Source organism: Sapajus apella, unplaced genomic scaffold (genome assembly GCF_009761245.1).
Source record: "Sapajus apella isolate SASKATOON/1434 unplaced genomic scaffold, GSC_monkey_1.0 scaffold9, whole genome shotgun sequence".
In the NCBI taxonomy this organism is placed as follows: Eukaryota; Metazoa; Chordata; class Mammalia; order Primates; family Cebidae; genus Sapajus; species Sapajus apella.
The window spans coordinates 25688928-25761016 of record NW_022436949.1 but is presented as its reverse complement, the minus strand read 5'-3'; the positions used below and the strand labels follow the sequence as shown (position 1 = coordinate 25761016).

General features: G+C 37.1%; 1 pseudogene; it reads right to left on the bottom strand.

Annotated features, from left to right (window-relative positions):
• Positions 1-32741: 32741 nt before the first annotated feature.
• LOC116551137 lies at positions 32742-62911 on the bottom strand (annotated as a pseudogene).
• Positions 62912-72089: the final 9178 nt, after the last annotated feature.

Sequence of the window (72089 nt, the reverse complement as noted above, 5' to 3'; positions counted from 1 at the left end):
CTCCTGATTACAACTTTAATCATTACATACAAGCTGACTGCGAAAATCCATCTGAATGATGAACAAAATACTTTAATCTGGACTTCATCACGTTACGTTTTCAACTTTGGAGTTCTGAATTTGTAATAAGAGCGTGAAAGATTTACCTGCAATGCCAGTCTCATTGAATTCCAGTAAATCCGAGAAAGAATGTGTGGCTTCATGGAATGGAGCAAAGAGGTAAAAGACTTGCTCAGGCAGGAAATCAGGTATGGGGGAGTTTTGGGCGGGTGGAAGTGGAAGAGCAGTTCAGGTTCCAGGAAGCAGAGCTATTGAAATTTGGATGAGGGTTTTAAATCATGGTAAGCCCTATCAGGAGTCATAGGTTGATAGCAATCAATGAGTAAAATCACTTCATGTGTTGGGAAAAGAAAATCAAGCAGAACTCTGGAAGTCTGTGGTCTTGGACACAAAAGGACGCTAAAGCTGCAAAAGTCATGAAGGCAATGGAAGTGAGAAAGAGAACTTTGAGAAAATTTGATTTAAGACAGATAGGCGACTGGGTTCCAGGAATTAGGTTACGAGAATGACAGCGCCTCTTGGAAAATAAGATTTGTCTAATTATTCTGATGTAAGGATTATTACTTTTAAAGACTATTCTCATCATGCAGGTGGAGGACCTGGTGCCCCAACACTACAGGCACAACAGCGTGATCGTGAATCCTCTCTGCAGAGCCCTGCATTCAGCCACATGCCTAGGACAGTGGGAAGTGCAGGAATGTTCTTGTGCCTGTTTACTTGTGACGAGATCATCAAGTTTCTCAGCTCAGAGGGGATACTGAGAGTGAGGAATGGGTAAGCCTTTGTTGCTAAAAGGGAGGAAAAGCAAGAAATGAGGACAATGACAGAACCATTTATTCCAGGGTCAACTCTAACATATATTACAGGAGAATTGTATTTCTTGCAAATAAAAGCAGAGACCTTCTGATGTTTGTTTTTTACTTTAATGTAAGAGAAACTCCATTGATTTTCCTAATCTAGATCTTAAATACACACAAGGAAGGTGTCCTGAGTGAGGCACTTGTGAGAAGTTAACTAAAGTCATTTTCAGATTTAATGATTGCAAGTGTCAGAATGAGTGTGACTTCTCTTTAGTTCTTTAAATAGCACTTGCAGGTGTTCTTCTGTGGTTAGACTGGCTGCCCAAATTACCCAGAAGTGAAACTGCGTTTTTGGTGATGCTCATGTCTGATCCATGACCTCTATCTTTTCTGTTTTTTTTTTTTTTTTTCTCTTAAGATAACACAGCACATTTGAGAATGCTTAAAATATTCGAGTGGTGCTACTGGCTATAATTAAGTTCTTTCAGTCTTTCCATTACAAATTTTTCTTTCCGAGTTTTAATATCTCAGAGACTTTTAATTCCACTGGGCCAAACTTAGTATAGAGGTTGTCAGCAGAAATGCAAATTTTTTTGCTCACTCCTAAATATTTCCAATCAAACAAATCTGGTATTTTCCCCACTCATTATAGCGTAGGTATAAGGAAATAGGTTTCAGGCACTTTTGAAAAGCAAGAAAAAGAGTAATCTAAGCACAAAATCTGAGAGAAATGCATAAGACTGCAAAACCTGTCTAGTTTCAGGGTAGGTTGGCAAATATTGAAGAATTCCAGGATCAGAGAATTTTTACCTTGTGTTTTTTAGCAAAATTCAAGATGTAGCCATGAAATAAACTGACAGCATATTGCTTGTTAGTTTGAACTTTTGATTTTTTTTTTCTTTTAGGAGAAATCCTTGTTACTTCTGTGAAAATTTAAGATGAACAATTGATTCCAGTATACCCATATGACTTGGGCTATGATTGAAATATTTTTTCTTTTCCTTTGTGTCTTGAAGCTAATTGAATGAAAATCATTTGTAACATTGGTTTATTCAAAAAGGTTTAAAAATTAAAACTTTATTTTTTGTTGTGGTAAATAATGTATAACATAAAATTTATCACCTTAGCCATTTCTAAGTGTAAAGTTTAGTACTGTTAACTACAGTCACGTTGTTGTGTAACCAATCTCCAGAACTTTTCATCTTGCAAATCTGGCACTCTGTACTTATTCTGTTTCAATGAAATTGACTACACCTGGAAACCTCATATAAGTGAAGTCCAGCAGTATTTGTCTTTTTGTGATGGGCTGATTTTAATTAGCAGAATGTCTTCAAGGTCCATGTGTTGTAGCATGTGTCAGAATTTCCTTCCTTTTCAAGGCTGAATATTATTAACAATTGACTTTTTGGATGCTTATTCCATATTGTCTTTATTTTTTTACTAAGACATAACAAGGTCTTCTACTTAAGAAATAGGATCAGATCCTATTTCTTAAGTAGAAGACCTTGTTATGTCTTCAAACTATTTTGTAATTATTAACATTCCTCTTTCAGAGTTTTAACTCATTAGTTTAAGGCTACAGGTCTTTGAACTTGACTTTACTGCTTAAGAGAATGAGCATCTTTTTTGAAGCCAGTTTTCTAGATAGTGAAAGATGGACCTTCTAAGGTCCCTGGCAGTGGTTGTTTGCCCTCAGGTCAGAGCAGTCCTAATCATGTCTGGTCCTTGTCCCTGTTAGCATTGTATTGCACAGCCACTCCCCATGCTGTCTCTTTGGGGAATTTTGCTCGCCGATATCACATTTCTGAGTATTCCAATCTCTTCGACACTTCTAAAGGTAGCTGTCATGTTCACATCTACCCCTACAGCCATTTCTATTGTGTTCTGTAGCTGTTCTTCTCAGTTCACCTTCTACTTTCTTTTGCCTCCTAGAGCCTCCCTGATACTTCTTTTTTTTTTTTTTTCCAGAAAAGATTAATGTCTTCAGGATACATAAGCCTTCTTATTCCCTTTCTCATTGAGCTCTGACCATTTGGTACAATTCTGTCCAACCTCACCCCTCCAATTTATGGAGTACTTCTGGCTGTCAGACTGATGTGTTAAGACAATCGAACACTCCTTGCATTCTTGAGGAGATCAGAGTCTAGTGGGCAGATGAATATGCAGACAATCGCAAGGCACTGTAATAGAAAAAGGGGAGAGAAGAGCCCTATGGTTTCTGTGAGGTGCACAGGTAAGGAAGAACTGCCTCGTGTGGGAAAATGGGATCAGATCTTATCAATAAGGCGGGATTTAAAATCGGTATTAAAGAATGACTAGAAGTTAGCTGGAAAAAAAATATTATGGTTTTGACCTAGTCTCTCTCCAATTATTCGTTTATTTGGTAAAAATATTCTTTGAAATGCCCGGATCCCAAATTCCTTCTCACCGCAAAGATGCACTGGATACAATCAGTAACTTCTCTCAGGTGCATTTGTTACTTGCTGTCACCTTGATGCCACTATATTTTCTACAAGGACATTGTGTTTTGAGGTCTTCTGAGACTGAAATGTTAAAGAATCCTGAGGGATCTGAAAAACTGAATTCTGATGAGCAAACATGTTATAAATTGTTATTAGTCATTTACATTTAGATACGAACAAACCAAATAAAAGCAAGATTTGGTAGGGGCAGGGAAGATGGCAAGAGGGTATGAGGAGCTTGGGAGAGGGATGGCTAGAGATTCACTGGTGGAAAAGTAGTGGTAAAGTTGAAGAATAGGGAGCTTGAACAAGTGACCTGATTCTCTCTAGAAAAAAGAATGCACCCTGAGTATTTTATTTCAACAGTGAAACTTTAAGAGCTTTTCATAGTCATCTCTAATCAGTTGCCGCTCTCTTCCACACGTGGATTCCAAGCAAGTTGAGAAATAAAGCAAAGAGTAAATATGGAATAAAAAAAAGTTCCTATTGCCACTTATAGAATTCAGATTGGATTACAGAGCTTAGTTGATTTTGAACCTACAACTGGACAGACTTACTCCCCACTCCCACATTTTGGCGTCACTTGACTGGGATAGATCAGATACGTTCCCAAATTCTTCTCCAAATTTAGCAAGCACACACGCCATTCCTCTTCCCCTAGACTGCAGTGAGGAAGAGGGCAGGGAGAGACTGGAGTGACACCAACATGTTTGTTTCATAGAAGGAAACATAAGAAATAAAGAAGAGCAGAGCATACCTCTCCAACAAGTTGCTCCGCTTAATTTCTTTCTTCTTTTTCTACAATTGAATTCAATATTAGTGTGGATGGCATTGCCTTTTAGCTCTTTTATCTTTAACTTTTGTTTTGCCTGTGTTTTTGGCACTGAACCTCCTCATAAGTGTGACTACCTAACTCTATCCCTTTTTGATTGCAGAAATTTCATCTTCAGTTGTTTTTTTTTCTTATGGAGGGACCTATTTCTTGAAGCACTATACAGAAGAGGATGGGAACAAGAAGCGCTAGAGTTGTTGGTGCTGCTGCCAACTTCGGCATTGGCACCATTGAGCTCTCCGTGGTTCAGAGGAGGTTGATTCTGTCAGGTGCAGTACTGATATGCTTACATCTTAGCACACTGAATGAGAAACGATGGCTTGTTTACTTGGTTTCTGCACTGCAGTGTGGCTGCCCTGTGTTGAATTATTATTGCATTTGTTTTAGGGAGACACCTCCTCTGCTGTTCACTTCCCTCTATGTAACATCACCTCTGCTAGGTTTACTGGCACTGCAGGAACTGAAAAAATGGAGTAAATGACTCTCTAGAGAAATCTTTCTAGGGGGTGTGAGCCACCTGGAGCCTGTAAATGCTTGAAATTTTGTTCTCAACAATAACAAAAAATCAATGTAACTTAGAAATATAATGAAAACAACACTCTCTTCTGGTGGGTAAAGTTGGATTTGTGACAGTTAGGTGTTCTGATCATCAGGTTTCATAACCTGGATTGATTTGTAGAGAAATTTAAAAACCATCAATTGTTACAATGCTATGAATATGTAAATACCAGGAGAGGGTATTCTAATCTACATGAAAGCCAATGCCATCAATCCTAATTTGTTTTCTGTTTTGCTCATGATACGACAAAGCGGCTGAATATAGTTTTTGCTGTTGTTGTCACTCAACTTTCAAATTAAAGAATATTGGTAGTTTCAACATCAGACTTTTAAAAAGTAACTTCTGCATAGAAGGTACATATTGGTAAAGCACACAGAGCAGTGCCTGGCAGACAGTGAGCACTGCATGAGGACTTTGTGAAATAAATAAAGTGTTAGAGTAAATTAAACCACCTTTGCCAAAATTCACAACTGACTTAGCATCAATCATTTACAATCCAGGTAATCTTCCCTGTAAGCTGCAGAGCCTCTTCTGGTACTCTTCTTAGCATCAATTAAATATAATTCACAAATAGCCTTCTAAAGTTATCCAAACTTAGAAACTAATGTAAATGTAAGGAAATTATAGAGAAGACTAACGAGAGTTTATATGTTGATTAACAAAGGATTATGGTAAGTTAACTGAAGGCAAAGTGATTTAATTAATTTGTTTTTATTTATTATTGTTATTTTTTTGAGACAGGTTCTGTCTCTGCTGCCAAGGCTGGAGTGCAGTGGTGTGATATCAGCTCACTGCAACCTCCACCTCCTGGACTTATGCCATCCTCCCACCTCAGCCTCTAAAGTAGGTGGGACCACATGTGTGCAACATCATACCTGGCTACTTTTTAAAAAGCTTTTGTAGAGATGAGTTTCCCCATGTTGCTCAGGAGTGTCTCCAACTTCTGAGCTCAAGAGATCTGCCCACCTCAGCCTCTTAAAGTGCTAGGATTACAGGCGTGAGTCACTGCGCCTGGCTATGATTTAATTTATAAACGGAAGATGATACCGTTAATTCTAGAAAGGGTCACTTAAAACATTTGTCAAATCTAAGAATGTAAGAGAACAATGTGTGTTGTTGTCCTATAATAGATTTCTCTGTGGAAATTGGTCCCACCACTTTGGGTCCATGCATATATGAAACAAATGAGCCAAAGGCCTTAGAACCCTGAGGTTTAGCTAATTTGTCCATATTTATATAATGTATAGAGGTTGTTTCTACTCTGTGTGAGGTTCTATACTACTGTAGTAATGTTGTAAACACAGACCAATATGAGGAGAGAGGAGATGGTTTGTAGTCTACTGTGTTTTGTGAAAGTTTTGATGTAGTTGATTTGGACAATGTTTAGAATTTCATTTTGAAATATTTTCAGTTATATCATGTCTGATTGGTTCTTTAAAATCTCTTCTTAAAGGATCCTGAAACTTAAAGAAAGGGAATGCTTATATTTTCCATAAACAAAAGTGGTGGTTCTATGATAACAGGAATCATTTGAAGACTTGTTGTTTAGAAGGTGATAAAAAAGTTCTGATGAGAGAAAACATGGAAGAAGGAAAAGGCATAAAAGGTAAGTTTGAGAGTGTCCTGCCTACCAAGGAGAAATTAGATTTGGTAAGAGCGTATTTCGATTTTGGGAGGCCAAGTTGGACGGGTTGCTTGAGCCTAGAGGTCGAGACCAGCCTGGGCAACTTGGTGAAACCCTGTCTCTTAAAGCAAGCAAGCAAACAAACAAAAAACCCCAAAAACAAAAAACAAATAAAAAACCCCCAAAATTAGCCGGGCATGGTGGCATGTGCCTGTATTCCCAGCTACTTGGCATGCTGAAGTTGGAGGATTGCCTGAGCCCAGGAGGTGCAGTTTGCCATGAGCCGAGATTGTAACCAGCCTGGGCAACAGAGGAAGACATTGTCTCACCCTCCTTTTGAGGCTCAAATGGATTTTGGGAATACTTGGGGTACAGATTGTAAATATTTAGAGCTCTTAATCAAAATCGTCTATGAAGTCCTTTTTTTGCGTGTGCTTGACCAAAACAATTTTTGACTATTAGAGGATGTCCTAGTTCTAGGAAAATTTGAAGTTGGTTTTCAGACCCTTAAGCTTATAGAGCTTAGATTACCCAAATTTATCCCTCCCCGCCTCCATAACACGTAGAGTTTCTGGTAGCCATCTGTTTCACACTCATGTTCATCCCAAAGAAAGGAGGGAAAAGAAGCTATAATGTTTTGAGATTTTCTCTGTGCCTTGCACTTCCACATACTAATTTTTGCGTCAGCCCTTTCAGGAATATTTTATTATTTCCAGTTTGCCTGGGAAGAAACAGAAAGTCAGTGAAATTGAATGCATTATTCATCATCATACAGCCAGTGACAGTGATGTCAGCAGTCAACACATGTCCTTGAGGCCAGATACCTGCTCTTTCTGCTGCTTGATAGCACTCCCTATGAAATTCACCATTACTCTACATTTTGCCTGGTGCTCTGTCATGCTGCTGAGAGTTATGAGTCCTGACTTCTGTTCTGTGGAGCATTTCTTTCTGCTGTTCTTTCTAATAATCAAAATCATGCTATAGTATTAGTGGCTATCAATGTCTTTTAGCAAAGGCATAGGTCTTAACCCTGAAGAGAACTAGTGGCAGAAATGTAAGTCTTGTCATCACTCTTTAACATTGCCTGTACAATGTCTGTGGGTGGGAGAACTTAGGGTGTATTTTCTTTTAAGACTCTGAGAATAGGGCACTATAGAACACTGTGTGTATAGCACACTTGCAAAATTACATTGTGTGGATGAATGAATGAGTTATGGGCAGCATTCAACCTCAACAGAAAGGCAGTTTAAGTGGATTTCCACTTGTGAGAGCCTTCTTTTTACTTTCATGAATAGCAATGTTATCTGTACAAATATAGGTTTTGAGTGAAATGGAACATGGAATCTAAGAAATCATATACAATGAGTGTGTTTGAAGCTTTTGTAAACTCTGACTGATTTATTAAGTCATGTTTTCTGATTGCAGATAACTTCTTTTGTCCCTTAGAGTGAATTTTGGTATTTGAATGAAGAGTGTGGTGGAAGGCAGTTGCTGAACTCAAGCTGTGTCAAACTGCCTGACTACCCTGCTTTATTGTTTGTGACGAGGGGTAAGGCTGGGTGATAGCAAAATAAAATATTGATGGAAATGCACTGAATATGTGTTAAAGCAACATATTTTGAAATGCTTATAGAGCTCTTTGAAGTGAAATAATGGTTTTAAGTGAATTAATAAGATGTTAGCTCATCTCTTCAGTGATAAAATCGTGGTGGCAATGTAAATTCTTAACCTCACCCAAGAGTATAGATTCACTACAGGGTTTATTAATTTTCCAAATTTCAGATTAATTTAATAATAACGATGTAGGAAATATATGCTACAAGGACTGATTTTTTTCCTTGTTAATCTCTTTAATATTGGCATGACCTAATAAAGATGCATGTGGCTATTACAAGATTTACACAGTGCTAAATATTTTTAGATTGATTTCAACAAGAGAGATTGAAGACTGCTTCTTCAGAAGTCTCAGGAGAACTGTTTTAGCATTTTTTGATAAAAAGCTATATGCACATAATAAACAACCTCAAATGTAATATTATTTGAACACTTAATCTAGTTGCCTTTTAACCTTAATAAAATGTTAGACCTAGATTTCAAACTTAATAATGGAGGTGAAGTGTGTTTTTGTGTGTTGTAGTTTTAATATAATGAAGATCTTAGATTTTTCTCAGAATAACCGACTCCACTTATTTTCTTGGAAGACAAAATGGAGAAAAATATGATAGAAACAAATGGATATGTATGAATATCTTTACAAGTATATTTATACATGAGGCCACCAATCTGTCCATTTGGCAAGTATCTATTTTAGAAGAAACTACTTTGATGATAGCTTGTACCATTATTTTATGTTGATGGATCATGGACAGAGACATGGAACAAGAAGGAAAGCTAGGTGGAGCTGGCTTTCTGTAAGTCACAAGCTTTTTCTTTAATAGAAAACCAAACTCTGATGTTTTAGATTCCATTCTAAAGAGAAAAAATAGAACACTCAAGCGTTCTTGCTGGTGGACTACTAATGACAGTAAAAGATGAATCCCATTAAAAACAAGCCAGAATAAATTGTCACTTAATTGAACACAACAATGCAAAGATTGCCAAGGGGCTTGCTTTCCCACAAGAAGTATTTTGTTAGAAGCATCCAAGATCACAATTGAACCCTAAATTTACATCAACTCTAAATCTTTATCATGTAATTGCCTTACTACTAGGTAACCAGATTAAGATGGTGACATATTTTAAATGGAATATCTAGGGCTATATACAGCATACTCAGTTTCCTTCCTTAAAGGAATTTATTTCTGGTTGCTTTCTATTTCATTATAGCAGCTATAAATTCCTTGTTATTACACATTAGTAAAAGTATATATTTTTTCTGAAGTTGTTAGACCCCAGACTAACATATTTAGACTTAGAGAGCAAAGGCCTAAATTGTTTTGATAAAGACCAAAATAGCTGGTAAAACTCTCTGCCTCTCCTCTTTTTCCCTCAGACTTCAATTATGTTGAGTCTCAGGTTCTAAGGCTTTCTGTAGGTCTGATAACTTAGCACAAATGGCAGCATTTCCATTATTTTCTGCTGAGACCACACTTTACTGGACATCATCCTGCGCTTTCTAGAAGAGGGTCTCAAACACTCTAGAACTTTCTAGGGAAAACCTCCTCTTTTTAACAGAAGAAAAACAATATATTACCCTGGACACTTATTCACATAATTTTAACCCATTTTTCAGTAGAGCAGGAAAGAAATACAGAATCACTGGACTCTTAATCTAGATGCCCAGTTTATTATAGTGATTTTCACCAGCCTTCTTGTACTGGGTTTTAGATACTCTATCTCAGCTGATGTCAAAGCATGATCTGAACTGCTGGGTGTTCACTGAGATCTTCTCTGAAGTCCACATAGTCAAAATTATTGACATAACCATAGTTAGACCTTATTTGTCTTTTGCACTGTGTTGACATTTGCACTGACTGTGCAAAAGCCATGCTGGGTCAAAGTGCTGGTGTCTCAACACCAAGAAAGGCAGTGGTGCCTGCTGTGGTGGTGGTCATTGTGTTCTTCACTGTCACTCACTCACAGGATATCTTTGATGAAGCAGTAGAAATTACAAATATTACTAAGTATCCATTCTAAGTATACCTCTTTAATAGTCTACTGTCGAAGTGGGAAGTATTCAAAAACCATTGCTGGCATAGCAAATACAATGAACATTTCAGGAAAAGAACTGGTGGGATGGTTTGCCTCGGGAGCTGAACTCCCTTCCCATGAATTTCCATTTGCACTTGAAAGGATAACTAACAGGTACACACCGAAGTTACTTAAACTTGGATATTTAGCAGACATTTCTTAAAAATAAACAAAATGAGCATGTCCCTTTAAGGAAAACAACTGACAATTTTTGTTTGCAATGGTAAAATTCAGGCTTTCGGGCAAAACTTAGAATTTTGGAAAACTTGTATATGCCACCATAAATTAGACAGCTCCTTAATACCTAAAGACTTTTCAGATAAAATTGGTAATGACATTAACAAATGTAATTTTTTGATACATTACATATATGTGTAATGGAACACATGAGTTATAATGCATTAGTTACACGAACATGCAGGAGTAAAAGATCCATTTGAAATGTAAGACCGATCAATATATTTCGGTGCAACAGAGTAGTGATACAAGTTGTGAAGTTCATTGATATGATTTCAGTTTCCATGTTACAACTAGCTTTTAAGAAACTACCTCTTGTTGAGTTTTGGGGCATATTAAAGAGGAGTATGCTTAATTAAGTGAAAGGCTTTTATTTTATTTTATTTAGTGCAGTGACACAATATCTGTTCACTGCAGCCTTGACCTCCCAGGCTCAGGTGATCCTTCTACCTCAGGCTCCCAAGTAGCTGTGGCTACAGGCGCACACCACCATGCGAGGGCTAGTTTTTCAATTCTTTGTAGAGATGGGGTCTCCCTATGTTGCCTAGGCTGATCTTGAATTCCTAGGCATAAGTGATCCTCCCACTTTGGCCTCCCAAAGTGGTGGGATTATAGGCATGAGCCACTGTGCCCTGCCTGAAAGTCTATGAAAACTCATTTTCCTTTTTCAGCTATATGTCTGTGTGAGGGCATATTTTCTTCACATACTTCAACTAAAAATAACTATTAAATAGATTAAATGCAGAAGTAAAGTATCCAGGAGTCTTCCATTAAGTCAGATAAAAAGACGTAGGCAAAAAAATACAAAAACAATTTCAATATTATCACTAATTTTCTTATTTTTGAAAATATAGGTTTTTTTTTCCAGTAGATAAGGTTTTTATTGTTATTTAAAATAAGTTAATAAATATTTAAAAATTTTCTTAATTTCTTTTTTCTTTATTATACAGAGTCTCACTCTGTCACTCAGGCTGGAGAGCAGTGGCATGATCTTGGCTCTCTGCAACCTGTGCCTTCTGGGTTCAAGCAATTCTCCTGCCTCAGCTTCCCAAGTAGCTGGGGCTACAGGTGCCCACCATTATGCTTGGTTAATATTTGTATTTTTGGTAGAGACGTGGTTTCACCATGTTGGCCAGGCTGGTCTCAAACTCCTGACCACAAGTGATTGACCTGCCGTGGACTCTCAAAGTGCTGGGATTACAGGTGTGAGTTACCACGCTTGGCCTTAAATTTTTTTTTTTTTCCCATTTATTTATTTTATTGAATTTTAGGTTTTGGGGTACATGTGAAGAACATGCAAAATTCTTGCATAGGAACACATGTGGCAGTGTGATTTGCTGCCTTCCTCCCCATCACCTACATCTGGCATTTCTCCCCTTGCTATCTCTCCCCAGCTCCCCACCCCCCACCGTCCCTCCACTATTTCCCCCCAACTGACCCCAGTGTGTAGTGCTCCCCTCCCTGTGTCCATGTGTTCTCATTGTTCAACACCCGCCTATGAGTGAGAACATGCGGTGTTTGATCTTCTGCTCTTCTGTCAGTTTGCTGAGAATGATGGTTTCCAGGTTCATCCATGTCCCTACAAAGGACCCAAACTCATCGTTTTTGATGGCTGCATAATATTCCATGGTGTATATGTGCCACATTTTCCCTATCCAGTCTATCGACGATGGGCATTTGGGTTGGTTCCAGGTCTTTGCTATTGTAAACAGTGCTGCAATGAACATTCGTGTGCACGTGTCCTTAGAGTAGAACGATTTGTAATCCTTTGGATATATACCCAGTAATGGGATTACTGGGTCGAATGGAATTTCTATTTCTAGGTCCTTGAGGAATCGCCACACTGTCTTCCACAATGGTTGAACTAATTTACACTCCCACCAACAGTGTAAAAGTGTTCCTATTTCTCCACATCCTCTCCAGCGTCTGTTGTCTCCAGATTTTTTAATGATCGCCATTCTAACTGGCGTGAGATGGTATCTCAATGTAGTTTTGATTTGCATTTCTCTGATGACCAGTGATGATGAGCATTTTTTCATATGTTTGTTGGCCTCACGTATGTCTTCTTTTGTAAAGTGTCTGTTCATATTCTTTGCCCACTTTTGAATGGGCTTGTTAGTTTTTTTCTTGTAAATCTGCTTTAGTTCTTTGTAAATTCTGGATATCAGCCCTTTGTCAGACGGGAAAACTGCAAAAATTTTTTCCCAATCTGTTGGTTGCCGATTCACTCTAATGATTGTTTCTTTTGCTGTGCAGAAGCTGTGGAGTTTGATTAGGACCCATTTGTTGATTTTGGCTTTTGTTGTCAATGCTTTTGGTGTTTTGGTCATGAAGTCCTTGCCTACACCTACGTCCTGAATGGTTTTGCCTAGATTTTTTTCTAGGGTTTTTATGGTGTTAGGTCTTATGTTTAAGTCTTTAATCCATCTGGAGTTAATTTTAGTGTAAGGTGTCAGGAAGGGGTCCACTTTCTGCTTTCTGCACATGGCTAGCCAGTTTTCCCAACGTCATTTATTAAACAGGGAATCCTTTCCCCATTGCTTGTTTTTGTCTGGTTTGTGAAAGATCAGATGGTTGTAGATATGTTGTGTTGCCTCCGAGACCTCTGTTCTGTTCCATTGGTCTATATCTCTGTTTTGGTACCAGTACCATGCTGTTTTGATTACTGCAGCCTTGTAGTATAGTTTGAAGTCCGCTAGTGTGATGCCCCCTGCTTTGTTCTTTTTGCTTAGAATTGACTTGGCTATGCGGGCTCTCTTTTGGTTCCATATGAAGTTTAAGGTGGTTTTTTCCAGTTCTGCGAAGAAGGTCATTGGTAGCTTGATGGGGATAGCATTGAATCTGTAAATTACTTTGGGCAGTATGGCCATTTTCACGATATTGATTCTTCCTAGCCATGAACATGGAATGTTTCTCCATCTGTTTGTGTCCTCTCTTATTTCGTTGAGCAGTGGCTTGTAGTTCTCCTTGAAGAGGTCCTTTACGTTCCTTGTTAGTTGTATTCCTAGGTATTTTATTCTCTTTGGGGCAATTGTGAATGGAAGTTCGTTCTGATTTGGCTCTCTTTAAGTCTGTTATCGGTGCATAGGAATGCATGTGATTTTTGCACTTTGATTTTGTATCCTGAGACTTTGCTGAACTTGCTTATCAGTTTCAGGAGATTTTGGGCTGAGACGATGGGGTCTTCTATATATACGATCATGTCGTCTGCAAATAGAGACAATTTGACTTCCTCCTTTCCTATTTGAATGCCCTTTATTTCTTTTTCTTGCCTGATTGCTCCGGCTAGAACTTCCAATACTATATTGAATAGGAGTGGTGAGATAGGGCATCCTTGTCTAGTGCCAGATTTTATGGGGAATGCTTCCAGTTTTTGCCCATTCAGTATAATATTGGCTGTTGGTTTGTCATAAATAGCTTTTATTATTTTGAGATACGTTCTGTCAATACCTAGCTTATTGAGGGTTTTTAGCATAAAGGGCTGTTGAATTTTGTCAAAGGCCTTCTCTGCATCAATTGGGATAATCATGTGGTTTTTGTCTTTAGTTCTGTTTATGTGGTGAATTACGTTTATAGACTCGTGTATGTTGAACCAGTCTTGCATCCCCGGGATGAAGCCTACTTGATCATGGTGGATAAGCGTTTTGATGTGCTGTTGCTATCGGCTTGCCAGTATTTTACTGAAGATTTTTGTGTCTATGTTCATCATGAATATTGGCCTGAAGTTTTCTTTTCTTGTTGAGTCTCTGCCGGGTTTTGATATAAGGATGATGTTGGTCTCATAAAATGATTTGGGAAGAATTCCCTCTTTTTGTATTGTTTGGAATAGTTTCAGAAGGAATGTTATCAGCTCCTCTTTGTATGTCTGGTAGAATTCGGCTGTGAACCCATCTGGACCTGGGCTTTTTTTGGGTGGTAAGCTCTTAATTGCTGCCTCAACTTCAGACCTTGTTATGGGTCTGTTCAGGGTTTCGGCTTCTTCCTGGTTGAGGCTTGGGAGGAGGCAAGTGTCCAGGAATTTATCCATTTCTTTCAGTTTTACTAGTTTATGTGCATAGAGTTGTTTGTAATAATCTCTGATGATGGTTTGAATTTCTGTGGAATCTGTGGTGATATCCCCTTTATCATTTTTTATTGCATCAATTTGGTTATTCTCTCTTTTGTTTTTTTATTTTCTTTATTTATTTATTTATTTTTATTTTTATTTATTTATTTTTTTTGAGATGGAGTTTTGCTGTTGTTACCCCGGCTGGAGTGCAATGGCACGATCTCGGCTCACCGAAACCTCCGCCTCCTGGTTTCAGGCAATTCTCCTGCCTCAGCCTCCTGATTAGCTGGGACTACAGGCACGTGCCACCATGCCCAGCTAATTTTTTGTAGTTTTAGTAGAGATGGGGTTTCACCATGTTGACCAGGATGGTCTTGATCTCTTGACCTCGTGATCCACCCGCCTCGGCTTCCCAAAGTGCTGGGATTACAGGCTTGAGCCACCGCACCCGGCCTTGTTTTTTTATTAATCTGTCTAGTGGTCTGTCTATTTTGTTGATCTTTTCAAAAACCAGCTCCTGGATTTATTGATTTTTTTTGAAGGGTTTTTTGTGTCTCTATCTCCTTCAGTTCTGCTCTGATCTTAGCTATTTCTTGTCTTCTGCTAGACTTTGAGTTTTTTTGATCTTGCTCCTCTAGCTCTTTCAGTTTTGACGATAGGGTGTCAATTTTTGATCTCTCCTTGCTTCTTATATGGGCGCTTATTGCTATATATTTTCCTCTAGAGATTGCTTTAAATGTGTCCCAGAGGTTCTGGTATGTTGTGTCTTCATTCTCGTTGGTTTCGAAGAACATCTTTATTTCTGCCTTCATTTCATTGTTTATCCAGTCAACATTCAAGAGCAAGTTGTTCAGTTTCCATGAAGCTGTGCAGTTCTGCGTTAGTTTTTGAATTCTGAGTTCTAACTTGATTGCACTGTGGTCTGAGAGACTGTTTGTTACGATTTCCGTTCTTTTGCATTTGCTGAGGAGTGATTTACTCCCAATTATGTAGTCAATTTTAGAGTAGGTGTGATGTGGTGCTGAGAAGAATGTATATTCTGTGGATTTGGGGTGGAGAGTTCTGTAAATGTCTATTAGGTTTGCTTGGTCCAGGTCTGAGTTCAAGTCCTGGATATCCTTGTTAATTTTCTGTCTGGTTGATCTGTCTAATATCGACAATGGGGTGTTATAGTCTCCCATTATAATTGTGTGGGAGTCCAAGTCTCTTTGTAAGTCATTAAGAGCTTGCCTTATAAATCTGAGTGCTCCTGTGTTGGGTGCATATATATTTAGGATCGTTAGCTCTTCTTGTTGCATTGATCATTTTACCATTATGTAATGTCCTTCTTTGTGTCTTTTGATCTTTGTTGCTTTAAAGTCTAGTTTATCAGAGATGAGAATTGCAACTCCTGCTTTTTTTTGCTCTCCATTTGCTTGATAAATCTTCCTCCATCCCTTTACTTTGAGCCTTGTGTATCCTTGCATGCGAGATGGGTTTCCTGGATACAGCACACCGATGGGTTTTGTCTTTTTATCCAATTTGCCAGTGTGTGTCTTTTGATTGGGGCATTTAGTCCATTTACATTTAGGGTTAATATTGTTATGTGTGAATTTGATACTGCCATTTTGGTGCTAGCTGGCTGTTTTGCCAATTAGTTGATGCAGATTCTTCATTGTGTTGATTCTCTTTACCATTTGGCATGTTTTTGGAGTGGCTGGTACTGGTTGTTCCTTTATATGTGTAGAGCCTCTTTCAGGAGCTCTTGTAAAGCAGGCCTGGTGGTGATGAAATCTCTGAGTACTTGCATGTTCACAGAGGATTTTATTTTTCCTTCACTTATAAAGCTTAGTTTGGCTGGATAGGAGATTCTGGGTTGGAATTTCTTTCCTTTAAGGATGTTGAATATTGGCCCCCACTCTCTTCTGGCTTGTAGGGTTTCTGCTGAGAGATCTGCTGTGAGTCTAATGGGCTTCCCTTTTTGGGTAACCTGACCTTTCTGTCTGGCTGCCCTTAGTATTTTCTCCTTCATTTCAACCCTGGTGCATCTGATGATTATGTGCCTTGGGGTTGCTGTTCTTGAGGAATATCTTTATGGTGTTCTCTGTATTTCCTGGACTTGAATATTGGTCTGCCTTGCTAGGTTTGGGAAGTTTTGCTGGGTAATATCATGAAGAGTATTTTCCAGCTTGGATTCATTCTCTTTGTCACATTCAGGTACACCTATCAAACGTAGATTAGGTCTTTTCACATAGTCCCACATTTCTTGAAGACTTTGTTCATTCCTTTTTATCCTTTTTTCTCTATTCTTGCCTTCCTGTTTTATTTCACTGAGTTGGTCTTCGACCTCTGATATCCTTTCTTCTGCTTGGCCAGTTCAGTTGTTCAAACTTGTATATGCTTCGCGAAGCTCTCGTGTTGTGTTTTTCAGCTCCATCAATTCACTTATATTCCTTTCTATTTTGTCCATTCTTGTTAGCATTTCATCAAGTCTTTTTTCAAGGTTCTTAGTTTCTTTGCATTTGGTTAGAACATGTTCTTTAAGTTCACAGAAGTTTCTTACTACCTACCTTCTGAAGTCTGATTCTGTCATTTCATTACACTCGTTCTCCTTCCAACCTTGTTCCCTTGTTGGTGAGGAGTTGTGATCCCTTGTAGGAGGAGAGGTGTTCTCGTTTCGAGTGTTTTCATCCTTTTTGCGCTGGTTTCTTCCCATCTTTGTAGTCGCTGGCTTTCAGATTGGGTCTCTGAGTGGACGTTCTGTTTGTTGATGATGAGGTTATTTCTGTTTCTTAGTTTTCCTTCTAACAGTCTGGCCCCTCTGCTGTAGGTCTGCTGAGGTCCACTCCAGGCCCTACTTGACTGGGGATCACCTGCAGCAGCTGCAGAACAGTAAGTGTTGCTACCAGTTTTCTTCTTCTGCTATCTTTGTCCCAGAAGGTTACCCGCCATGTGTCAGTCTGATCTCTCCTTTATGAGGTGGCTCTTTGGATATACAGGGGTCAGGGAGCTGCTCGAGGAGACAGTCTGTTCTTTATAGGAGCTCTAATGCTGAGCTGTGAGCTCCGTTGTTCATTCAGAGCTGCTGGGCAGGTACATTTAGGTCTGCTGCAGCAGAACTCATAAACTGCTTTTTGTTCCCAGGTGCTCTGTCCCAGGGATTTAGGGCTTTATATATAAGTTTCCGTTGTGCTGCTGCCTTCTATTTTTTTTTTCCTTCAGAGCTGTCCTGCCCAGTAAGGAGGCAGCCTAGTCACTGTCTGCCTGTAGAGGCTTTGCTGAGCTGCTGTGGTCTCTGCCCAGCTGCCGAGTGAAATTCCCTGCAGTCCTATTTATATGGGTGTAGTTAGAACTGCTTCGGCAATGGTGGCCCACCTCTGTATTTGCCGACTCTCTCTGTAATGGTGGGTTGCCTCGGCAACGGCGAGTTGCCTCAGCAATGGTGGGTTGCCTTGGCAACGGCGGGCTGCCTCATCATTGGCTGACTACCTCTGTAGTGTTGGAGTGCCTCGGTAATGGCAGACGTCCCTCCCCCACAGAGCTGGACCGTCCCGGGCTCAGCTGTGCTTGCTGTGAAACTCTCAATCCAGAGAGTTTCTGATTGCTGTTCTTTTGTGGGGGTGATCAGCTAAGCCTGATCACCTGGCTTCCTGCCTCAGAGCATTTTTTTTTTTTTTAAGTTGGTGTTCCAGTCGCCTGTTGAAGAGGCACCGGGATCTGTGTGTTTTCCCCTGTGGCGACTCACTGCACTGGCTTAAACAGCCTCACTGAGATTTGTGGCGCTTTTTTGCCCTTGAATCTACTGTCCTGGTTCCCTGCACAGTCCCCTTATCAAACAGACGAATGGGTGACTTCCCGTGGCTCCAATCGCCAGCCAAAAGGGCACCCAGACCAGTGTATTTTGTATGGAGAACCGCTGCGCCAGGGTGCTGACAAAGCAGCCACCCAAGGCAAAGCAGCTGTGCTGTCCGACACAGCCCCGCTGGCTGAAACAGCTGCACTGGCTACCCATGGGGCTCCTCCACCTGGGAATTTCCTAGTCTGTGTGCAATAAAAATGTGGCGTCCACTCACCCTCTGCGCTTACACTGAGAGCTGCAATCCTGAGCTGTTCCTAAACGGCCATCTTGGATCAATCGGGCAGGCTGGTCTTGATCTCCTGACCTTGTGATCCACCTGCCTCGGCCTCCCACAGTGCTGGGATTACGGGTATGAGGCACTGCGCCCGGCCTAGACACGGCCATCTTTATTTAACTCAGGACAATTCCTGGAGTCCATTCCAACTCCAGAGCTCCTGGTGGGGTCAACTGAGGTGTCAACTGGCCTGCTTCAGTGCTCGACTTCTCCCTTTTTCCTCTCTTATCTCCTTCCCCTTTCTCCTCATGTGTTAATCCCAAGGGCTCTTCTTGGTAAAAAATCTGCTTCTCAGGGAACTTAATCTGCAACAGCATGAGGGCACAATAATAGGTTAAAAGTCAATTCTCTTTACAGGTTTGAGTAAGATGCTACACTTTTGTCTGTATCCCCATACAGGGTTCTAAATTCCTTCTTGATAAGTCACGGAAATCCATTGGCCAGTAGAAAAGCTTTATATGGCCTGGAACACTGTAAGAGTTAGGACTGCTCTCCTAATGTAGTTCTGGACAAGCTAATTCTGGATCCAGCAGGGCTAGTTCAGGAAAGTGAATAAAAACTCAGGCTTCAGCTTCTGGAGAACATAGGTGGACAAAAAATTGGATGCTCCTTTTTGTATGCTCTTCGATTAAAGCATCTTCCAAATTTTAGGTGTTGATGACAAGACAAGAATTGAATAGATAAGGGGGTCAAGAGGACAGACAAATCTCTTCATTTAACTCACCTTCACATTAAATATGCACCAATAGCCAAAGCCAAGTCAATTTAGCTGTGACCTGGACCAAATGTTAATACCATCTAAAGTGAATGGCTGTTCCCTAATCTGTCTTTCTCTCAGGCATTCCTACCTCACCTAGAAAACAGAACTTGGGAGTCAGCCTCCATTGGATTGGAGAACATTGCATACTTTAACATTTTAAAGAATGAGGAAGCTTAGGTGAATTGTCTGTAGCTCCGTTGACATGGCAGTCACAAAAGAACATTTGTTTCCACTTTGATTAGGTTAGCTTTCTTGCTCTGGGTATTGAAAACTCTTTAAAAGATTCTAGATATACAGAGGATGCATGATTTGAAAATGAAGCCAAGATTTAAACACTCTGCCATTTGAAAATGACCCATCTGCATGCTGGTGAGCTAAATATTTATTAATTAATTCCATAGATACTGTGTTCCAGTAAATATTCTAGGTTCAGGGGCATATATTGGTGAATAAGACAAAGTCGCTAAACTTAAAGAGCCTCTTATGACAGAATAACATTGTCTGGGTCTCAGTTCATTTGCCTGTGTAGCTGAAACCACCCATGGTGGAACAGAAAGAGTTAAAGAGCTTGCAAGTGTTGAAAAGAGCTTTGCTATTGAGATGGCAAAGCACTGGAACGTCAGTCACATAGTTTGCATACTGGAGGCACTGTTCCAGGTGCTGGAGACTCAACAGTAGAAGCTATTTTGTCCCTGCCCTATATTTTTTGAGAGAAAGTAAAAAAATAGGACAGGAAAAAAATAGATATTTCTCTAAAAATTAACAGGTCAAGAAAACAAAGAATAAATAAGAACCTAGAATATTTGAATAACAATCAACATGATTGCTGTATTACATATGCAAATCTTGAAGGCATATACTGCTTTCAAAATATAGAGGACTTTCCAAAACTTAACCATGTAGTTGATTTAAAAATTCCACAAAATACTTATCCAAAGCTGAAATGATACTGGTCAAAATATTTGCCCATAATGCAAATCAGATTAGAAATAAGCAACAAAAAGATTTTTTTTTTTAAATCCCAAAAATTTTAAAAGAGGGAATCAAAGCTGTAATTATAGGCCATTTAGAAACAAAAACAGCAATGGATTTGCATTTATTTTAAACCCATGGGATACAGCCAAAAGTGTACTTAGGAAATACTATAGATATAAATGCATTGATTAGGTGATGAAAGTTTGAAAATGAATAAGCAAAGCATTCAACTCAAGAAGCTGAAAAAAGGAAAACAAAATGGAGTAGAAAAAAAGAAAAAACATATATTTGCCGTATAAAATGAAGCCAAACATAATAGAAATGGTAAGTAATACTAGTCTAAAATTTGTTCTTTGAAATAATCAGTAAAGTATTTAAAAACAGTTGGCAAGTTATATCAAGAAATAAAAGGTGCCAAGTATGGGGACTTGTACGTGTAATCCCAGCTACTCTGGAGACTGGGGAGGGAGGATGGCTTGAGACTAGGAGTTTGAGGCCAGCTTGGGTGACATAGTGAGACCCTGTCTCTAGAAAAGTTTAAGAAACAAAAGGAGAGAGAAGACACAAATAATATCAAAAATGAGAAATTATGACATAAAATCAGATATAAAAGTTATTTTAAAAAATTGAGATATTTAATGATAATATACCAATAAATATAAAAATATTATAAAATGGATGATTTCATAGACTACTGTATATAGTAAGAATGATTTGAAAGGGAATAATAAATGTAAATCAGCTAATAAAGATAGAAGAAAATGAAATTGTAAGGAAAAACAAATACTCATTAGAAAAGCACCAGAAAAGGAAATTTTAGTCTATGAGTTCTATCAGTCCTTCAGGAAAAAAATAATTCATTTTCAGAGAATGTTAAAGATAGAGTGCTTTTTACCTTATTTTATAGTGATAGAATGATCTTAGTGCCTAAATTAGAGAAGCATAGCTTCTAAAAGAAAACTACACAACAATTTCACTTATGAACACAGAAATAAAAATCTTAAACAGAAAAGAGTGCCAAGATTGTTGGTGAGAATGTAAATTAGTGTAAGCCATTATGGAAAACAGCATGGAGATTCCCCCCAAAATTTAAACTAGAACTCCCATATGATCCAGCTATCCCAGTATTTGGTGTATCTCCGAAGGAAGTAAAATCATTAGGTCCAAAAGCTAACTGTAATTCCATGTTTATTGCTGCATTATTCACAACAGCCAAGATATGAAATCAATTTAACTGTCCATCAACAGATGAATGAATAAAGAAAATGTGATATATATATATATATATACACACACACACACAATGGAATATATATATATATATATATACACAATGGAATACTATTCAGTCATTAAAAGGAAAGAAATCCTGTCATTTACAACAACATGAATAAATTTGGAAGACATTATGTTAAGTGAAATAAGCCAGGCACACAAAGACACATGCTTTATGATATCACTCATATATGTAATCTAAAAAAGTTGATTGTATGGAAGTAGAGAGTAGAATGGTGGTTACCAGGAGCTGGGATGATTGGAGGGTGTGGGTGGGCTGGGGAGATTTTGGTCATAAAAATTTAGTTAAACAGGAGTAGTAAGCTAAGAGGTCTATTGTACAACATGACTATAGTTAATAGTGCACTGTAATGAATTATTATTATTATTATTATTATTTGAGATAGAGTCTCACTCTATTACACAGGCTGAAGTGCAGTGTGCAATGATGGCTCACTGGAGTCTTGACTTCCTGGTCTCAAGAAATCCTCTTACCTCAGCCAGTTGAGTAGCTGGAACCACAGACATGTGCTACCACACCTGGCTGATTTTTTAATCTTTTTGTAGAGATGAGGTCTCCCTATGTTGCCCAGGCTGGTTTCAAACTCCTGGGCTTAAGGAATCCTCTCACCTCAGCCTTCCAAAGTGCTGGGATTATAGGGCTGAGTCCCCACACCCAGCCTTGTATTGAATTTTTGAAAAATGCTCAGAGAATGGATATAGTGTTCCCACCACAAAAATGATAACTGTATGAGGTATTACATATATATTAGTGAGCTAGATTTAGTCATTCCACAATGTACATATACTTTAAAACATCATGTTTACCTGATAAATACATACAATTTATCCACCAGTGTGAAAAAATATATTAACACCATGCTAAATTAAATCCAGCAATATATTAGAAGAATAGTTCATCATAACCAATTAGGATTTATCCTAGGAATGCAAATATAAATCACCACTACAGCTCCATCAATGTAATTAATCACAATCAATAAATACTTTATTAACATTTATATAATTATTCAGGAACTATTTCCAAAATGGCTGCAGTAAGGAGGGCACTGTTGTAGGTACTGAGGAAAAAGTGTGAACAAGATAGGCGAGATCTCGGGGAACTTGCATGAGGTGAAAGTTTAAAAATCCATATAATCATTTTGATAGATGCCAAAAACCTAAGCCCCACATATGTGATATAATTCAATTCAAATTCAATACAATTCATTTTTCATAAAAAGTCATTAGCAAGAGAAGAAACATTCTCAGTGCAAAAATAGCCATGAAGAGAGCAAACATCATTCCTGAGAAACATTAGTAACATTTCTTTAAACTCAGGAACTGAGAATGGATCTTGGTCTCATTCTTAATGTTTGTCTTACCAGTGCAAGAAAAAGAACTAAGGGGTGTGTGTGTGTGTGTATGTGTGTGTATGTGTGTGTGTGTGTGTGTGTGTGCACGTGTATGTATAAAAGAAGGAGGTAGTCTCCATTTGTAGAAGAAAAGGTTGTTTAAAAACCCAGGATCATTAACTAATAAACAATTAGAACGAATTGGAGGGTAAATGAAATGGAATTAAGAGTCCATTTACAATATCCACAAACTCCTGAAGATACCAAGGGATAAACTAAGTGTAAACGCATAGGATCTATATTGAGAAACTTGTAATGCTTTACTGAAGAATACAGAAAAATCTAAGAAGTGTAAAGGATAGTATGCTCTTGGTTGAGAGGATAAAATAATGTGAAAATATCAAATTTCTTTGTGATTTATCTACAAATCAATATAAATTCTGATAAAATCTCAATGCTATTTTTTGGAATTTAATTCACTGCATAGTTTTGAAGAGAAATAGAAATAATCAAAAACAGATTGAAAACAAAATAAGCAAAGAAATTAATGAAAAAACAATGAGGGGAAGGACTCACCTTATCAGATGTCACAATATTCTGTTGAGATATAATAACAACAAAGGTGTGATTATTTGTGCAGATATACACGATACGGAATAGAGACTGCAGAAACAGACACAAGCACATGTTAAAATTTAATATAATGGTGACATTTCAGATCATTAGAAAATGTACATATTCAACAGCATAGCATTAACCCATAAATACGCTAAAAGACCAGTGAAACAAAATAGGAGGCTCAGAAAGAGATCCGTGTGTTCTGGTTATTTTTCTGACATCCCAGGTTCCAACCTTTTCTATCTTTCTTTGCTCTTCTATGTTTCCTGAAAGACATCATCTGAGCTCCCTTTCAAATTGTATTTGGACAATGGACAATGGGAGGCACTAGCAGAAGATGGGAGAGTAGGAGGAGAGAAAGGGAAGGGAATTTCTTCCTCCATTCTTTCCCGCTAGCTCTATTTCTCTGGCTGCAGCTGAATTCCTCTACAACTTTAGCTCCAATAGGAAGCTTCTCCTCCTTGTTTCCAGTTCTCATTGGGTTCCAGCTCTTACCAGGTTCCGGAACTTGGGTTCTTTCTCTTTGATAATAGCTTCCTGGTTTAAGTAATCTCTGGATGCCTCAATGTCCTTTATTTCTTGCCTTGACTCTGCTCAGACCTCTGTAATTATCCTCACTTAAATCATCTGCATGAATTCTCTTTTCTGCTGGGATCCTGTTTGATAATGTAGTTATATCAGGAATGAGGAAGTCTCATTTCAGACCTAATAACTCACTTAGAGAAGTTTTGCTTCTTTTCTCTGCAACTTGGGGCTCAACAATTTATAAAGCCTAGTTCTCAAAAAAGAAACTTTTCCAACAGTGATGGCTCTAATAATATGGAAGATGAGACTACTCCTTAACATTTTTAGTTTCTCATGGCATTATATCCTCAGACAGAGAAATCAGGGCTTATTCTTCTTACCAGGATTTTTAATCCTTTTACCAAGAGATGGGGTTGCTGTTTGAGAACAGTACCTGTGAAACTCAGGCCATTCGTTAGAGCACTCTTATTACAATGTGTTGTGATTGCCGTCAATGGAAAACTGTACTAATGTATCTTTATACCAGCACTATACTGTTTTGGTGACTATGCTTTATAGTATAGTTTAAAGTCAGGTGATGTGATGCCTCCAGATTTGTTCTTTTTGCTTAGTTTTGCTTTGGTCATGTGGGCTCTTTTTTGGTTCCATATAAATTTTATAATTTTTTTTCTAGTTCTGTGAAGAATGATGGTGGTAGTTTGATGGGAATTGCATTGAATCTGTAGATTGCTTTTGCAGTATGGCCATTTTCACAATATTCATTCCACCCATCCATAAGCATGGGCTGTGTTTCCATTTGTTGTTTATGCTTTCTTTCAGCAGTGTTTTGTAGTCTTTCTTGTAGAAGCCATTCACCTCCTTGGTTAGGTGTATTCCTAAGTATTTGATTTTACTTTATTGCAGCTATTGTATTGTATACTCCTAAGTACTTTATTTTTATTTTTGCTGCTATTGAGTTTTTGATTTCATTCTCGGCTCAGTCACTGTTGGTGGATAGCAGAGCTACTGATTTGTACATTAATTTTGTATTCTGAAACTTTACTGAATTCATTTATCAGTTCTAGGAGCTTTTTGGATGAGGTCTTAGGGTATTCTAGGTATATGATCATATCACCTGCAGTGACTTTTTGACTTTCTCTTTACTGATTTGGATGCCCTTTATTTCTTTCTCTTGTCTGATTGCTCTGGCTACCAGTTCCAGTACTATGTTGAATAGAAGTGGTGAGAGTAGGCATCCTTGTCTTGTTCTGGTTCTCAGGGGGAATGATTTCCATTTTTTTTTTCCATTCAATATAATGTTGGCTTTGGGTGTGTCATAGAGGCTTTTATTGTCTTAAGGTATGTCTGTTCTCTGCCGATTTTGCTGAGGGTTTTAATCATAAAAGGATGCTGCATTTTGTCAAATAATTTTTCTGTGTCTATTGAAATGATCATGTGATTTTTGTTTTAAATTCTGTTTATGTGGTTTATCACATTTATTGATAGGCGGATCACATTTATTGATAGGCACCCCTGGTATGAAACCCATTTGATCATGGTGAATGATCTTTTTGATATGGTGTTGAATTCATTTAGCTGGTATTTTGTTAAGAATTTTTGCATCTGTATTCATCAGGGATATTGATCTGTAGTTTTCTGTTATGTCTCTTATGGGTTTGGGTGACACTGGCTTCATAGAATGTGTGATACTGGCTTCATAGAATGATTTAGGGAGGATGCTATTCTCTAACTTGTGGAATAGTGTCAATAGGATTGGTACCAATTCTCATTTTGAATGTCTGCTAGAATTCAGCTGTGAATCCATCTGGTCCTGGACTTCTTGTTGTTGGTAATTATAAAATTACCATTTCAATCTCATTGCTTATCATTGGTCTGCTCAGAGTTTCTATTTCTTCCTGGTTTAATCTAGGAGGGTTGCATATTTCCAAGAATTTATTCGTCTCCTCTAGGTTTCCTCATTTATGCACATAAAGGCATTCATGGTAAACTTGAATGATTTTTTTGTATTTCTGTGATATCAGTAGTAATGTCTCCCATTTAATTTCTAATTAAACTTATTTGAACCTTCTTTCTTCTTTCTTTGGTTAGTCTGGCTAATGGTGTATTAATTTTATTTATCTTTCAAAGAACCAGATTTTTGTTTCATTTATCTTGTATTTTTTTTGGTTTCAATTTTATTTCGTTCTGCTCTGATCTTTATTTCTTTTCTTCTGCTGGGTTTGGGTTTTGTTTGTTCTTGTTTCTCTAGTTACTTGAGGTGTGACTTTAGATTATCTGTTCATGCTGTTTCAGACTTTTTGATGTAAGCATTTAAGGCTATAAACTTTCCTCTTAGCACTGCCTTTGCTGTATCTCAGAGGTTTTAATAGGTTGTATTACTATTATCAATTAGTTCAAAGAATTTTTTAATTTCCATTTTGAATTCATTGTTGACTCAATGATCATTCAGGAGCAGGTTATTTAATTGTATTTGCGTGGGTTGAGGGTTCTTTTTGGAGTTAATTACCAGTTTTATTCCACTGTGATCTGAGAGAATACTTGCTATAATTTCAATTTTCTTAAATTTATTAAGACTTGTTTTGTGCCTATCATATGATCTCTTTTTGAGAATGTTCCCTGTGCTGATGAATAGAATGTAAATTCTGCCATTGTGGGATAGAATGTTCTGTAAATAACTGTTAAGCCCGTTTGCTCTAGGATACAGTTTAAATCCTTTTTTTTTTTTTTTGACTTGTCTAGTGTTGTTAGTGGAGTATTAAAGTCCCCAACTATTATTGCGTTGCTGTCTATCTCATTTTTTTTTTTTTTGAGACAGAGTTTCTCTCTTGTTACCCAGGCTGGAGTGCAATGGCGCGATCTCGGCTCACCGCAACCTCCGCCTCCTGGGTTCAGGCAATTCTCCTGCCTCAGCCTCCCGAGTAGCTGGGATTACATGCATGTGCCACCATGCCCGGCTAATTTTTTGTATTTTTAGTAGAGACGGGGTTTCACCATGTTGACCAGGATGGTCTCCATCTCTTGACCTCGTGATCCACCCGCCTCGGCCTCCCAAAGTGCTGGGATTACAGGCTTGAGCCACCGCGCCCGGCCTGTCTATCTCATTTCTTATGTCTAGTAGTAATTGTTTTTAGAAATTTGATAGCTCCAGTGTTAGGTGCATATATATTTAGGATTGTGATATTTTCCTATTGAACAAGTCCTTTTACCATTATATACTGTCCTTTGTCTGATGCAAGACTAGTTACTCCTGCTGACTTTTCAAGTCCATTTGCATGGAATATCTTTTTCCACCCGCCCCTTTACCTTAAATTTATGTGAGTCCTTATGTGTCAGGTGAGTCTCTTAAAGACAAAAGATACTTGGTTGGTGAATTCTTATCCATTATGCCATTCTGTATCTTTTAAATGGAACATTTAGGCCCTTTACATTCAATGTTAGTATTGAGATGTGAGGTACGATTTTATTCATCATGCTATTTGTTCCCTGAATACCTTCGTGTGTGTGTGTGTGTGTGTGTGTGTGTGTGTGTGTGTGTGTGTAGCATAGAATACTACTCAGCCATAAAGAGGAATAAAATAATGGCTTTTACAGTGACCTGGATAAAATTGGAGGCCATTATTCTAAGTGAAGTAACTCAGGAATGGAAAACCAAACATCGTGTGTTCTCACTAATAGGTGGGAGCTAAACTATTAGGATGCAAAGGCATGAGAATGATACAATGGACTTTGGGGACTCAGGGGGAAAGAGTGGGAGGGAGGAGAGGGCTAAAAGACTACAAATTGGGTACAGTATATACTGCTCGGGTGATGGGTGCACCAAAATTTTGGAAATCACCACTGAAGAATGTATTCATGTAACCAAACACAATCTGTTCCACCAAAACCTATGGAAATTAAAAAAAAAAAAAGTGTAGTAATATTTTAGGGTCACTAGGGGCTCAGATTCCAAAAGAATGAAGTTTTGGGTCACTCTGTAACCAGAGTGATAAAAGAGGAAATGAGTAGTGGAAAGGGGAATTTGTGATTGCCAACTTTCGCTTGGTAATCAGAGACAAAAGGGACAGTAATCATGGCAATTCAAAAGAATAATCAGAGGAGGGACAAAAGCAGCCATGCATATCTTACAGCAATTGATGGTTTCTCTTTTACTCCCCTTTCCTGCTACCTTTTATCACGAGAACAGGTGGAGGCTAATATTTTAAGTTAGGTTCCAAGTGGGTGTATAATTGAATTAACCTCATTCCTTGATAATACTGTAATTGATGGGATTATGTGGATCCCCTGTGTGGAGAATAGTTGTTTTTTGTTTTTTGTTTTTTTGTTTTTGTTTTTTTATTTTGTTTTATTTTTTAAAATCCAGTAAAAGGCAGGAATATGTGCTGAGTGGCAAAAGAAGTGGGCTGTGCTGGTGACTCCCACCCACTTTCTCTAACCTCTACTTACCTGCACTTAGCCCTATGCTTTGGGAAGCTGAAATCTAAAGACTGCCTCCCTGACCTCTGGCTTCACTTTGGACTTGACTGATGGATGGCACCTGCAGAGAATCAGAGGGTGCGAGGAGATTTGAGATTGCTTCTAAGGCAGCAGCTCTGTTTCTCTGTAGTTACAGCTTCTGCTGGGCAGCCCTCCTCCGATACTCTGCTCTCAGTGGGATCCAAAAATGCTAATTCCTCCTTTTCCCTTCAGTGCTAGATGTGGAAAGAACTTCCTGCTGTCACTGGTTGCCTCAATACCACTGTTTGTTTTCCTAACCCTGCCCTTACCTCCCTAAATTGTCCCCCCATTAAGGACTATTTAAACCACCTGATCAAATCCTCGTCTTTGATGGGACCTTTACAACATACACACATAAAAATTTAATATATGTCTGATAGCATTACAAATTTGTGGTGAAGGGCTGGATTATTCAATAAATGTGCTCTGCTAGGATAAGTAATTTTCCATATAAAAATAATAAAATTAGACGTAGACCTCATTCTGCACACAAAAATTAATTCTAGATGGATTAAATCCCTGAATGAGAAAAAAAAAACTTTTAAATTTAAAAATAGCATATTTATGAAACCAGAATGGGGGAATATTTTTTTCAAGAAGACACAAAAACCCTAAGCACAAAGGAAAAGGATGATAAATTTGAATATGTTAAAGGAAATTTTTTGTATAGACATCAAAAAACACCACAGTCATGTCAGACTGGGAGAAAATATATGAAACATATACAACTGACAAGGATTTGTATTTAAAATATACAAAGAACAGAAAATCAAGAAGAAAAAGACAAACTAACAGAAAAATTGGCAAAGGATGCAATGAAGCAATTCACAGGAAGAATATCCTAATGGTGGGAAGTCATATGGAATGATGGCCAGCTCATTTGCAGTCAAATAAATTTTAAAAACTCAAACTTCAGCAAGGTAGCATTTCTAAAATATCAGCTTGGAATTTAGTCTGATAAGAGCTAATGTTTCAAGACAATGAGGAGAGTGGAACTCTCATAGTGTCTTGGTGGGAATACAGTTGGCCCAAACTCTTTGAAGAGGAGTTTGACAATATCTAGTAATGTTGAAGATTTGCATGCCATCCGACCTCCTGTGATCCCTCTTCTTGCTAAATAGTCTGGACGAAACTTTTGCACAATGCTCATAAGCATACATGTACAAGAATATTCACAGCTATATTGATTATAATACAGAAAAATGGAAAACAACCCAAATAAACCATTAAGAATGAATTATATCATACAATGTATTTTACCACATGGCAATTAAAATAAATGAAATGAGAGCTATATGTGGCAAAATGGATAATCATATGAAAAGAACATAGAGCAAAAAAACCCGCAAGCTGGTAAAACAATGGAAACTATTAGAGATGTATTCGAAATCTAGATTCAATACTTAACATTATGCCCATGTTCAATACTTAACATTATGCCCATGACAGTGGTTGAGTAGTTTAGTTGAATTCAAAATATGTTGCCTATTCTGGGTATATACTCTTTCAAAACCAGATAATTGAGGAGTAAATATTAGAATGTGCTACGTTTAAATTTTTATTAAAATTTTTAATAAAGTCATTTTCACTATCTATTGATTCTTCCTTGGTTAGATTATTTTAAAAATTATTTTCATTTTTAAATATTTAAGTATTTATTTATTATTATTTGTATAAATTTAAAGGGTACAAGGGCAATTTTGTTACATGGATATATTGTGTAGTGGTGAAGTCTGGGTTTTTAGTGCAACCACCACCCAAATAATGTACATTGCACCCATTAAGTAATTATTCATCCTTTGCCCCACTCTCGTCTTCCCACCCTTCTGAGTCCTCAGTGACTATTATTCCATGCTCTATGTCCATGTGTATGCATTATTTAGCTTCCAGTTAGTTCCATCTGTGTTGCTGCAAAAGACATGTTTCCATTTTCTATGTCTCGATAGTATTCCATTCCGTCTCTCTCTCTCTCTCTCTCTCTCTCTCTCTGTCTCACACATTTTCTTTATCCAGTCCTCTGTTGATGGACACTTAGGTTGATTCCATATTTTTCCTGTGGTGAATAGTGCTGTGATAAACAACTGAGTGCAAGTATCTTTTTGATGTAATGATTTTTTTTCCTTTGGGTAGACACCCAGTGGTGGGATTGCTGGATTGAATGGTCATTCTATTTTTAGTTCTTTTGGGAAATCTCCATACTGTTTTCCACAGAGGTTGTACTAGTTTACATTCCCAAGAATAATGCGTGTGTTCCATTTTCTCCCCATCCTCACCTACATCTGTTATTATTTGTCTTTTTAATAACAGCCATTCTGATTAGTGTAAGATGACATCTCATTGGGGTTTAAATTTGTATTTCTCTGATGATCATTGGTGCTGAACATTTTTTTCATATGCCTGTTGGCCACTTGTCTGTCTTTTTTTAGAAGCATGTCTACTCATGTGCTTTTCCCACTTTTAATTGGTTTGTATTGTTGTTGCTGTTATTGTTGAGTTGTTTGAGTTTCTTCTAAATTCTGGATATCAGTTCCCTGTTAGATTCATAGTTTACAAATATACCACCTCATTCTGTAGGTTGTTTATTTTTTAAATACTTTATTTCTTCATTGCAGTTTTGGATTCACTGCAAAGTTAAGAGGAAGGTACAGAAATATCCCACATATTCTCTGCCCTGACACATGAACAGCCTCTCTGAAGTAGATTCTTTTTAGTATGACTTAAAATGTAAAGAAAATTAAGAAGACTCCATTGGCCCAGATAGTAATTAGTGAAGACTGTTTTTCCTGGCAGATTGATGGCATCACTGTCACTGTGTATCCAAATGCAGACTTCAGGGCCATATAAGAGACTTCCTTCCTTTTCACTCTCTTCATTAAAATCTAATTGCCTCTGTGTTTTAAACATCTCCAGATTCCTCCATTCCCACATATATTGCCTTAATTCAGACAATATCATCATTTTTAAAATTTGAACCACTGCAATAACTTACATGTCTTTTATTTTTTTTGAGACAGAGTCTCACTCTGTCACCTAAGCTGGAGTGCAGTAGCACGGTATTCACTCACTGGAACATCCACCTCCTGGGTTCAAGGAATTCTCCTTGACTCGGCCTCCCGAGTAGCAGGGATTATGGGTGCCTGTTACCATGCCCTAATTTTTGTATTTTTAGAAGAGACAGCGTTTTACCATGTTGGCCAGGGTGGTCTTGAACTCCTGACCTCAAGTGATCCACCTATCTTGGCGTCCCAAAGTATAGGGATTACAGGTGTGAGTCACCACCCCTGGCGTAATTTAAATGTTTTCTTGTCTCTAGTCTCAGCCCCCTTCAGCTCATTTTCTATACTGTTAACAAAGTAATCTTTCCAATACCCCAAATTGGACCATATCTTAGCAGCGACTAACACCCTCTAGTATCTTCCCACTCATTTTAAAATCCATGCATCTTAGCATAGCACACAAATATCTTCAGGATGAGACTTTATCCCACATCTCCAGTTTCATATGCTGGTCTACCCTTTCCTACTCCCCCACTTCCAAACTTTGTGAACTACTGTTTTATATCTCTTAGTTTGCCTACAGTGCATGATCTTTCAAAATTTAACTTGTTAACTGCTTCCAAGAAATGTTTCCTTGCACTCCCAGGTAAAGTTCCCACCTCTGTACTTCCTCTCCATCATACAAGCCTCTGTTGTCACATCATTCTTTTGTTATAACTATTGGTTTGCACATCTGTCTCTTCTTGTTTCAACTGTATTGTTGAATTCTCTAGTAAATTCTCAAAATGTATGGTGACTCTGTTGATTGCTCGATGTAAATAATCATATTATTTGTAAGTAAATAGATATTTTTCTCTTCCCCTTAATCCTATTTCTTTTCCTTTTAATATGACATTTCTCCACCTCTTTCTATCCTAAAATAGTCGTGTTTTTCTACTAATTGATGCCAAATTGCTCTAGGCTTTTGCTTTATAACTTTGACTGAGTTAATGAATTCCTTTTTATTCTTATTTGCTAAGAGCCTTACAAAATTAATATGTGTATAATTTTGTGTGTCTGTTAAGAAATATCTCTTTATTAAACAAAGACATAAACTAAAAGTTTCCAACTTCCTATATATGTTGAAAGCTTTAAATAAAGATTCTTGGATATGAACTATGGCCTACACAGCTCAAAATGAATTCAGTGACATAATATTATGCTAAAGTTGTACTTATTTTGAATGTCTAGAATTTTTTGTTAATGGTTATAAAAATACCATCAACCTAGACATTTTTATTTTGCTAAGATAGAACAGAATTACAAATAGAATTATTAACAGTCCACACATTCTAAACATTTAAACATCAATGGTTTCTGGAAGATGCTGTTATCCTTCATAGTTTGGAGAAAGCTCAGATGGCTTCCATGAAAGCCAAATTTTCTTCCACCCACAATATTGTCTTTTCAGGAGTCTTGCTGGATGTTTTCTTTGTTTGCCTCTCCATATTGCTACTGAATTTGATGGTTTTCATTTTCTAGTTGAACAGTAGTCCCATAGTCTGTTCAGTCTTGTAATTCTTACGGATCAGGGTTATCCAATTTGATTCAATTTCTCTTGATTTAGTTTCAGCCGTGAGTTGCATGTTCTTTTGCTGCCAGTTTAAACCTTGAACATGTTTTCTTAACTTCCGAATCTCTTCTTTCTGTGTGTGTTCAATCACATGAAGTAGATTTTCATCATATACCTTCCAGGCATTACATTCATGCTGTGACATTAGTTTCAGATTCTCAATTCAAATTGCTTGATGCTCTAGCTGGGCCATATAATTGTTTACACATTCTTGCCATGCAGCAGAGTCATTTTTTTGACTGGAGGAAGGGGCTGGAAGCTCAGATCGTTTCATATGGAGCAATTCAATTGGCTGTCGAGGCACCAGTCTTTCAAATCCATTTTTCATGCTGTCTTCAAAAGCAGAATAATCCAAGGTTCTTCGGTAGCTCAGGTAGTTCTTAGTAGTTTGCTGTCTGTGAGTGTCCTGTCCACAAGCACTGTACACCAGGGGCTTCATAACCTTGATCAGAGTACAGCAGCACATCCACTATAACCTCTCTGGCCACCAAACCCATGACCACTATTCTGGAGACCTTAGGTTTCTATGCATTGTTTTGATACACTATTAATACAGATAGCTAATTCTGTATTTTTGATATTCACATGTACGATAACGAGCTAAATAGGCCTTTGATTTTCTTCAAGTGCTCTTGCTTGGTTTTGAGATAATATTTATTGCCTTATAAATCATATAGCCTTATATATGATATATGTACATAAGTTTCTCTCTTGTCGCCTGACTGGAGTGTAGTGGCACGATCTTCACTCACTGCAGCGTCCGCCTCCTAGGTTCAAGTGATTTTCCTGCTTCAGCCTCCTGAGTAGCTGGGGTTACATGTACCTGCCGCCACACCTGGCTAATTTTTTGTGTGTTTTTAGTAGAGATGGGGTTGTCACCATGTTGGCCAGGCTGGCCTTGAACTCCTGACCTCATTCACCTGCCTTGGTCTCTCCAAGTGCTATGAGTTGTGATTACAGGTGTGAGCCACTACACCTGCCACACACACACACACACACACACACACATTTATTTATATATACATCAAATATATATATACACACGTGTGTGTGTGTATATATATGATGATGTTTCTTTTTACCTCTTCAAGTTTGTTATATTGCTTTTTTGCCAACTTCTTGTGAACACTGCGTTGGTTTTTTTCTCTTTACCTTGTCCAATCAATGTATTTATATCTACATATTACTCTAAATATTATGCTTACAAAATTTCAACAGTGAATATTTATATTGTCATCAACTTGTAAGTAGTAATTTCTCTTATTTTATTTTTAATAATAGCTAAATTTATTAGTATTTTAATTTCTAAATATACAAGATGTTTTAGTTATATGTCTGTTTATTTCTAATTTTATTACATTATGATCAGAGAACATAGTTTATATAGTATTCAATTTCTAAGAATTTTTTGACACTTCCTTATGGCTAGTACATAGCCAATATTTATAAATATTTTTCTGTCCTTAAAAGGAATATATAATTTTTGTTTCTTAGATTAACAATTCTATATGTCATATGTATTTTGAGCTAATAATTGTATTTTTTAGATCTGTATTATAGCTTTTTGATATGCTTGATCTATGGATCTTGGAAAGAGATATATTGATTTTTCTCATTACAATAGTTGATTTATATATTTTTTTCTCTGCAGTTCTTTTTAAAAATTCATCATTATTTAACTTTTATTTTCTGTTTGGGGTACATATGAAGGTTTGTTACTAGGTAAACTTGTGTCACAGGAGCTTGTTGTACAGATTATTTCATTACACAGATATTAAGCCTGGTACCCAATAGTTATCTTTTCTGCTCCTCTCCCTCCTCCCTCAAACAGACCCTAGTGTGCCCTGCAGTTCCATTATTGCCGCTTTACACATGTAGAGACTCTTGTTCAATTCATATAAGCTCATCCTGGTTATCTTCTTGCTCTATTGCTGCTTATCAGTAAATACTGTCCCTCTGTTTGTATTAACATTTTATGTTTTAACTATACTTTGTGAGATATGATGATGGCTATATGAGCTTAATTTTAGTTAATATTTGTCTAGTACATTTTTTACAACCTTTTATTTTCAAGCTTTCTGTATCCTTTTGTTAATCAATACGTCTTTATAAACAAAATATTGGTGAACCTTCTTTATTTAAAAATCTAGGCCAAGAATTTCTGTCTTTTAATTAGTGACTTTAATTAACTTATATTAGTAAGTGGATTAAATAGTAATTAATTATTTTAATTGCTGTCACATATTGAGTTTTTTTGACATTTTACTTACTTTTTTTTAACTAATTATGCTTTCTTTTTTTCTTAATTCTCTCTTCTTGATTTCTGTTAGCTAAATGAAATCTTATTTTGTTGGTTTAAAATTAACGCATTTTCTTATGGTGCTTGCACTTATCCTAAGACTAATATTTATGTTAATTTATTCTATTATGTTCTTAAACATAAATGTCTCTTAAACATAAATATTTTTATAAATACAAGTTCTTTAGCAAGATCTCCTTCTTCTCTTATCATATTAGTATTATCTAGAATTTTAATTAAGGGTTGTTATTTTTTTTCTTTGTTTAATAGATTGATAAGCTTATTTTTTTTTAACTTCCTATATCTCTTGCAATATCCTTCTGGTTTTATCTGCTCATTTAAGTATATTTGCAAAAGTGTTTTCAAAATGCATCTAAATGAGGATTTCTCTGCTTGAAAATATGGTTCTAACATTTGAATGGGAGCTGGCTGCATATAATAGGTACAAAGCTTTTTCTTCAATATTTTGAAAATAATACTCCATTCTCTTTTGTATTCAGTGTTGCTGTGGAGAAATCTGTCACTCAGATCATTTTTCCTTAATAGGTGGTCAGCGATTTCTTTGGAAGTGTTGCATTTGATCTTATTTTTAATCAGATACACTTGACATAATGTGTTTAGCTATGGATCTTCCTCATCTGTACTTTTTAGTACTAAATGAGCACTTTTTAAAATTATACTTTAAGTTCTGGGGTACATGTGCAGCACTTGCAGGTTTGTTACACAGTTATACACGTGTCATGGTGGTTTTCTGCATCCATCACCCCGTAAATAAGCACTTTTAATCTCAGGTCTTTCTGTCACTACTGCTGGGAAATGTAATTGTTTTCTTCTATTTTTTCTTTCATGCTTAGACTGTTGCTATTCCATCAGCACTTTTATCTCTATCCTTGAGGTACCTTTTCTTTTTTTCTTTTCTTGCCCTGTACTTCTTATTCTTTTTTTTTTTTTTTTTTTTTTTTGAGACAGATTTTTATTATTGTTGCCCAGGCTAGAGTGCAATGGCTCGATCTCGGCTCACTGCAACCTCCGCCTCCTGGGTTCAAGCGATTCTCCTGCCCCAGCCTCCCAAGTAGCTGGGATTATAGGCGCCCACCACAACACCCAGCTAATTTTTTTGTATTTTTAGTAGAGATGGGGTTTCACCATGTTGGCCAGGCTGGTCTTGAACTCTTGTCCTCAGGTGATACATCTGCCTCAGCCTCCCAAAGTCCTGGGATTACAGGCTTGAGCCACTGCACCCGCCTTCATTCTGTCTTTTTATTCTTTTTCTATTCTACAAGAGTTTCTCAAGTAATTTATTCAACTCACCAATTTTCCTTGGCTATATCCATTTCATTATTTATTGCATCTATTAAGTCAACTATTTTTATTATGTTTTGTATAACTAATATTTGCATTAAGTTCTTTTCAATGAGTTTTTTTTTTTTCAGCTATGTATTACCCCTTTTATCTTTTTGGAAAACCTGTACTCATTTTAAATTCTTGATATGTTTTAGTAATTTAATCTTATGTAGTACGTGTTTCTCAGTTTTTTCTGTGTTCTATATTGGTTGCACTCTTCAGGGTATAGTCGACTTAGACATCATGCTCCCATGGTTATAGAAGCTACTTTGGTTATATGCTTTAGGGAAGGAGCTCATACCTTGGCCTCTGTTTGTGAATCCACAGGTGAGTTCAAAGAGCAGAGATGGAGGGCAGAACAGGATGGAGAGCCCTAGATATCACAGAAGTCCTGGTGCTGACCATCCTCTGCTGCTACTTCACCAAACAACTCAGTGGCAAGTAATATTTGCTTAAACACTGAGCAAAGCAGCCTGGAAGAAAAGACAAGCTTCTTAGGCTGTATCACATTGGCACCGAGGGTTCAAAAGGAAAGTGGTGAGGAAATGAATGCCACCAGGCAAGGCACACTTCTAACATTTTGGGACCCAGGGAAGGAGTAAAATGAAAGCCCACCTATTATTTGTCTAATTATTTAAAAGTTATAAATAAAGTAAATAAAACTGTTAAGAAAAATATATTCTATACCTCTGCATTGACAAATGCACCATCATAATATCCTGGAAGACTAGGTTCAAATTTAGAATTCTTGGTCTTCTTTTGGTTCCATGCCACAATGTGGCAGTGGAGCAAACCAATCCTGGGCCTCTTCTCACTCTAGCTTAAGGGAGTCTCATGCATGCCCACAGACACTGCAAGTTTGCATGCCCAAACTCTGACCACAGTCTCCATTAACTGCCACCCCATGGACTAGGGGTATAAGCACTGATGATGATGAACTGGTCTACCCTTGGAAAGATGGGACTGAAAAGAGCCCTGCACAGACCCTATCAGTGGGATGAGGATCATGACTACCTGGAATGTGGTCCAGCGGGGATGCATGAACTCTGGTAAGGACAAAGAACAGGCACCCCTCTTGCCTGGGAATACATGCAGTACTACTGAGGGTGGCTGATTTCCTAGCATCTGCTGTCTTCACTTCTCATCTTTTTAGAGATTTGGTGCTACCCTAATGTTATTAAATTACCTTGGGAGGGCTGGGCTCTCACCTGCAGATTTCTACCTATCAGTGGCAATAGGGCAAGCCACCATTTCCCCAATGCAATGGGGGAAGGAGGAGCAAATCTGCAGTCTTTCCCCATCCCATCCATCCAGTCTTCTGTCATTGTCCACTCTCCGCTCTCTCTCTGTACTATAAGTCTGACACCAGTTCGTGATAGCCTTCCTCCCCTTAGGGGTTTCTTGCAATTTCCATCTTAGTTTTCCAGATCCTTGCTAACTTCCTCCTCAATAATTTCTCCAAGGTATTTTTCAGGGAAAAATCCTGTAGCCAGTGCTGGCTCACCACCTTTACAGAAATCAAAAACTCATTTCTTTCTCCTCTTTTAGATTGTGAGCTAGTTGAAAGCAGGGATGGTGAATTATTCATTTCTGCATCTCAGCAAATACCATAATAACTGGATCTCAATAAAAGTTTGTGGAATTGTCAAAGCAGACTAGAGAGCTGTAATAATCAGGCCGAGGTCTGACCGGACCATGAAGAACTTTAACCAGTAGGGTTTCCTTTCATTGAAGTTTGAAGGAGTCAGTGAGACCAGAAATATTAGACCAGTGATACAAATGTTCTTATAGCCACGCAGTCCGTGTGGGATTCTTTATGTGACTAAGAACTGCTAACATAAGCATAAATTTAATGATGATCTGGATCCTTAAGATGTTGATTCTGAGAGCTGCCCCAAAAGGAAAGAGATTAGCAGAATATATTGCTTATATTGCTTGTAAAGTTGAGAACATGCTAATTAAATAGTACAAAAAAGAATAAAGTTCAATAGACAAAAAATGAGTACATGGAAAAATTAGTGAAATCCCCATAAGATCTGTTGATTGTAATGTATCAATGTAAATTTTCTGGATTTGATAATGTAGTATAGTTACATAAGATGTTAATATCTGGGAAAACTGAGTGATGGGAACAGGAGATCTCTTTGCTTCTGTGAGTTTGACTTTTAGATTCCACATATAAATGAGGTCATGTAATGTTTGCCTTTCTCTGCCTGACTTATTTCCCTTAGTATATGGTAGACCATTTTGTTTTATTCTTGTCTTTTTCTAGTTTCCTCTAGAAAGCAAAGTAAAATAAGACCTCCCCCTTTTTTTGAGTATCTGCTTGTTTCCTAGCAAGGCTGCTGCCCTTAGTTACTGAAATTCGTTTTTCAAGGGGAAGTCCCACTCTTAGAGGCAATTCTGAGGATAGCAGGTCTGGCCTTTTCAGTGCCTACACTGGGGCTTGAAGAAGAACTCTTCAAAATTACCCTTGAAATGTAAAATGTTAGCTTTGAGAGCTGTGCTGGAGAATTCTGTGGACTGGAGCTCTATATAAACGTCCAATCTTGTAGGGAATTGGCATCTGGAAAATCCTCACCATGCGTGTCTATGTTGAGATGATGCCTATATTAACAAGGTAGTGTGGCACATGGCTAGACGTGCCAAATGTTAAGTCTGGCTGTGTCTTTATCTTTGGATTTTAATTTGTTTCTTCTTTTTTTGAGTGCTGAGGTTTGCTTTTGTATTCTTTTGGGAGAGAAAAAAATAGTGCTTGTGGGAACTCTGTTGATTAACTAATGGTTTTAAAAATTTCATTGAATAGTTTTTACCATTGAAAAATAAGAAATTATTAGGAATCCAACAAAAATAAAATCTTTTAGAATTTCTGTACATTGTCAAAATGCATTTATGAGGATGGAAGGATTGAAGACAAGTGGCTTGGCTGCAATATGACAGGTGTATTCACAATGCTTTGTTTAGCCTCTTGTTTACTTTGTTATCTATTGATAAAATATTAATAAATATTGAGCACGATACCACCAAAAATCTTTAAAATGCAATTTCTCTAAGTATGTGAAAATCTATTTGCACCTTAGCCAATAAAAGACCTAGAGAAAAGGTTGCTTAGTTTGGGTTTCTGCAACTATTTATCTGAAAATTGACATCTGAAGAACAGAATTTACTCATACAAAATCTACCTTAGCACCTTGCCAAATTGCAATTTCTAATTAACTACCAAAGATGCTGTAGTTTTTCTTAATTATGGAAAGTTACAGGTTTGTTTTCTGGGTACTATTTGTATTTTATGATAGTTTAGTTGATGAATGATTTGAAATTGCATTAACACTGTCATGAATCACACATCTCCTTCATTTCTATTTTCAATTCATGCTTATTTGTGATTTTGAGCTTGTTTATTATAAGCACCATGAAGCAAAACCATTTTCCATGTGAAGATACTTTAAACTGAGAAATTTTAATATTTTTGTCTGAAAACAATACATTTTTCTTTTTATTATTTGAAATTAGGTTACTTTTAAATAATTTTAGCAGAAGAGTTTATTTAATTTGATTCATCATTGAACTATATTGATAATCCAAAGTTACTGTATCACATACTTTGCAAATGGCTTGTATAGTAATTAATTTAAAGGCTTAATGCTTTATAAAAGTGAGCTTATTCTATAAAGTTGAAATTTGCTCAAAATAAATGCAAAAGCTTTTGACAAGATGACATATGAGAAGAGACAGAAAGATAAAACTAAAAGATGATATTCATGTGATACAAAAATCAGTTTATATTTTAAAATCATATTTGAAATGAAAAGAAATACATAATAAAAGATTGACTTTTATTTGGGGGGGGGAAGCCAAACAGTCATTTGAAATCATAAATGTCTTTTTGGCTCAGAAAGTGTATAATTTAGAAATGACTTAGTATTGAAAAAGGAGCCCCTTATGTGTTTAGCTTGCCCCTAGGTGGTGATAAAGACTTGCAAAGTAGAAAAGACAAGCCAAAAGGAAAAAAACAAAAACAAATACAGACAGGATATGAAGTTCTCAGAGATTCTGGTTTTGATTCTTAAGTATAAGTTGACTCCAGTTATGTGTTTCTTTTCGTACTTTTGTTAATATCAACAAGTGTAATGCTTTTTAAGAGTCTTGTGTCTGGTTGTTTTCCTCATTCCTTCTTCCTCCCCTCCTTTTCCGCACCAAGTCAGGCACAAATACAGCTTGGGACACTTATTTTCTCAAATATCATCTTTGACTTAGCAAACTGTAGTTTTGATAGAAATCTACAGTAATAATAATGATGATAAAATAACAAGGGTTATTCAGTTAGGCTATGTTAAAGCTTGTTTACTGTGAACTTACATGTTCAACTCCTTGCTGACAGGAATAAAAAGTAACCTGCTAAATAACTACACACCTTGATTATCACATCACAAATTAATGCCAATGTTTCATATGCATTTATTTAGTGTGAAGACACATCATTTGGCAAGAAATGATCTGAGAACTGAAGAAACTTATTTTCAACATATAGTCCCAAAAATTGAACACAATTTTCTTTTTAACAAACAAATGTTTCTAAGGGAAAACCACAGTATTGTTTTTTGTTTTGTTTTTAACTTCAGATGCATTTTCATTTTGTAATTTCGATATATCATGTTCATAAAGGTTTTTCTGTGTTGGTGATAAGCCTGATATATACATTGTGAGGTTATAAGTTTTAGGTGCTTAACTATTTCCCCATATGTTTAACATTCACTCTGGGTAAAGAGGCATACTGCTAAAAGTGCAATTCCTATTCAATCAGAAGGAAAAAAATCAACACTACTCACAAATATTCTATCAACATTCTGAAATTAGGAATACTTATTTGATGCCTGTTTTAAAAAGCAAACACAGACAACAAAAGATTGAATTGATATTTGGTATTCTGATATGGTAGTAATTATTGTATAATCTAAAATGAAGGTAATAGAAAAAGAGTAAAGAAGTCATAGCTTATGATTTTTGCATTATCTGCTTAAATCAAAAGTGGAAGCAGAACCATTATACACAGGCTGTATACTATACAACTCCAAGGAGCACCATTTCTATAGAATACAATGTAAATGGAACTCTGGATTTGGAAAAGATGGTTCCCTGAGCTGGAGGCTTTGAGAGAATGACCAGTAAGAGGTTTGCTTTCCAGGAAAGGTTGTAGAACTGTTCTCTATTGAACATAGATGTAAACTCGTTCTTGTTACATAGAGCAATTTCTTGAGATTAGGAGTTCTGTACAACAAGGAGACGAAATTGATCATTACCTCTACTACCTCCACAAACATTAATCAAGCATGTAGCGTGTGCCTGACAAGATGTTAACTAATTTAAATTTTAAATTTAACCCTCACAATAATCTTATGAGAAAATGGAGGTCTAGAAAGATAACTAACTTGCTCAAGGTAATACAGCTGGTAATGTTCTGCTCAAGCTCAGAAACTGGAGCTAACCCAGGTTTCTCTGTTATGAAGCAGGTGCTTGTACATGCTATGCTGTGATACTATGATGGCACATTAAACAATTCCCGCTGGCCCATGTTGAAGTTTGTACCATGGACTTCTTGGCCAACAAGTACTTGTATTGTTACTGCATCTGAAATTTGAGTACTTTTATGTGAGAATGTTATGAAGAAGATCAAACTGTAGAAATCTGCCAAATGCAAAAATACAAAATACAAATACAAAAAAGTCTTGTTCCTAGGTGCCAGAGTAAGATTTTTGCAACTTCTTAGTAGTACAATTTTGAGTATTTTTACTCCCTTCTTCCCTTTATTCACTCTTCTTAAATGCAAGCTATAGAAAAAGACTCTGATAGACTTCAGTAGAACAGGTATTTATCGAAAAGTTATTGGCTCTTATGAAATTGATATGAAAGGCGGATAATTGGGCTCAGAGACTGCTCAGAGAAGAGAGATTATTCAAGCAGAACCGTAGCCAAAATCAGATCCTGGAAACAATCACGGGCAGAACCCACAGCTAATACTAATTTTTATCAAGTAACATTTAGATGATAATGCCCAGGGCTGGAACCAGAATGAGGCGTGTGCAGCACTAGCCTTGTGCATATAACTTAAGAGGACTTCCAAAAACTAGTAATCAAGACAAATAATATTTTGATAAATATGTTAAAAAATCAAAATCAATGCAAAAACCCATTATGAGCAAAATATCAAAATTTTAAATAAAGATGAAATTAAGATAAAAGATAAGAAACAGTATGAGGCACAGAATTGAGGGGTGTATGTGTTTATTAGCAAGTTCAGTTCAAGGTAGGATGAGTTTGATGCATGTACAGGACTCCAAAAACTGGTAATACTTAATGACAGCTTGAAATGCCATTCTGGTGGCCATTATTTAAAAGCTGAAAAGTAATAGATGTTGGCATGGATATGGTGAAAGAAAGTGATTATACACTGCTAGTGGGAATTAAATTAGCACAATCTCTGTGGAAACCAGTATGAAGATTTCTCAAAGAACTAAAAGTAGATCTACCATTTGATCTGGCAATCCCACTATTGGGTATCTACCCAAAGGAATAGAAGTCAGTGTATCAAAAAGACACCTGCATGTGTATTTATGGCAGCACAATTTACAGTCGCAAAGATATGGAACCAAATTAAGTGCTGATCAACCAATGAATAGATTAAGAAAATGTGGTATATGTACACCATGGAATACTACTCAGCCATTAAAAAGAATGAAATAATGCTTTTTTTTTGTAGCAACTTGGATGGAGCTGGAGGCCCTTATGCTAAGCAAAGTAACTGAGGAATGGAGAAAACAAAGACTGTGTGTTCTAACTTATAAGTGCAAACTAATTTGTGGATATGTAGTGGTATACAGAGTAGTTATAAAGCGGTTGTCCCCCACCTTTTTGGCACCAAACTGGTTTTGTGGAAGACAATTTTTCCACAGACTGGGGTGGGAGGGATGGTTTCAGGATGACTCAAGTGCATTACATTTACTAGGCACTTTATTTCTATTATTACACTGTAACATATAATGAAATAATTATACAACTCACCATAATGTAGAATCAGTGAGATCTCTGAGCATGTTTTCCTGCAGCTAGACAGTCCTCATTTGGGGGTGATGAGAGATAGTGACAGGTCATCATGCATTAGGGTCTCATAAGGAGAGCGCAACCTAGATTCCTCACATGCACAGTTCGCAGTAGGATTTGTGCTCCTGTGAAATCGAAACCCCTGCTGACCTGACTGGAGGTGGAACTCAGGTGGTAATACTCGCTTGCCTGCCACTCACCTTCTGCTGTGCAGCCCGGTTCCTAATAGGCCATGGACTGGTACCTCCATAACTTAGGGGTTGGAGATCCCCAAATAAAGAACACTGGAGAAAAGGGAGGCGGGTGGTGGGAGGATGAGGAATAAAAACTACATATTGGGTACGGTGTACACTACTCAGGTGACAGGTGCACTACAATCCCAGAATTCACCACTGTACAATTCATCCATGTAGCCAAAAACCACTTACATCCTAAAAGCTATTGAAATAATAATAGGAAAAGAAATGCTATTCTAGAATTCAAGATATGCTAGAGCTAAAGATATAAATTTAAGAGTCTTTGTTGACAAAGACTCTTAGGTGTTGGATGCCAAAATAGGAAAAGAAAAGACCTACAAAAAAGCCAGAGAAGAGAATAGGGGACTGAGACTGAGAGGAAGCCCATGTTTAATGCTAGCTAGAGGAAGAGGAACCTATGGGAGAGTATGGGAAGTTAGCAAGGCAGCAGGATAACCCTGAAGGTCCTCCGAGAGACCACAAGAGACACTCACAGGATTAAGAGGGGCGGAAGCAATGAAGATCATCAGACAGGTTGTAGAGAAGCCGAGCAGTCCCAAGCACTGCACAACTTACTTAACATACATATGTATTTCAACCCTCACATAAACTCCATCAGGCAGGTATTATCCTTGTTTCCCGTATGAACAAATTGAGATATGAAGATTTTGAGAGAAAGAACTTGCTCAAAGTCACACAGTGGTAAGTGACAGAGGGATGTGGAATTCAGGTCTGTCTGAATAGAAAACTCATGTGGTCTGGTATTTCTTGCCAGACCCATAGTTTCCATCTCTTCTTGAAAACAGCTTTTCTGGCTTGCCAGAAAGTGCAGGTTCTGAGGCCCCGGCCCTGAAAACTCTGATTCTACAAGTCTCAGTAAATGTCTTTAAGACTGTGGTTAAGTCACAACTTCTCTTCAGTTCAACAACTTTATGTGTAAAATGAGAAGTTTAGAGCAGCTGATAATTAAATTCAATGCTTTGTGACTAATGTCCTGGAGAAAAGCAGATAGACAGTGATCTAATGAAATATATATGCATTTTTTTATTGAAAAAGGGACTTTATATTTTCAGTAACAGAAATTTCATATATTTTGTAGTATAGAAACTCTTTACACCAATAGTCAGAAAGGTAGTATTGCATTGAAATGACTGAGTGTATTATTCTCAAGCCCTGGGAATCTGCAAAACAAAACCTCTAGCAAATCATCTTAAGTACTTGAGTGTAAGATAATGCAATACATCCCATCTCCTTTATTATTTAATCATTTGAGTTATCGTTTGCTGCAAATCACCATTTTGCTCATAAAGGAGAGTATCTGGTTTATTAAAGAAGTAAATAGGAGCAAAAAAAAAAAGTCATCATTGGTCTTGAAATGATTTTAAAAACTCCCTGTTAAATGTAGCTCTTATTTAATGTAACATCTGGTTTTAATTATCTTAGTGTAGTTCAAAAAGTAGCCCATATGTAAGTCACTCTAATAACGTGCTGCTAGTTTTCTTGGGCACTGAGCATAGTGTCCTGCACTGAGTGGATGCTCAATATTATTGAATGCTTGTTGAATGATATTAATAAAGCAGAAAAAATTCAAAATAATATGGGTGTTATTTACATGCTATTTATAAGATGCTGAGGAAACTTGATTTCTGAAAATCATGAAAGTATCATTAGGGAAGAATACACACTTATATACAGAATCATAATGATATTTTACAACTTATGAAATAAATACAATATACTTTAAATGATTTGTATTTTATCTATAAATACTATAGATTCCTGTAAGGCATCAAATTTAAAAAGACAACTATGTATTGTGGTGTAAGATTAGAGGTTACTTATATCAATATGGACTGTGCACGCCAACAAAAAAAACTTCACAATAGAATTACAAATACAAACTACAAATATTGACTCTTCTGATGAAATTTATCATTACCTTTGGGATTGTTTTATCAAACCGTTAACACTTGCAGTCTCTATGTATCTTTTATGGAAGGGATACAAAACACTTTGCAAACATTGAATATCATTTTGGATATTAGTGACAAATGACACACTAGTAATTAATTCCTATGGCAGTATCCACCAGACCACTTTCAATCATGAGACCTTAAGGTTTCTTGCAGGCTTCTTATTTTACAGTGGAATAAAAATCACTAGCCTTGTATCACACTTTCCTCCAAAGACTAATAATGTCTGTAAGAAAAATTAATAAAGAGAGCTACTGAAAAATCCTCATCTGAAATGCATTTTCATTCATTTTTGTTATCCAGAGTTGAGTCTAAATATTAATTGTTGGCACAAATATTAAAATAACGGCACGCTAATTATAAGAACTACTATTATGTGAGACCTTATTGCTGTTACTCACTTTATGTGTATCTCATTTAATTCATACAACCACTTCAAGTAGGTTTTATTAATTCTCTTTTACAGAAAGCCAGAGGCTCTGCCCCAGCTAGTGGAGTTATTAAGTGGTAGAGTCAGAGTTTAAACCCAGATTTTTCTTACTCAGAGTCTGAACTCTTAATCACTAAGACCAATTTCATCTATAACTTCATAAAAATTAGTAGGATTCTGCCTCCTATAATTCTGGAGTGATGAGAAACACAGCTAGTTCTGCTGGCTTCCCTGAGGTATCAAACCATGCTCTAAGTAGTCCACATTGTCTTAAACTTGCCCAAGGATCATAAGATATTCTTCATATAAATTATGTTAAAACTTGAAAAATTCCAATCTATAAATTCTTTAATTCAACCAATGGCAGAAATGATGTTGTTGGAAAAGTTATATCTTATAAATAACTACTGAAAAGCTCTTGCAGAGGTTTTAAAAGAAATAAGGTACTCTTTCAGTTATGTCCTTTATGCTGAAAGGACTATTTTAAAAATAGCACTCCATTGTCTTCCAACTTGCATAATTTCTAATGAGAAGTATCCTGTAATTCTTGCTTTGTTGTTCTTTAGTATGTAACAAGACTTCTGTCTCTGACGACTTTTAAGATTTTCCCTTATCTTTGGTTTCCAGTAGTTTAGTATGATGTATTTAAGGGTTTTATAACACATATGGATTTGTTTTTATAATTGTTCGTCTTATTTCTGAGAAATTATGTGATCATTGGTTTGATGTGTTTAATTTTGGAAAATACTTAGCTATTACCGCTTCAAATACTTTTTCTGCCCCATTATTTTGCTTTTTTGTCTTCCACTTGTATGGTAGCTTTACCTTTCTCAAATGGTCTGCTACAAATGAGGCAGAACTCTTGCTCCACGTCTCCCTGGAGACCCTTACTTACATGGTACTTACTTATCTTTCCTTAGATTTCAGACTAACTGATTATCCTGCAACTTCTGCTGTCTGATCGAATTAAGAAAAATTATAATTTTGTAGATTTTATGGCTTTTTGTTGTTGTTGTTGTTAGGGTGGGAGAGATACTCTCCCATTTTTTTTACTTTCAGGTTAAAGTTAGAAGTGTCTTTGAGTTATTTTGAAAAGTTGATGGCAATTAAGATATTTCCCTTAAAGATGGCCTGGTGTCCACTATAGAAATTTTATCAAAATTTTTTGTTAGCTTTTGTGAAGAAAAAGGTTCACTTGATGTGTTATTCTGGCATATATTATAGTTCTTGACAGGCGTTTCTTCAGCATCATTATCAATTATATGTCACCAAACCTAAGAGTAAGTAGTCATTTTTTTCTAAATAAAATCCTAGATATCCTGCATTTGGGGTTGTCGTGGAAACATGATGACTACCTTCTACAATAGCTATATAATTTCTCCATAAAATATATTCAACATAGAAAATTAACAAAGGTGACAGCTTATGAACAGTTTGAATTCCACTGGCAGTATTTTATTCTTTAATACCTCCTGTCCAGGGACGAGCCCACCACTCATAAATAGCTGGAAGAAAATTGACTTTATTATAATTTATCATTAGTTGCTATGCAAAAGGGAACTGTATTTATGAAACACAATGTTTCTGAACAAAGCAAAGAGTAATCTTTTAGTAGGTTTAGAGGAAGTATGGAGTTTAGGGATTTGCTGACATTCAGGAGCACTGGAAAAAACCTATGTTTGATAAATTAGGGTGGGCTTAAAGCTGTTCTGTGGTTGTTTCTGACTTGGAATAGATGCAAAAAACAGTTAATCATGTGTTTCCTGTATTGAAGTTAGAAAATAAAAACTTTTTATTCTCATCTTATACTCTATTGAAGATAAAAATAGTTTAAGTTCATACGTAGCTAATTATTTGATCACATTTGCTCAGTTGAGAAGGAGGATTCTGAGATGAATGTTATATAGTAAGTTTGGGAGATGGTATAGTACATTAGTGTATCAATTAGGGTTCTTGGTTACAAGCAATGAAACAAACTTTATTTTAGGGGAAAAGGAGAGGAAACTGATTGGAAAGATTTTGAAGATAACAGAATCAAAGGGAAGTTAGAGGACTACATGTATAAGATGGCCAGAGATCAAGACAGTTTCAGAGGTGCCAAGAAGCAGTATTTGGGAAGCACAGGATATTGGAAAGCACAATCTGCTCAGGATGACACTCCTTCTACAGGCCACTGCCACTACTACTATAGAGAAGCCATTCATTCATTTTTTCCTTTTTTCTGAGATGGAGTCTTGCTCTGTCACCCAGGCTGGAGTACAGTGGTGCAATCTCTGCTTTACTGCAACCTCCGCCTCCCAGGTTCAAGCGATTCTCCTGTCTCAGGTGGTATTACAGGCACACACCACCACACCCAGCTAATTTTTATATTTTTAGTAGAGACAGGGTTTCACAGTGTTGGCCAGGCTGTTCTCAAACTCCTGACTTCAGGTGATCTGCCCACCTCAGCCTCCCAAAGTGCTGGGATTACAGGCGTGAGTCACTGTGCCTGGTCTCATTCATTTTTTTTTTCATGTAAACACTTGAAATGTTTATTGAGAAACTACTGCTTGCCAGATTTTGTTCCAGGTACTGGAAATACAGCTCTCAGTACCCTCTTGAAATTTACATTCTGAGGAGAGAGACAGACAATAAATAAACAAGTACATATATGTCAGATAATAATAAAAGTTCTGGGGAAAATATGTTTTATCCCCAATGTAAAGGAATTGTGTGTCAGGGGTTGGAGACATTGGGCTGCAACTTGATATGGGATACCTAGGACCGCTCCTACAGATTAGGTGAGATTTTAAAAATCAGGTACCTAAAGAAAAACAAGTAGAAAGCCATTTGGATATGTGGAAGTAGAGTATTTCAGACTGAGAAAAGAGCAAATGGAAAGGCCCTAAGGCTCAAATGTTTTCCGGGAAACACAAGGAGGCCAGTGTGGTTGAAACAGAATTAGGAAGGGAAAGAGGGAGAGCACATGAAGTCAGAGACCAACAAAAGTGGGGAGGGGGTTAAGTCATGCAGAAATCTGAAACCCATTATAAAGACCTTGGGATTTATTTTGAATGGAATAGGAAACTATTGCAAAGTTGCGAGCAGAGGATTAATACAATATCACTTCTATTTTAATAGCATCGAGATGTACATGAGGTAGGGGTTAAGCCAGGGCCCAGTCAGTAGCATATGGAGGCCATTGAGCAGTACCAGTGAGTTATGATGGGGCCTGAATCAGGGAAGAAGCCGTGGAGTGGTGAGACGTGGTTAGTCCCAGGGTATATTTTGAATGTAACTCTGAAAGAATTTGCTGACGAATTAAATGTAAAAGACAGAGAGGAGTCAGGGAATTTAAAGATAATTTCAAGATTTCTTCTTTTTTTCTTTTATTCCCAAATCACTATCTGCAAGTACCAAGTCTTTTGGCCTGAGCACCTGGAAGGCTGGAGCTGTATTTACTCTGCTTACTGAGATGGAAAAGACTGCTGGAGGAGCAGGCTTAGTGGTAGAAGTCAGAAGTTTGGATTTAGACATACTAACCTTTAGACATTTGCTATAGTCTGAATGTGTCCTCAGAAATTCATATATTGAAACTTAATCACCAATATAATAGTATTAAAAGGTGGAACATCTAGGAAATAATTATGTCACAAGGACAGAGCCTTTAGGGATGGGATTAGGGTCTTTATGAAAGGTCTTGAGGGAGGATTTGTGTTCTTCTGCTTTTCATTCTTCTGCCATTTGATACCTAGATAAATCCATCTATGATGAACCAGAAGTCAAACTTGCTGGTTCCTTGATCTTGAACTTGTCAGCCTCCAGAACTGTGAGAGAATAAATTTCTGTTCTTCATAAATTATCCAGTCTCAAATATTTTGCTATAGCAGCACCAATGCACCAAAACAACATTCATGTGAAGCCGTCAAGCAGGCAGATGTTTATATGGCCAGTAAAATAGATGGAACAATGTGAAAGTGATTTTCTAGAAGGTAAGCGAAGAACTTGTTATAAGATTGAGGAGTAATCAGTTGTGTTAAGATGATAAATGAAACCTGAGAACTCACCATGAGAACAGTATACAGTCCAATGTCCCTTGGTTTTGCCTCATTTTCTCAAGATTCAAAGTCCCACCTCCCATGATGTTCCAAGACTCTGTGTGTGGAGGAGTAAGTTTTTGTATCACGAATTGGAGAAGGATATTCCCCTAAGACTTTGTAGTTGTCACAGTGAGGAATTCTCCAAAACCAACAGGAGTTGGTTACTGTGTAGACAAACACGAACACATGTCTACTGCAGTCATCAATTACAATGTTCTTTCAGTTTGTCATGGTTCTAAAAGCATGTAACATGTGTGGCCAAAATCTTTCCCATCCCTGTAGGCACACTTCTTTTTCAGGGTGACTTTGCATCTATTCTCATCAAGAGGTTATAGTTATGTCCCTACTCCTTGAATCTGAGCATATGAGATTGTTTTATCTGGTGGGTCATTTAATAAATACATCACAAGGAGTGGCTAGGAAAGTGCTTGTCTATTAGGACCTGCATTGTTGCTGTATTTGGAACACTATAAGCATAGCTATATTTCAAAGAAGCTCAAGCTAACCTGCTGGAGGGTAAGAGACATGCAGTAGAGTCAACCAGCCCTTTACTTCATTGACATAGCCAAATGTTAGACATGGGATGAGACCATCCTACATTATCCAATTACCAATTGATTCACCAGCTAGCTCAGTAGAGAAATCAGTGAAATTGGTTCAGCCAACTCACAAAATTGTGAATTAAATAAAACTATTGTTGCTTAAAGCCACTACATTTTGGAGTGGTTTGTTACACAAGAAAAGCTAACTAATGATCTATGATTCAATGAAATCCCAACCATAATCCCATCACAACAAATTATTTTATGGATATAAAAAATCTGATTCTGAAGTTTGTTTGTAAAAGCAAAAGTCCCAGGATGGCCAACACAATATTGAAGAAGAACAAATGAAAGGATTCTACTACTTAACATCAAGACTTACCATAAGCTACAGTAATTGACAGTGTGGTTTTGGAGAGAATAGACAAATGGATCAATGGAACAAGATAGAGAGCCCAGAAATAGACACACTTAAATGTAGTCAACTGATCTTTGACAAAGGAGCAAAGGTAATATAATATAGAAAAGATACCCTTTTCAATAAATGGTGCTGGAACAACTGTACATCCACATGTAAAAAAGTGAATCTAGACACAGACCTTCACAAACATTAACTCAAAGGATCACAGTCCTAATTGTAAAACACAAAACTATAAAACTGCTAGAAGATAATATAGGAAGAAATCCACGTGACTTTGGGTTTGGTCTTAACTTTTTATGTATAACAACAAAGATGTGATCCATGAAAGAAATAACTGATTGTCTTTTTGAAAGACAATGACAAGAGAAGACAATATACAGAGTAGGCAAAAATATTTACTAATGACATATCTGATAAAGAACTGTTATCCAAAATATACAAACTATTCTTAAAACTGAGAAATAAGACAACAAAAATGGGCAAAAGACCTGAATAGACACCTCATGAAAGAATATGTACAGATGACAAATAAGCATATGAAAAGTTGCTCAGCATCGTGTCATTATGGAAGCAACAATGAGATACTACTGCAAACCTGTCAGAATGGCCCAAATCCAGAACACTGACAACACCAAATGCTAATGAGGATGTGGAACAACGGGGACTCATTCATTGCTTGTGAATGCAAAATGGCAATGGCAATTTGGAAGACAGTTTGGTAGATTCTTACAAAATTAAATGTACTCGTATTATACGATCCAGGATCATCCTTGTTGATGTTTATCTAAATAAATTGAAAACTTATGTTCATGCACAAACCTATACATGGGCGTTCACAGAAGATTTATTTGTAAATACCAAAACTTAGAAGCAATCAACATGTCCTTCAGGAGGTTGAATGGATAAATGGTAGTACACCAGACAACAGAATATTAATCGACAATAAAAAGGAATGAATCATCAAGCCATGGAAGATATGGAGGAATCTTAGATGCCTATTACTAAGCAAAAGAAGCAAATCTGGAAATGCCATATATTATATGATTCCAAATATGTGATATTTTGGAAAAGAGACAGTAGAAAGGCCAGTGGTTGCTAGGTATTGGAGCAAGGGAAGGTTGAATACGCAGATCACAGAGATTTTTTAGGGCAGTGAAACTACTCTGTGTGATACTATCATGGTGGATCCATGTCATTATGCTTTTATCCAAATGCATATAACATATAACACTGAGAGTGGACCTTAATATAAACTATTGGCTTTAGGTGATAAAGTGTCAATGTAGGTTCATCAGTTATAACAAATGTCCCACTCAGGTGTGGGACTTTGATAGTGGAGGAGGCTGTGTGTATACGTGTGGGGGCCGGTGGTATAAGGGAACTCTCTGTACTTTCCACTCAATTTGGCTGTAAACTCATAACTGCTCTAAAAAATAAAGTTTATATAAAAGAAAAAAACAGGCCAAGCATGTGGCTGTCACCCGTAATGCCAGCACTTTAGAAGGCCAAGGCAGGAGAATTGCTTGAGCCTAGGAGTTTGAAAACAGCCTGAGAAATATAATGAAACTGTCCCTATCAGACATAGAAAGCTTAACCAGGCATGGTGGTGTGTGCCTGTAGTCCCAGCTACTTGGGTGGCTGAGGTGGGAGGATCACTTGAGCCTGAGAGGTTGAGGCTACAGTGAGCCCTGCTTGTGCCACTGCACTTCAGCCTGGATGACAGAATGAGACCCTACCTCAAAGAAAAACAACAACAACAAACAAACCAAAAACCAAAAAGCCGATACTTGCTTTTACATAAAAATAATTGCCAAAGTATCTGTTTGTAAAGACCTTTAAGTCCTAAACTTAGAAGTGGTTGTATAGATTATTAGCAGGAGCAATATATTCTTTTCAACTTAAGCGAAGAATCTGATCAGATTTTGGTTCAGAAAATTGAGAAAAAGCATATTAGTTTATTTATTTACAAATATATTTTGTGCCTGATACTGAATAGGAAGACCCCATACTGGTGACTGAAGAGATGATGATTTATTTTCAAGGGAAAAAGATAAAAAATAAAAGATAAAATATGCAAAGCCTTGGGATAGCAAAATATTAATATATTCACTTTGGGTTTTTACTTATTAGCAGTGCTGAGCAGGCCATTAAGCAGAGGTTCTGGGGACAGAAGATCCAGTTCACTTCTTTCCTCTCCTTACTGTATTTGGAACACATTTCCAAAATATACATTACTTCATATGCTCCTGGAAGAGACTGAAGCTTCTGGGACAATTTCATTCTGAGCAATTAACCTGAGGCCTCTCTGAATGAATTAATACATTGATGATCATATTATAAACTCATCAATTTTTTGAAAACCAATTCAAAGTAATTTTCTAATTAAATGGTTTGTTAAACCAGTTAAACAATTTATTTGAGGGAATTCTGTTTTGCACACTTGGAAAAGCCATATTGTCCTGTTTGGAACGAGATTGCTTTCACAAATTCTGGAGTGCTCATTCTCAAAGAAACGTAAGATCAAAGGGTACCAGCCTGCTAAGTAACGCAAAGAACATGGCATTGCTCCCCCCAGAAGGTCAAAGTATGACTGCCTCTACTGGTGAGAACTTTGATAGAGGAAAGACACATTATCTCATGATGCCAGTCTCAAAATAATGTTGAAAGTGAAATTTGCTTCAAATTCTTGAAATTAAAGGCAGTCAGTATTTTAAATTATGATACAATTTGTGACAAATCTATTGGTTTGCAAGACTTTAACAAAGTAATATGATACTATTAGATGTATATATGTATATGTTATATATTTTAAACAATATTTATTATACAAATATACTCTGTTCCAAATTTTTCTGTTATCCATTTATTGTACAAATTATCTCTTTTATGCTAAATATGGATTAGGCAAGCTATTTCAGACTTATCCTAGGATGATTTCAATTTGCTTTCTTAAAAAAAAACAAAACCCAAACAAAAACTGTGTGTAATGTTCCAGCAACTGAGGCAGTTTAGCATCCCAGAGGTATTTGGGCTAATATTCTGCCTAATGCAATCTTCTTGTTATCAGCCCATCATCAGCTCATTATCCCTTCAATAATGTAATATAAGTGACTAAACCCCTAGAGCTGATTGTATCACAAAGGGATTACCCGGGTCCCATTCTGGGAATTAAACCTGCAGACAAAGGCCAGACAGCTGGGCAGCTGCAGCAATTTGACATCGGTTATTTGCTGTGTACATTAGTACAATCTGCTGTCACAGTGCAGAATTGTCAACATTCTAGTTGTGTTCTCCAGACCCTACTTTTAAGACATGAACATCCTTGAGTGAACTTTAAGTACTCAATAATATAGTTAAATTCACAGCAACTGAGGATATAGAAGGAAAACGTAATGAATCTGAAAGGCTCTGGATTCTGCAAGATGTGTTTGTGAGTCTGCAAATTGTAGGCACTGAATTAAATCTTAGAAAAGAACTGAAAGTGTGGTCCATAATCTTTCAACAATGACACCGTTTCCCTTACTCAGCTTCTTAAGAACGTTTTTCTTCCTGTTAATTACCTTACTAGTCGGAAAACTTAATTCCATTTGAAATTAGAATTGCAGTAAACAATGTCACATTTTAACTTCTATTTCCTGATTGTCTTTTAACCATTTGAGCAAAAATTCATGTGTTAAAAGGTTTCTGCTTTGGAAACATCATATCCAAGGGGAAGATTTTCAGCTGTAATCCAACCTTATTATATTATCAGAATTTACTAATTGTAAGTAACTTACATATTTGCATGCAATTATTAGGACAGAGTCTTAAGGCATTTTTGTTATTGCCCAATATGAGAATCTGAACTTCTGAAAGGCTGTCAATTCCATGCCTTTCCAAGATACTGCATATATATCCTTTTAATCATTTTTCAGTCTCAGTGCTTCCTGTGTGACTCCCTATCAAATGGGATTATGTATTAAAAGAGACTACATTTGAAACAGCTTTCCCAAATAACGCATTTGCTGGTGCCTATGATGTGCCTGGTAGCTAAACATGAATCTTATTTCAATTGAACTCTATTTAGTCTCTGGAATCAGGATGTTACCCAGTTTGACTTTAACACAATCAGTCAAATTAGCCTAGTCCTAGAGGCCAGGACCTGATAGATATTGGGTGAAAGCTAAACTAAATCATGTTAAGAGTTACAATAATAATGTAAACAGAAAATTATACTTACATTTTAGTCTAGAATTTAGAAAGTCTAGAATAAATGTAGCTTTAGGTATAAGTTAGGCAATGCATTTTCTTTGTATCATTGGTAAGTAAAGGTAAAAATATTAAAAAATATGCAAGGCCCATAAAACTTTTCCTGGATAAAAAAGTTTTGTGAAAGCTAAGTACCCCTAAGTCTAATTTAAGCCCCATTTCCAAAGAGGAGTGCTAAATATTTCATTGAAAATTTGGTAGAATTTTACCAGCACAGGTAAAAAATGTAAAAATGAATTTTTTTTCCTTAAGCTGGTTGAATATACTAAATTTTATTTGTAATTATGATTTAAACAACATCCTCAAAAAGGATGCACCTCAGTGACAGGTCCCTCATACCAATAATATCAGGTGCAATTTGTCCTTTATTTCCCAGAGTTCCTCTGGTTTGTAAGGGATGGTCCTCAATTAGTTGTGCTATGTTTCCTCTTGCTTGGTAAGCATTTTTGGTCAAACAAGGAATGGCAGAGTTCCACAATTAGATCAAAAGATCAATCCTAATGTACCATTTTCTCCTCACCCTCCCGCTGTAATAAAGTGGCTGCAGTTCTCCAGGGGACAACTCAAAATCCTAGGACTGATATTTCTAAATTAGCTGACTCTCTGACCTTGCTGGTAATTGCGTTAGTTTATCAATGTTCAACACAATTTATTACTCTCCAATATGTACCAAAGTGTTTATCTCTCAACACTAACAATATTAAAAAATCTAAACTATCTAGTGCCACACAAAGAAGCACCCTTTCATTAGGGAAAAACATAAATAAGTGGGAAATGTCACATGACCTGCCTCAGCACAGAAGAGTTGCAGGTCTGAAAGGAGCTGTCTCCTTCTCTGATTTAGCAATGTTATGCTACTAAAATCTGGAGGAAGAGAAAATAAGTTTTATTTCCATTTGTGTGTGTGATGCTGGAATTAAATGATGCTTCCTGCATTACTAAAGTCATGGCTTCGTTACTTCATTATTCCAAGAAAAATGAATGGCATTGATAAAGCCTTATCAAAGCATTTGAAAGTAATGTGGGCATTGATGGCATCTCACTCTGGCTTTAAACATGGTGCACTTTGATGGAGAAAAGCATTAAGTTCATGAGTATCATTTTGGGGTAAAGAAAATCAACAGCATTTATTTACCACCTTCATCTTAATCATTTTATTATATGTTATTTAAACCTTTTGTTTGATTATGGTAGTAAACAAGCTATGACAAACTCATTGTCTATTAGATTAACTCAAGGTAATATGATATTGAAGCTTTGCAAAAAAAATATGCTGTCTGTTTTTAACGTACTGTGGATGAGGACGTGTGGCATATCCTGGCTTTGAACAATCTTAATAGCGCGCTCAGCCAGAAGTAGGTGTGATAAAGATCATGCTGTCCAACTTTAACTAATGTGTTGCCTTTTATCTACCTTACTCCTCCCCAGAGGCAGACTGCTCTGTACTGTTTCTTCACAGATGATAGAGAAGTTAGGAAGCATTCAGTACACATCCACCCACTCACCCACCTCCTATTTCCCATTAAACCACTTTCCTGTGTTTGTTCTTTGCTCTTGAGGAATGAGTTTCAAAGGCAACTCTCACTCAAATAAAACTGGTCTGGAGGCTTGCAAAGCATTTGATGTCTTCATCTCTAAATCTTGGAGTCAGCTGGACGTGGTGGCTCATGCCTGTAATCCCAGCATTTTGCGATGCCAAGGCAGGCAGATCATGAGGTCAGAAGTTCGAGACCAGCCTGGCCGACATGGTGAAACCCCATCTCTACTAAAAATACAAAAATTAGCTGGTGTGGTGGTGGGCGCCTGTAATCCTAGCTATTCGGAAGGCTGGGGCAGGAGAATCTCTTGAATCTGGGAGGTGGAGGTTGCAGTGATCCGAGATCAAGCCACTGCACTCCAGCCTGGGTGACAGAGTGAGACTCTGTCTCAAAACAAACAAAAAACAAATAAACAACAACAAAGAAACTTGGAGTCTTTAAATTATAGGTCATATTATTGCTATTATTGTTATTATTTCCTGTATTTATAATAGTTAAGCTGATGTTCTTTCAAAGGCTAGATATGTTTTAATTTCTTTTGTTTGCTAGCAGCTTCAGTGCAAAGAGAAAAATCTTTTTGGTAAGGGAATGATAAGATTTGAATCCTCTATGCAATTTACCTTAGAGTTTTCCACAGCACTTAAAAAAGAAATCTGTATTTGGGACACTTCATTGTTTTAATTACATGACAAAGTTATGGAAATTCTTCTAGTTTTAAAAAGTCCTCAACTTCTCTGTCATCCCTTTGGTGTTTGGATGTTATTTATGTCACATTAGTATTGCCAACCCAAGTCAAGAAATCCCCAAAGTCTGTCCATTGTGTGTGTTGTTGCTCAAGCTAAACTACAAATGCAATTTACACTATTGTAGATTCACATTGAACACTCACTGAGCACCTCTAAAGGGCCACATTCTGTCCAATCCATATCACGTGCACGTTGCATCCTTTCATTAGAAAATATTAGAAATGAATTTTTGCCTATTTTAATAAAAAATTTACTCAGATTCGTTGATGAACTTTATAGCACTTTGTTTTAAGTAGGTAATTCGATAGCTTTCATTCAGGTAAAAATAAAGGATAAATATGAGTCATAATTTTGAGCAATAATATCATTTCTAAAATTGAAATAGCAGAGTTTGTAACTTTAGAAACCCTGTCTCAGTTTGCTCAGGCTACTATAACAAAACACCTTAAACTGGTTAACTTCCAAACAACAGAAATCTATTTCTTGTAGTTCTAGAGTCTGGAAAGTACAAGATCAAGGTGCCAGCAGATCTGGTGCCTGGTGAGGGATCGTTTCTGTACCCCATAGATGGCACCTTCTCAGGCTCCTCACTTGGTGGAAGGGTGAATAGGCTCCTTTGTGCCTCTTTTATAAGGACACTAATCCCATTCATGAGGGTAGAGCCCTCAAGACCTAATGCCTCTTAAAGACCAAATCCCTTAATATTATTTTATTGGGGATTAGATTTCAACACATGCATTTTGAGTGGACACACTTTCTGAACATGGCAACCTTCTAGGTAAAGAGGGTGGCGAACATTTGCTGGCTGCCTGCTGTGTTCCCTCAGTATTGGAAATAGTTTACCTGATCTCCAAAAACTATTAACCAAGCATCTATTTTGTGACAGGCACTGTGCTTATCAAAAAGGATGTGAGGGTAAAATAAAGTAATTTAAAGTAAAATAAAGTAAAATAAAATAAAGTAATACTCTGGCAGGGTGTCCGTGGCTCATGCCTATAATCCTAGCACTTTGGGAGGCTGAGGTAGAAGGATAGCTTGAGGCCAGGAGTTCAAAACCAGCCTGATCAACATAGTGAGACCCCCCCTCTCTAAAATAAATAAACAAATAAAAAAAATTTAGCTGGATATGGTGGCATGCACCTGTATTCTCAGCTGCTCTGGAGGCTGAGGCAGGAGTTCTTGCTGAGGCAGGAACTCCTTGGTTCTGGAGGCTTGAACCCAGGAGTTTGAGGCTGCAGTGAGTTATAATGATGCCACTGCACTCCAGCCTGGGTGACAGAATGAGACCTGTCTCAAAAATAATAATAATAAAATAAAGTAATTCTGCATGAATTCAAGAGGATACAGAGAAGTGATCAGGCCCTTTATATACAATGTTCTACTTGATGCAAAAGTGGTGAGTGTAGAGTATTATAGGAACATGCAGAGAAATACCTGGTCTGTCTTAGAGAAGGCCATGCAGACCAAATAATGCTAAGGAGGAGGCTTCTAGCTTCTGTTTAGAATCCCATCTCCCCACCTCCTTCATTCTATCTCTCCTTCCTTCTTTCTCTGCCTCCCTTCCTTTTTCCTGCCTTTTTCCTCCTTTCCTTTCACTAGATTTTTAAAAATTACAGAAGTATGACTTGATTTTTGTAGTACATCTAACAATGCAGAGATATAGAAAGCAAAAGTTAACAAGCTTCCTATTATGAATTCTGAACACTAATTCTCTGAAGTAACTACAGAGAAGAGTTTTTTTTTTTTTTTTAAATTATACTTTAAGTTCTGGGATACAAGTTTGTTACATAGGTGTATACATGTGCTATGATGTTTGCTGCACCCATCAATCTGTCATCTACATTAGTTATTTCTCCTAATGCTATCCCTCCCTTTTCCCCCGACCCCTGACAGGCCCTAGTATGTGATGTTCCCCTCCCTGTACCCAAATGTTCTCATTGTTCAACTCCCACTTATGACTGAGAATATGCAGCGTTTGGTTTTTTGTTGCTGTATTAGTTTTCTGAGAATGATGGCTTCCAGCTTCATCCATGTCCCTGCAAAGGACATGAACTCATCCTTTTTTATGGCTGCATAGTATTCCATGGTATATATGTGCCACATTTTCTTTATCTAGTCTATCATTGTTGGGCATTTGTGTTGGTTCCAAGTCTTTGCTATTGTGAATAGTGCTGCAATAAACATACGTGTGCATATGTCTTTATACTAGAATGATTTATAATCCTTTGGGTATATACTGAGTAATGGGATTGCTGGGTCAAATGGTATTTCTGGTTCTAGATCCTTGAGGAACAGCCACACTGTCTTCCACAAAGGTTGAACTAATTTACAATTCCACTAACAGTGTATGGAAAAGTGTTGCTATTTCTCCACATCCTCTCCAGCATCTGTTGTTTCCTGACTTTTTAATGATCGCCATTCTAACTGGTGTGAGATGGCATCTCATTTTGGTTTTGGATTTGCATTTTAGAGAAGAGATATTATATGTGTATTTTTTTCCGAAAAATGGAATCACACTAAACAGATTATTCTGCAACTTGATCTTTCTCTCAAATTTTTTTTATGAGGCCATATTAGAAACCAAATAAAAATTTCTTAAAATGCCATGCTGAAAAATCAGATCTGTGTTTTCATTTGTCCCTATAATTTTCATTTTCTACCTTTTTTGTACTTTCTAAGTTAATGTTACACCATGCAAATTCCATTTGATGACTGTATTTCTCTCATCTCCTCCCTTCCTGCTCTCCCTTCCTACTGATGTTAACTCTTAATGACCTCCTCACTTTGAACACCTTCTCTTTGCTTGATTCACTCTGAACAAAACTCTTTTCTATGCTCATACTAATCAATTTATATGCCTCCTAACATATGTATTGAAAGCATTAACAGATCCTGTTGTTGAAGATTTTATAAAAACTTGTTCAGATAAGCATCTTAACATGCCATAATGAATGTAATAAAATTCACTCAACTGTTACTCTATGAGTGAACAATTTGGTTGCTTTTTGGACATTACAAAAAAATCTTGCAACAAACATCCTCCATGTATCCTATATACAGCTTTTGTTTATGAAGAATAAATTCTCTAATTAAAGATTGCTGCATTCAAACATAAGTGTATTTCTAGCTTTCTAGCCATTGCCAGATTGTTTTAAGGTTATGGGAGTATTGACCAGCAATATATGAGCTTTCTGGTTTTTTTAATAAACACAAGATGTGATTGCTCTTTAATTTTGCCAATGTAATGAGTAAAAAGGAGATGTCTATCTCATTGTTTAATTTGAATTTCCTCAGCTGTTAGTGAGAACGCACATTTTTTATATGTTTGATATTCGCTTAGTTTTATAGTTTACCTATTTATATCCTTTTTGTTTTCTTCTTAAAAATCAATTTGTAGAAGATCTTTTAGTATCGGAGATATTTGTTTTTTGTATTGGTAGGGCTTTCAGTTGATAACAATGGAAACCAGCGGGCTGAGGTTGTCCGAAATCTGTTGAAGGATGTTGAGCAGTTGACAGAATCAGTGGAAAGAGGGTTAGGCTGAGTTTCCAGGAACAGCACACAGCATAGCACTGAAGGACTGGCCCAGGGAGAACATTCAGCCTCACTCCGGTAACTGTTGCCGCCCACTCCTGCAAAATCAAGTAATCTTGCAAGGCTGTTCTGTAAGTGGTTTAGTTCGGCATCATGAGGTTGCATATCACTGACTGAACATGCAAACCTGGCTGTGCACTGTCTGCAAAGGGGGCTAGGAAAATGAGTTTCTGAGTTCTACTATGTAAAGGTGGGATTCAGAATGAGGTAATCTATTAAAATGAAGGGAGGATATTTGAAAGAATTTGTACACCACAAATGACGGATAACAGACTGCATCTGTTATCTGTCTTATGAGTTGCAAATTTTTTTTTCTAATCTACATGGCTTTGCTAATGAATCTTTTATTGGATACTTAAAAAAAATATGTTTCTCTCCCTTTATGGTTTCTGAGTGTTCTGTCTTGCTCAAGGGGTTATCTACCATCCCAAGATTATATAAATAATTTCTTAAATTTTATTTTAATATTATTTTACTTTGAATATTTGGATCTTTAATTCATATGAAATTTAGTTTTGAATATGATATAAATTGGAATCTAAGGCATTTTTTTTTCAGGTTAATATCCACACCAAAATAATGCTTTCCTGCCCCCATTCAATGGAAGTGCCAGTTCTGTAAAAGATTAAGTTCCCATATTAACTTGTATGTATATATTTCTCAACTTTTATTTTACTTGTCTATCTTATTCTTGTGCAAATCTATGTTGTTTTGAATTATAAGAACTTTAAATACTTCCTATAGTTTTAATAGTTATACTTTAGTCATAGTTTTATAATATTTTATTGCTTTTTATGATTATCTCAAACATTTTAAATATAAAATATAAAATAATGTTACCCTAGTCTTAGAAAACAAATTGGAATCCTTATCAAAGTTGCATTACAATTCATAAGGATTGACCACATTATGAGACTAAGTCTTTATATCCGATAATATACTCTTCATTCAGTTATTTTCTTTATCTTTCCATAAGATTTTGTAGCTTCCTTCATCTACATCATGTATCTTTCTTGCTAAATTAATTCCTGGGTTAAATTATATTTTTTATTGCTATTGTGAATGGAATATTCTTCCACTTCAAATAATGATTGTTAACTAGTATTATAGACTAGCAGTGAACTTTTGTGTATTTATCCTGCATCAAGACCACCTCCCAAGTTCATTTATTATAGTTTGATAGTGAGAGTTTCATAAATCAAATAAAGAAATTTGTATTGCTTTTACTTTATTATTTATACCAATTACTTGATAGTTTTAATTTTATTAACTAACACTCAGCGTTGAACATGTTTCTTCTTTCTCTGCTTCTGCATGGTAGCCTGCCATCTTGGTTAGCCTTATGTGTCATCTTTTGACATTTTCTCTCAAACATGCCTACCTCACTTAAACTATTGTGAATTTGTTAATTTTATTGAAATCTTAAAGACTTATGTGGAGGACTTTGTTAGTTACTCATAGCCTCCCACTCTTTCTTTCTGGTATTCCTTTTATCTATTCATTGTAATAAATAAATCTCAATCCATGCTTAAATTCCTAATCCATGCTTCTCTCTGTCATGCCTAGGATCCAGGAAGGTAAGCCTTTCCATGACTTCCTGAAATTCTGGTAATAAATATTTTTGCCACTCCATTGTAGTTGAATAAATGAATAAATAAATGAAGGTGTGAATGTGTCAATAAGTCCAGGCTGAAGATTTGAGTTTAGACCTGTCTTATATAATTTTAAACCACCCCAAAAAGTTTCTTTAAGGTTGAATCATTGAATATATTGATAAGCTACATCTGATGAAGCTGTTTATGTCTTACATGTAACTCTGTTTAGCTATCTTTTAGGTACTGTATTTTATGAGAAAGAATTGTTCATTTTTTTCAAAGTGTATGCTGATTTATTTTGGGCTCTGAGACTGTGGGAGAAGGTGTCCTTTACTTCTTTGTGTCTGCCACATGATTTAGCAAAATGCCGTGTGCAGAGTAGGCACTCACTTAATAGCGAGTTGATTGATTGAATAATTATTCCACCTATAAACACTGCTGTAGTGCATTACCTGATGAGTGTCTATTTCAATATGACTATGGCTATGACCTTCGTGTAGTTCATTAGCAAATGAAAAGTATGCTCATTTCCATGGAAGGAAATGAGAATATAAAAAATGTGGTTCTATTTGTAGTGCCATTACTGTCTTACTATTTGATTAAGAACAAATTCTTAACCTTTTAATGTTACCAGTTACCTATGACTCCGATCTCAAGGCTACGGCAGTACCAAAATCCTGGGGAGGATAATATATAATAACCCTGCCTTATTTGAAGGGATAAAAATAGGCCACAAATGAGGGAACTCATTGACCACAATCAATCAGTAGTAAAGGAGAGGTGATGTCTTTAGAAACAAACAAACAAAAAAGCAAACAAGCAGTTTCACAGTCACATTTTGTAATCATAACAATTCCCAGTGAGAATATCACAATTTTGCTGAGAAGGACATTGAAGCTGAGAGATTTTAAGGAACTCGAGTCAAATCACATAGCTGATAAGAAGTAGTTGTTTCTGGTTCGCTGTTTTCACTCTTCATATCAACCCACTGTTTATTGTATCTTGTCAGTTTTGAAATGCTTATGGTAGAATACCTAAATCCATGACACTCCTAGTTCCTTAGGAAAAGGAAAAGAAAGTTACACTGATAGGAAGTAGCAGCAGAAACCAAAAAACCTGTTAATAAAGTCTTTGAACATTACTTGTGGTCATGCACCGGACGTGCACCGGACGTACATTTACTGAACATTCTCTGGACAGGCACCCTTCTCTGTCCTAGAGACATGCAAAGAAGAGAAAAACAAAGTTCTGCCATTGACAGGATTGTGGGTCGTGAAAAAATGAGAATGTTCCCAGGTGGACAAGGGGAGGAACGATGTTCCAGGTAGAGAGAAATGCAAGTAAAAAGTTAGAGTAGCATTCAGACCTGTGCTTTTAGAGGTTCTGAGTGTCTCAGTCTACCTGGAGGACCCAGAGTCATTGCGGAAAGCAGAGTCAAAAAGCAAACAAAGGCAAAATCAAGGAGACCCTTGAGCTGAGGAATTTGACTTTACCTGGGCTTTGCCTATAGATAATAGAGAAACTGCAGGAAATTTTATGCAGGAGAATCCTAGGATTAAATTCAGGTTTTAGAAATAATATGTTGAGGTCCGGGGGGTGGCTCATGCCTGTAATCCCAGCACTTTGGGAGATCGAGGCGGGTGGATCACTTGAGGTCAGGAGTTCAAGACCAGCCTGGCCAATATGGCAATACCCTGTCTTTACTAAGAATACAAAAAAATTAGCTGGGTGTGTTGGTGTGCCTGTAATTTCAGCTACAGGGGAGGCTGAGGCAGAAAAATCACTTGAACCTGGGATGCAGAGGTTGCCCTCCAACCTGGTTGATGGAGTGAGACTGTCTCAAAAAAAAAAAAAAAACAAAAGAAAAGAAACAATTTATTGATATTGAAGAGGAAATGTATCAGGTGTAAGAAGTGGGAATGGGAGAGAAAATGGAGACTCTGGGTGAAGAACTATTGCTGTGAATTGAAAGCTGAAGCCACTTTTCCTTTGGTAAATAAGTGGGAGATGCTACATTATTAACTTTGCTCAATGATTTGATTTGGCTTGTAATCATGTGAAAGTTGGTACATTTGATAACACTGGAAAGTTATCACTGACTACTAATTCTTACTGCCCATCTAAATTACAGCTTACTCTTGTGATTTTATGGCTGTCTTTGTGCTAAAATTGCAGTGTTTCTTTTTCACTAATGCCTTTTTCTCATTTGCTTCCATTGACTAAATCCCTTCCAGCCCATTTGCCAGTGGTATCAAAACCCTCCCATGTTTGCTCCTAATGTGTTATAATTCTTTATAATCTGGTCCTCACCTGATTCCAATTCCTGCTAATATTTCTTTTTCCTCCCTTGAGGAAACTATATCCATTTTTAGTTTCAAATGCTCTTTACCTTTTGTAAATATTAAGGCAACGATTCAATTTAATTTTAAAAATGTTTTTCTATTTCTTCTTTTGTCAATAAATTACCTTTGCCATCTTTTAAGAGTTGTATTGTCTCATAATTTTCTTATGTGCTCTGCTGTTCCATTTTTTGTTCCCCACAGGATGTGGGAATATATATTGATATAATGAATAATGTGAAAATAAAAATAAAGAATTTAGGGTCATATTCATACTCTAGTGTTTACTAGTGATCTGTTTCAAACTAAGCCATATATTTCAGTCCTGATAAATCAAATATTTAAGAAACATTCTTTAAGTGGAGAACTATACATGGAAAAATATTACTACTGACCTTGAGAGACCTCCTTGAAAGATTCTTGCGGTGGATGATTTAACCTCAATTTCAGTCCTGCTTCTGCTACCAAGGGTTATCACAGTACACATTGCTCATGAGGGTTCTGGGAGTACAAACGAGGGTCAGAGATCAAAAAACATAGTATATAATATTAGATAAAATATTAGCAGCCCTGCAAATATTCACAAAGTCATACATTATGTTAGAGCCACTGTGTTCCATGTAGGAAAATAAAAATGGGAAATTGCATGAGCTACTTCCTTTTTTATTACAGAAATTAAAGGTCTAATTTAGAATTGTAAATTTATGTAAATAGCCATTAATACCATTTTATTAGTTCAGGTACTTGGGGTACGAACAAATAAATATAACAAGATTTTTATAGAGTCTACATTAGTAATTAGTGATTCAGAGTATATATGTAATACAATGATTTTAAAATTTATAGAACTAAAGGGATCTCTGAGAAGGCTTCAAGTTCATATTAAACCATGTTTATGAAAATTACTTAATGGAGATTTTTTTTCTTCCTCTCTACTAATTACGTGGTGGTGTGTGATGATACTGATGTTAAACATGGCAACTCTCAGTTCTTTTTGGACCTTACAACTACTTTGGCACTTTTGCCATGTGTGTGTTGTGCCACTTACCCTTCCTAACCCTGTAATGTAGGTGTTATTCTCATTTTACAGATGAGGAAAGACACTTACAGGGAGATAGAAGAACTTGCCCAAGGTCACATAAGCGAGTAGTAGAACTGGGAATGAAAGTTAGTTTTGACTGTTACCAAAGCCTGTGCCCTCCTGTTGGCCACAGGACATTAGTCATAAAGAAACACTGAGTGTAAACACAGTGGAGTGTAGCTCCATTTAACTCATGGTAAGATGGTAGCTTTCCCCCCGACCCCCCACCAAACTGGGAGTGTTTACACGAAATCCTGCTGATAATTCTTCAAGGCTTTTCTCTGTGTTATAATCTTGGGGGCCATTATGTACTTCATAAATATCCAAGTCTTGGACAAAATGTAACAACCTTTTGTTCTTTCTCTTTGGCATCTCTCTTGAATTTGCTTGAGAATTTGTGCCTCCATTGGTGAAGTAAAAAAATCAAAATCATAAGTGATTGAGTAAACTCGAGGAACCTGAATTGTTAATTTCCTTTTCTTGTTTTATTTTTATTTTTACCTCAAACATTGATAAATGTAGTATATGTGCAAAAAAGTATAAATTATATATAAGATCAATCTAAAGAAGAGAAACAGCCATATACTTGCTAACCCATCTTACCAAATAGGCCCATACCAATATCTGAAAGCCACTGTTTGCTCTTCCGGAAACCCATCTCTCTCCCTCTTCTTCTTAGAGATAACCGTTAGTCTGAGTTGTATGCTTAACACTTCCGTGTTTTCCTTCAAGATCTTACCACATGTGTAGGAGGTGTTCCTATATATTTAAGATGTTTTATTTTCCAGTTCAACATATAACTTTTGAGATTCATTCATTTTAATGCTTGTAGTTGTATGTTTTCTTCTTCACTGAACAATATTTTACTAATATGTCACAATTAATTCATTTTATTATCAATAGGCATTTGGATTTTCCCCACATTTTTGCTGCTACAAATATGTTTCCCATGAATGTTTTTGTACACGTCTCCTGATGCACATGTACCAGGGTTTCTTTCTTCAGAGTATTTGTCTAGGAATGGAATTGATGTGGTATTTATGTAATTCTTCTAATTTAGTAGGCAGTGCTTAATTATTTTTTAAAGTGGTTGTACCACTTGTCATTTCTACAAATCCAGGCCACAGATATACCCATGTTCTTGCTGATACGTTGTATCATCAGAGTTCATAATTTGCCTGACTGGTGGGTATGAAATTGTATTTCCTTGATGTTTCATCTTGCTCCTCTTTTATTTCAATGATCTTGATTATCTTTTTATATAATTATTGTCCATGTATGTTTCCTCTTCAGAAAAAAAATGCCTGCTACTATCTGTTCTCAATTTTTCTAAAAATTTTTAGCCTTTTATTTAACCCTTTCTCAGAAATAAAAAATAAAGTGTCTATGTAATATTTAGTAATTATTTAATTTAGTAATTCTTTGTCAATTGTATGCATTGTAAACATACAAATTGTTTCCCAGGTTTTTACTTGTTAATTAAGAACTTTCTTGTTCCAATTTCTTCTCTTCTTTTCCCACGGCTAATTGTCAGAATTGTCAGAAACCTTAGGTAAAAAACTGGAAAAGGAGAAGCAGGAAAAGGCAGAAAAAACTGACCACAGTCCTTCCCTGACTCAGCTTTCACCCTGTCGCAGGCCCCAGCTGGAGAAGACAGAACTTTAAATGAAAGTGAAAGCTTTGGCAATTACACCGATCTTTACATTCAGAGTACAGAGCTGAGAGTCTGCTTGGTGACTTAAAATCAGTGTGGGACTTTGAATTATTGAGGAGTGACCAGAATAGTTATGGGACTGCCCAGGATTTTTATCCAGATGAGGAGAAAATCTTTCTTGTTGTGTATATATTCAAGGGCTAGTAGAAGACAAAAGTCAGTTGCGCTATGATTAAATTCCACAAGTCCTGACTGTTTGATATACACGTTCATTCAACACACATTTGCTGAGCACCTACTAAGTGTCAGTTGCTAAGCTGGGCTATAAGGATAGATAGTGAACAAGATACGCATCGCTTCTGCTCTGCTGAAACCTGTGTGGAATGTAGCGCAGAATACCTTTGGGAAGGAGAATGTGATTGCCCCAGATTTTCTTCAAGTCCCTCGCAGAATTTTGGCAATCCTGCACGTAGGGAATATGGTATTAATGGCTAGTCACCTTACTCTAAATACATATGAGGGTAAACTTAGAAGGTTAAGATGGTCTTCTATGCCACCGACATCTGCAAATTATGCTTCTCTATACATGAAAGAAATTAGTCAATGGCATGTGAATGCATTCATTATCATACAATGATTCAGTTAGTTTTAGCTGTATCATGAGTTAATAAGTTGCAAATCTCAGTGGAACTGTGGCAATAGAACATAAATGTAGCTAATCACTTTTCCAGAAGCTAATCATATTTAATGTCAATAAGCATGGCCCTCTCTGCAGATAATCATATTTTAATCTCAAAAGTAAGAATACTAATAGAATTAAGTGGGAAACCAATACTAATTTCCAACTGAGAAGTTAATATAAGGATAAAGCGACTTGATGGTAGCTGTAAGTGGAAAAATTTATAAATATCTATAATTTGGGATAATTAAAATACTGGAAGATAAAATAAAATTCTATTAGCATCAATGTCGTTGAAAGAAATACAGTTAGGTATGTACTGTTTGAAAGTTTTTTGTTTTTTATTTCAAATTAAATTAAATTTAATATTTTGAGACAGAGTCTTTCTCTGTTGCCCAGGCTGAAGTCGTGGTGCAATCATGGCTCACTGCAGCCTTGAAGTCCTGGGCTCAGGACATTCTCCCACCCCAGCCTCTTGGGTAGCTGGGACTACAGGTATGTGCTACCAGGCCTGGCTAATTATTCTATTTTTTGTAGAGACGGGGAATCACTTTGTAGCTTACTCTTTTGGATCTAAGTTGAATGACTGTTAAAGTTTTGAGCAAGACAGCAAGTCACAATAATTGCTGTGTCTTGTTGGATATGGTGGACAATATACAGGATCTACAAGGGAGCCATCAGAAAACTGGTTAGGGGTCTCTTGAACTACTTTGCCCACTGAAGATACCTTAAAATACGAAGACATGAAAGTAGTGAGAGGCAGCATACTGAGATGGTGATAATTTTTTTTCTTTTTTTCGAGAGAGCTATCCTATGCGTTTATTCTCTGCAAGAGAGAGGAATGTAGATAAGTGCTATTTTCTAAGCCCTGGCCTGAGGAGAAGGGCTTCATGAAGACTACCTATAACACATCCCGAACAGCTCCTGCAGTTAGCTGTGCACTCTGACATACTGCCTTGGAAATCTAGATGGCAAGAAAGAAGGACCATTGAACTGTTTTGGCAACAGAGTGAAGAAGAGCGCTGCTGGAGGACTGGCTTGCACCCCAAAGTTGGTCAGCACTGAAAGTTTGTGTGTTATCTTTGGGCCAGGTGATGGCCACTTGAGAGAAAGAGCTGGCCTGGAGCCATTTTCAATTCTACCAAGTGGGCTGGGTGCAGTGGATCATGCCTGTAATCCCAGCACTTTGGGAGGCGGAAGCGGGCTGGTCACCTGAGGTCGGGAGTTCAAGATCAGCCTGGCCAACATGGTGAAATCCCATCTCTACTAAAAATACAAAAATTAGCTGGGTGTGGTGTGCACCTGTAATCCCAGCTGCTTGGGGGGTTGAGGCAGGAGAATCACTTGAACCTGAGGCGTGGAGTTTGCAGTGAGCCGGCCACACTCACACTTAATTTAGAATTAAGAAACCTTTTCCTCTTCCCAGGAGGACCCTGTTACCTGGGAGGTAGAGGTTGCAGTGAGCCGAGATCATGCCACTGTTCTCCAGCCTGGGCGACAGAGTAAAACTCTGTCTCAAAAAAAAAAAAATTCTACCCAGTGAAATACAGAAAATCTGACATTTGCTTAAAAATATCCCAAAAGATATAACAATAGGTACAAAATGCTGACCATTGTTAAAACTGGATGACAGTGCATGAGAGTTCACGGTCTCATTCTCTTCTTTTTGGGAATGAACACTAATGTCCCTAAAAGAAAGCTTAGAAAATTCGACTCAAGAGGATTTCTATGGAAAGACAATGATTCCCACGTAGAAAATTTGTTTGGTATGTACTAGTCAGCAAACTGAGGACTGAGGCAGCACAGCAGGAAGTAGAATGCGTGGTTACTGTCCGGAGAACTTCAGAAGAGGTACTCAGTGCATGGGACTCTCTGTCGAATATGTGTAAGCACCCTACGTGAGAATAAGTGTCCCCCAAACACTTCTCCGGCCCAGACATCGACAAGAAGGCTTCACTGACAGTACCAGTCAGGCAGTAACTGGGCTATCCTCAAGCATTTTTTTCTTTCTCTCTTTCAAAAACAGGTCTGGTAAGTAAAGGAGAAAATTAGCAAGAGAGGGAGAAGAAATGGGAAAGGAGGTTAGCAAGAGAGAAGAAGAAAAGGTGGAGGAGGTGAGTGAGGGAGAGACAGAAGCTATATATTGCATTTCAAGAGGAGAGAAACTGTGTGTGACCCGCTTCAGCGATCACACCTGCAGGTAGCAGGGTCCTTCTGGGAAGAGGAAAAGGTTTCTCTCTCCCTCTCCCCCGCCACCCCGCTCCCTCCCTCTCTCCCTTCTCTTCTCCCCCACTCCCGCTCCCTCCCTCTCCCCCTTCTCTTCTCCCCCTCTCCCCCCTCCCCTGTCCCCCTCTTCCCTTCTCCCCCTCTTCCCATCTCACCCCTCCCCCTCTCCCCTTCTCCTCTCCCCCTCTCCCTCTCTCCCACTTCAAGAGGGTCAGAAGCTGTGCGTGATCCGCTTCAGTGATCACACCTGCAGGTAACAGGGCCCTTCTGGGAAGAGGAAAAGTTTTCTTTCCTTCTCTCTCCCTCTCTCCCTCCTTCTCTCTCTGTCTCCCTCTCTCTCCCTTCCTCTCTCCTCTTTCTCTCTCTCTCCCTCTCTCCGCCTCTCTCTCTCCTCTCTCTCTCTCCCTTTCTGTCCCTTTCTCTTCCTCTCTTTCTTTTCTGAGATAAAGTCTTGATCTGTCACCCAGGCTGGAGTGCAATGGCTCCATCTCAGCTCACTGCAACCTCCGCCTCCCAGGATCAAGTGATTCTCCTGCCTCAGCCTTCCTAGTAGCTGGGATTACAGGTACGAACCACCATGCCCAGCTAATGTTTCTATTTTTAGTAGAGACATAGTTTCGCCATGTTGGCCAGGCTAGTCTTGAACTCCTGACCTCATGATCTGCACACCTTGGCCTCCCAAGGTGCTGGGATTACAGGCATGAGCCACTGCCCATTACTGGCCCTATTGAGAAGTTTTAATGACGCAGATTGAAAACCAAAAAGGTACAGAAGATGCTTTTGGTTTACATTGCAAGCATTCTGCTTGTTCAGTTTGTTTTGTATATGTATTGTTCCATATTAACATTGTAGCAATCCTATGGATGCCCAAGGGAGGCATTATTCACCACATTCTATTAATACCAGTAGACAAATTCAAATGTTAAGGAAGTT